Source organism: Telopea speciosissima, chromosome 6 (genome assembly GCF_018873765.1).
Source record: "Telopea speciosissima isolate NSW1024214 ecotype Mountain lineage chromosome 6, Tspe_v1, whole genome shotgun sequence".
NCBI classification, from domain to species: Eukaryota; Viridiplantae; Streptophyta; class Magnoliopsida; order Proteales; family Proteaceae; genus Telopea; species Telopea speciosissima.
This window is the reverse complement of record NC_057921.1, coordinates 37,764,806-37,836,065: the sequence shown is the minus strand read 5'-3', so window position 1 is coordinate 37,836,065 and position 71,260 is coordinate 37,764,806. Positions and strand designations below refer to the sequence as shown.

Here is a 71,260-nt window from a genome sequence, read left to right as displayed (position 1 = left end):
TGGCTTATTGTGTAGCTGCCTTCACAGTTAACAACCCAAAATTAATAATTAAAAATTAAGCAAGTTTATCTCTTAACTAATTTTATAATTAACGATATAGGAAAGGTGGTGTCACTTTTGAGCGTCTGATTAGAATCCACTTAATAGTAAATATTAAGTGTTTAACAATTAATTCAAGGTCATTAGACATTAATTACTACCACTTTTTAATTAATTAAAGTTTTTAAAGAGTTAAGTAAAGCAATCACGTGAGGGTAATCATGTCATGGCTGATATTATTAACCAAGAGTCAATTATAAAATATATTAGAATAAGAATATTACAACCGTTGTGGTTATCGAATGCAATTTTTTTATTAATTAATATCTATTATGATAAAATAAAATAAATCCCACTTTTCCCAAACCCCCCCTTAAAGGCTTTTCAGTTGCCTGAGGATGGCTACACCACGTCATCCGCATCATCAGCTATGCAAATGCTGCCCATGTCATGCAATTTTTTAATAGAAGGAAAAAGAATTGGTACTTTCATGCTTATGCTTAAGAATATAATAATGATTATCCCAAAAAAAAAAAAAAATTTATTAATAAAATAATGAATTATTCTTTGGGAAAAAATAGAATGGTATCAACAAAAGAAAATTTAATATTTAAAAATAATTTAAGATAATCATGGTACTAATTTTAATTCCTAATGTTGTATCTACCTGTCTTGATGGAAAGTATCTTTAGGCTTGTGGTTGTGTTTAGTGTAAGTTACAGGTAAAATTTGGTGTATTAAATTTGCAACCAACATTGTAAAAATCTTATGGATTCGAGATTTGAATTAATATGAAATAATTAGATCACGAATTTATTAAGAGAGTTTGAGTGATAATTTTTAATATCACGATTTTAAGTATCGGGATTAGATCAAGCAAATTTGACAACTCGAATCTACAATAGGAAGAGCCAATTGTTTGCTCAATAGTTGATGTCTTACAAATAGAATGCAAGCTCCCAAAAGGACACGGGTTCAATTCTCTTGTTTTCATCTTGTGTCATAAGACATCTCCTCCCTTATGCACACACAATATATCCCTCTCACATGATAAACAAGCACTCTCCTACTCTAATAATGTGGGTCCCATGTAGACCCCATATGAATGGTACAATTCTCCAAACTCTCATTAGTGTAGTACGTAGATTCCTTTTACACTCGCATTATGGGAAAACCCTCTTCTTTATATACAAATTCCTTTCTACACTCATAACTCATATGTAGATTCCTTTTTACTCTCAAGGGATGTGGGAAACCCTCTTCCTTATTTTATAGTATTAAATATTGAGAGTCATTTAGACCATGGTTGATTGGCAAGAAAAAATAAATAAATAAAATAAAATTGATGATAATATTAAGATTGATTTATGTGTCTATTTCTCCTCTCAAAAAAATAAAAAGAAATTAAATTATTTTTCACTTTTCTTAGCCGCAAAAACAGAAGTTATATGGGAATATTCACTTTTAATACTTAATACGGGAAAAAAGTCTTTTTCCCACTGTTTTTATAAGAAGTAATCAAGTAGTTTTCTTTATCTGGTGTTGTTTTCTGTTTGGTTGTTTTCCTCTTTGCGAATCTTCTGCCACGTCAACGACACGCATTTTTTTTAATTTTTAATTTTTTCTGTTGCCGATGTCGGCAATCTTGAAAAAACAGTTGGAGAAAGAGTTTAGTAGTAGATTTCACATCGGACGGCCCACATTATCTCTCCTCACCAGTGGGTCCCATAACCAGATAATGGTTGCGGATCTGGTTTTGTAGTTTTGTTTCCTTTTCTCCCAACCAATTGCTGTGTTTTCTTTCTCTCCGTTCATACTTCACAAGTCACACCACCACAGAGGAGAGTGGAAGAAACGATAAGAAATCCTTTTTGTTTTAATCTTTGATTAAATAACCTTAATAAGATAATTAAAACTTAAGATTAGGATTCACTGAACTAATAGCACGGAGAACACACCCATATGGTGTGGATTAGGGTTAGTCAATACTCAATAGGGAAGGTAGAGAAAGTGTGAGGAGAGAGAGAGAGAGAGAGAGAGAGAGAGAGAGAAATCGGTGGATCTGGCCGAGATATCATATCAATTCCTCAAACCATGCCTACGCCTAGGGTGTCAAATTGGGACTGAAAAAGGTAAACTGGCCTAAACCGAAGATTTATTGGGAAGGTTTTGGATTAAGGTATTATGATCTTGGAATCGAACCAAATCAAACCACACCAAAAACCGAAAGAATCTGACACTAAAACTAAAACTGGTTCAAAACTTGGATCAAGATCGAAACCGAAACCAAAACAAAACTGATTTACTCCAATAAGAAATCTAACGAAACCCATTAAAAAAACAATCAGTTTTTCCATAGTTTTGTATAAATACATATGTTAAACCAAATCCTAACCTAGTCAAAACCAAAACTGACCCGATAACAAATCAATACAAAAAAACGATACAAACCAAAAACCAAACTGAACTTTCCTTATTGGTTTGGTTTCGAATTCATCATTCCCACACAGAAATTTAAACAAGTGGAGGTAATGGGTTTTTGACAGTTGCTCTAATATTTGATCAGCAAAGACAAAGGGACCCAATTAACGGGTCAAACCACATGCTCCCCTGGTATTCTTATTATTAATTTTGATAAACAAGCCATTATTCTTCTTATTATTCACTCTCAAGACTAACCCACAGTCTTTAGTAATTGATTTCTTTGGTTAATGTTTACTCAAGGTCTTGGGGGGAAGGTTGTGAAGAGTTTCAAATTTGCTTCTTTATTAACCCAAACATGACCTACTAGGTTAGATAGGTCCTACTAATCTATTATAAATTTGAAATTAAAATATTAATTAAGAAAAAGACTTAGCAACATAGTCAAACTAATCCAGATGAATAAATTAAGGAGGTACTTACTTAGCAAGTAAAATTAAGCATAAACTCTGTTAAGATTTAAGGATAATTAATAATCACGAATTGATGATTATAAAAATTTTGTTTCTTAACTTATTCCAACCACTTGATGATTGGAAGGACCACCCCCAATGGACCCATGAATAAAAAGTTAAAAACTGTACCCAACCTTATTTGGTTTTAGTTATTATAATTATTTTTTTTGTTTCCTTTTGTTGACTGGAAGGCACCCCTTCAGCCGCCATGTCTCAAGCCCTCCCTGGATGTCATTACTCATTAGTGAGAGAAGATTTTCTATTGGTCAGCAATGGGGCCCACAAAACCGTGTTTGTGCAACATAACTACTCAATCCCACTTGCCACACTTGGTGGTCTTGGTGGGCTAAGTGGAAGAAACTTTGGCAATCAATTTATATATGTTGTAATGTTGGGTGTGACACTGTGACCTGTAAGGCCCTTGATGAGGGGGTTCTCCCTATTGGAGTTATTTTTTATCCAATTGAATGGCATGGCATTGCATTTTATTAGTTAGGGGTGTCATTTTCAGGTTTGCACCGACAGACTTGACTGAGACTTCTCTAATAAAATCTAAAATTTTCAAAAATTTTATTAAATGATATGGTTTTGATTTTTTTTTTTTTTTTAATTTTAAGATTTGTAGTTTTTGTTAATCCATGGTTTATCTTGGTCATGGTTTTGAGGTATTGGTTTCGTATACATATCAGTTTTGCAAATGACAGATCCCGATACCATGTCAATATTAATATTGGTGACACGGAACGAATAAAGGGTAAAATGGTAAAAAAAAAAAAAAAAACTCATATTTAAGATGAACCAGGGGTAAATTTGTTCTGTACGGTTTATCTATGTTGATACTGATTTAATACTATATCAATTTTTTGAGTGGATTGATACCTGTTTCGATATCGTGCCCTAAGACCATGATCTTGGTTCAAACCGATTAACCTGATTAATTAATTGATTTAGGACCAAATTACAAACCCTCACTTGAATTCCAACCACATTGACAATCCTACATTGTATGATAAGGGTTGAGTTAGGTTATTTTTATGGCCCATTTCAAGATATGTTTCCAAAAGGCAAAATCTCATGTTGGGGGATATTTAGATTACTTTTCCAATGGCTAGTTTTTCGGGGTCCTCATAGCTTGACACGTGTTGAATTGTTAGTAGATCAAGATCCATTATTAGGTGAAATGAGATGTTAGTAGATCAGGATCCATTATTAGGTGATATGACTGTTATGTAAGGAATTGTATGAAAAAAAATAAATAAATAAAAGGGATTGTATGAAATAATGATTCAAAACAATTGTTTTTTTTTTTTTTTTTTTTCTTTTCGGATCATTATCTTGGATGGTTAAGAAGGTATATATATATATATTTGGGCATGTGGTCTCTGCACCAGCGGGGGGTTAATGAGAACGTGCATTCAGACATTAACATGGATGAGAATTTTGATTTCCATGGAGGTGGACCAGTAACTAAACGCGTTTTTGAGTTTGGGTGCAAGAGCTACTAGACTGTTTGGCGTTCTTTTCCCATACATAAATTGTATTAAAAAAAAAAAATTTTGAACAAAAAAGTTGGTTGTTCACACTCATCGAATCGTATGAATTTTTCATATATATATATATATATATATACTAGCAAGTCCCTTGAAAATGTCTCCATATGGTATATAAATTTTTATTATTAATGGTGCCCCAGACATGGGATTTTTCCGATTAATTAATTATAACTAATATAAATTGACTTTAGAATAGTCTTTGGTAGAAACAGAATAGTCCTTACACTATTGATATTGGAGCATCGGTATGAAGAAAGACAAAATAGTTATTTATATATACAAAGAAATACCGAGAAGGGTCATCAAAACAAATCTTTTTTTTTTTTTTTACTTCTTTGTAGTAGTCATTGATTTCTTCATTCGAGGCACGGGCCAGACAGCCATCAAGACAAATGGAAAACTAATCTCTTGTGGCTGTCCTCTAAAAAAAAATTTCATTGTAATATGTTTTCTATAAATGATATTTTACATAAAAAGTTATTCAATATAAATTTTTGTTTTAATTTTGTGATAATTTTATGGGAAGAGAATGCTATTTAGTCGTATGCAATGCATAACTCATGTGTCCAAACACAAAGTTGTACGAAATAACCGCCATGCCTTCAGGGATTTCTGCCTTTCTATGGAGGCATGGTGGTTATTTTGCGCGGCACTATATTTGGGCATAGGAGCCGCATGCAACACGCAACCAAATACCATTTTTTTTCTCCCTAATTTTATTCACAATAAGAAAACAATGAAATTTTTTATTTTACAAATAAAAAATTCCATTTCCACCCATTTTCATTTTATAGAAATTAAAAAAAAAAGAACCTAGAAATAAAATCCTCAGAACCTTCTCAACCTTAGTCCCACTATGTATTAGTATTTCTAAAGAAGAAAGTTGTAATTATTTTCCTTTGTTTCCCCAATCATTAATGATTCCATTAAATCTTAACTGCATATAAAAGGATTTATTTATTAAAATAAAATTAATAGGAAAAATAAAATTACTTGAAAATTGACCTTTTCTCCAATCAAAACTCTAAAAAAAAAAAAAAAAAACTTTGTTTTTTAACAAATGAACTTGAGTGTCACTTTCCCTCTTATCAGTCTATCTACAAATCACATAAACTATGGTCTAGGCTTAAGATAAACTATGGTCCATACTTAAGAGATATTTAATGCCAACTTGGTACGCATAAGACTTTTTTGCAGATAAATAAATAAATGGTGGACATTTTTTGTGGGGGAACGTGGTCCTTGTAGAAACACAGATCAATGAGAACACACACATTGACATCATAAGAGGTAGAATTTCCATCTTTCATGGGGTGGGATGGTCATTTTGCCCCTACCCTCCATGTAACTTTTCCCCATAAATAAATACAGAAATAAAAAAAAAAGGGAAAAAAAGGTTGCAGCTGTCATCTGTTACTTCTCCACTTCTCCACTTGGGTAAAATGGATGATGGTGGGAGGTAAGGATGGGAGGTAGAGGAGGGCTTCCATTCATGATATCAACCATCATCATCACTCACACTCACCCCCCTTTGGGATTCCTATTTCTTCTGTTGTGGATAAGCACTTCCTTCCTTAATTTATCTTCAACCATCATCTTTTGTATCTGTTTCTTATATATATATATATATATATATGAAGAATGTTTTCTCTGTCGGTTGCACAGGTTGCGTTCAGACACATGGGGTGGGCAAAATGATCATCCTATCCCCTAAATGGCAGGCCCATGTGTCTGGGCGCAGACTGCACTGCGGCACAGAGAACATCACCCCATATATATTTTACTATTACTATTTTGATTTCTTCTCCTCATAAAACTACTTGTGTGCGTGAGAGAGAGAGAGAGAGAGAGAGAGAGATTAGCAAGTCAATGAAGTCAATGGCACTTCTAATATAATTCCTTAATTAACAATTCGATTCTCATAATATTTTAGTTCCGAGCTGTTACGCGTTTAGAGAGGTCCCCACCCCCCTCTTCCCCTGTTGGGCTTCTATAGTAGTGTTTTTTAGACATTTTGAAGAGTAATTCACACTATGTATTTACCATTAAAAAAAAAAAAAAATCACACTATGTGATGGCGATTTTTAAAATTTGTTTTTTTTGAGGAGTAATATTACTAATTAATGTATATTAGTTTATATGTAAAGTGAGTAATTAAATAACTATTTATGAGCAACATGGCTGATTAATATAAACCCAACTTACTTCTTTAGGAAACAACTGGTCCACATAAATGATAGCTCCCTCTCCCTCTCCCTCTCCCTCATGGATTCTTGGGGCGATGTGGTCGAGGGATTGAACACATTTTCTTGTATTATTATTATAATCACAAATACAGCACACCTAGCTGATAGATTAATGTTTTTTTTGAATGGGAAGCTAATAAATTAATGTTAATTTGATGGGTTTGTGTATATCACACGTTGGGTTTTAAGTTCATGAGTTGCAGGGAAAGTACTTGGAACTAAATTGGCAGAGGGAGAGGGAGAGGGAAAAGATAAAAAAGAAAACAAAAAAAAGAAGAAGAAGAGATTAGTTTCTTCTTCAATCACGTAATGGGTCATTATTGTGTGTGTGTGTGATCAGATTGAGATCGATGACCTTAGGAAAAGCATTGTTTATTAGTAGTAGAATTATTTAAAGTTTTTGTGGGATTCATTAAGTGTGTGTGTGTGTGTGAGAGAGAGAGAGAGAGGAATCCACACCTATCTTAATATTCTGACCCAAATAAAAGAAACTGAAGTTTATCAAAAACAAAATAATAATAATAATAAAAGAATTTGCACACTACAACCAATGAGGGTTTGGAAAATGGTATCATCCTTATAGGGCCCACATGGTTAGAGTAGGAGAAAAAAACTGTTATTGTGGGTCCATTTGTTAATTATGTGTGGAGTGTATAAAAGAATCTGTACAAGGACAATGTAACAATCTTTTTCCAATTATAAATAGGATTGAGTTTTTCTCCACCCATGGTGGGGCAGGAGAGGGCGGGAAAAGGTATCGAGAGGGGATTTTGGAACATACTAAAACCCCAGGATGGTGGGTGAACCGTCCTCTATGGGTGGACGAAAACTTATTCCTTATAAATAAGTCGAACTCATGTTCTTTGAGATGACGGTGTGTGGGGGGGGGGGGAGTGCATCAATCAGGGGTGCCAATTGGAATCATCAATAGTGGGCGGGGAGGAATAAGTGTGTCAAGAGGGGAGAGAAAGAGAGAGTGATAATATAGACTAACCAACCATCTAAAATTCCCCCCCCCCTCCCAACCCCAAAAAAAAAAAAAAAAAAAAAAAAACTCTAAATTATCCAATTACTATGAACAATATTCTCGTATTTTTATGATGTGAAAGGGTTTCCCAAGATGTCAGAGTGAGGAGGCCAGACCAATAGGGGGCACACGATTGGTTTCATCGGAAGGGGGCAGAGGAGAGAGATTGATAGGTTCCTTGTCAAGGTAGAGAGAGACTCAGAGAATTTTCCACTTTGGCCTAGTGGGAAAATTTTTCCGTTATAATGATGATACCTTAAATTCACTTTCAATTACCCTCATACTTGTTCCTGTAGGGAGAAACCTGACCAGTCAGATAGGTATGATGAGCTTCTCAATCTTAATTTGTAGACACAGCAATAATATCTTTCTGTCCATGTCTACCTCAATGACAAGGGAACCTGAAATATCTTGGTAACCGATAAATAAGACTTTCTAAACCCTAATTGTGAACTGTGATGTTAACTCTTTCCCTAAAGATTAAAATGAAATGATCTTCTACATCCAAAAAATATATCTGTCCTCATCAAACACTGTTTTCCATTCTAATTGCTCTTGAAACTTAGTTGAATTGAAAGAAAGTGTGTTTTTTCCAAATTGGCACAATCACATTTTCTGACTAAATTCAAATCTGCAATAACCAAAACCAGGTGGTTTTGCAGCTTTTGATAAGGACTTCAACACTAATTCCATCTTTAGCTTAATTAATTAGTCTTCCTTAATAATATATATATATATATCATATAAATGCACTAATATTCAAAGTCTCCCAAGTCATCTGAAATAATACAAAAAGTATATAAAATTATTAAATTCTTGTTTTGTTGTTGAAATAAATTAAATGTAGCTTCTATAAAGCTTGTAGTTTTAGCTAGAGAGAAAGACTAGTTCAAAGTTTTAGAGGTTCAGTCAAAAGAATATTAGAAACAAACATTTTAAGATTCAAAAATTGAGAAAGAAACAAAAAAAATAAAGAAAGAGAGAAATTAAGTAAAGGAAGGCATGCATGACTTCCTCTCAAAGTTAGAAAAGACTTGTACTGATATTTAAAAAAGAATAGTCTAAGCTTGGTGGGGTTCAACATAATTGGAATCATCTTCTTCAACTCTACTGATTTATCAAATAAGGTTTGAAGAAGGGTTTTTTTTTTTTAATTATTTTATTTTATAAATCTGTGGTCAGTTGTTGAGCACGTTTCCCTAACTTCAACTATGCTACGTAAACCATTGTGAACCATTCCTTTTTTTATTTATTAACAAATACTCTCTCTCTCTCTCTCTCTCTCTCTTATATAGAGGAACAAGACAGGAGGGTTGGCATTTGCATGGAAAGAGATTAATTTGTTGGGGTTCACTCATCTTCAAAGATCACAATCTAATCAAATTATCTCTCAAAACCATTCAATTCAATGGTTGGCAAGTTTGTTTGGTTTATTAGGGGGCCAAAATGGTAACATAATAGAGACCCAATAATGACTTGATTGGCTAGCTAGTACTGTTGGGTTAATTCTTCTTATATTATATTTTTATATCTTGTCTTGTTAGGTAATCTTCAACTTTTATAAGGTGGTGACTCATTATTTGATACTGATGAACACTGACTTGATATTTAAGTTGGTGAATAAACATAAACTCTGATATATATGGGTCCATGTCAATTCCACAAGTCCACTCTTTAGGGATCCCATGAGAGACAAAATTTAGACACTATAAGGTCCTGTGTCTATCAAGTAAAGATGATCAAAATTAAGGAAACAAAAAGATAGAATTCAATTTTCAACAATCTGACTTAAACCAACCATTCCTCCCTAAGCTCCCTTGCACTCCATCTTAGACCATTACACTCTCATATTCTTCCAACTCTTATTTCAAGTCTTTGCATGTTGTCCCACTTACAGCTCTCCATCTGGAAGCTCTCAACCATTTTCAAACCTCTGGGTGCAATGGCTATCTATCATTGAGCTTCTAGATATGTATAGTAATGGGTCCCACTCTACTAGTAGGCTTTTCACCAGCCAACAAAATATATTGATGGTTTTATTTCCTATTCTGGTTGGCAATTTTCAACCTCACTGATAAACCAGTTAATTGGGTATCTTGTCTATTGATCTCAGTCTAATCTACGAAGTACTGTTTGCTTTTTCTTTTAATATCGGCAGTTTTATACTTTCGGGGGATTAGGATTTCTCTAGAAGTTTTTACGAATCATTTATACTAGGGTCAGTTTTTAATTTTTGGGGATTAGGGTTTCTCTATATTGTAACACGTCAAAATGCTATATGGGAGTGATCTTGTAAGGAGACGGGTGCGTTAAAGTTTTGTAATTTCTTTATCACAATGGTTTAAGCTCTAGTTTATTGATTGACCATGGACATAACCCATCTTGGGTGAACCACGTAAATCATTGTGTTTTGTATGTGTGCGATTCTCTTTTTCATTTCTTTTGATATCGTTGTTTTGATGCTTTGTTAATTCTTAACATAAAAGTATTGAATTGATCTTTACCCATTAGGTTCTTAGTAAATAATAATGGCTAACAACTTTGGAATATGAATGCATCTCTATTTGGTCTAATTCTATCAAACATGATTAACGATCAAGTTGAGTACGAGCATACATTTACTCCCTTCAAGATCAGGTCAGATCATTTTTAAAAGGATTATCTTCCCCACCACTATGCCTAGCTAGTGAAGTATAACGGTTCACTATTTGCCACATGATCGACAGTGTAAGGGTTAGTGATGTTAGCCCATATGATAGAGGACCAAACGAGCATCTCATTGATTCAATATCAGCTTAAAATGAGTAGAGGAAGTGGATAAAATTATAAAAATGTCATTTTATATTTTATATTCGGATCTCCATTTATTGGCATTTTGGTAATTTTACTCCATCCATTGAAGTCTTTGCATGTTGTCCCACATACAGCTCTGCATCTGGAAGCGCTCTAGCATTTTCAATACTCTGGTTGCAATGGCTATCTATCGATGAGCTTCTAGATATGTATCGGGTCCCAGTCTTGGATCTATAATAAATCAGTTGGGCATCTTCTTACCGACAGTTGATTGCTAATTTCATGACATTGAGGGGGAAGAAGTGTCGGGAAACATTGTACTACTTCCCAGGAGTTGAATACTTGACCTCTCTTCTCTGATACCATATTCACTACCGTTTCACCTAAAAGCTCAAACTGTTAAGGAAACGCAATGTAAATGTATACATCAACAGATTTATTTGGTTACACTCCATTATACATACTCTTCATCCGTCATTGAATTCAAAACTCTAAAGTTCCCCTTAAGAAAGATGTTTGGGAAGAATTATGTGGGGATCTACCATTTTAATGTGATGAGAGATTTTCCAAGGGCTCATAACCTCTAATAATAAAGGCACCACATACACCAAACCAAACTACCATATTCCGGAAAAAGATCCTGTGCAGCCGTGGTGGGAGCTGCACAGGTGCAGCACTGCTAAATGACAGCAAAAACAGGGTAAGGTATTCATTTCACAGGTGGGTCCCACCTGGGGCCCACATGTGCAATGACCATCTCCCCCTATATTTTGGGTGGTTTTCGTGCTGCACCTGTGCAGCTTCCGCCACAGCTGCACAAGAGCCAAGTCCATATATTCATGGGATCCTAAATATACCAAATGGGCCTGAATACGCAATTGCAACCCCCGTGGGCCTGGATTGCCAATTTAGTTGCCTAAAATGTTTAGTTTTAGCCAACTTTGGAAAGGGGGGGGGGGGGGGGCGCGGAGGGTGAGAGGACTGGTTGGGAACTAATAGAGGTAATACAGAGCTCTTATTCTTGTTTCTCATATAATGTGCAACTCCCTACAAGGATTGCCTCCAAAAGAATCAACCCTTAGAATGAAGTTCTGTACTACATGTTGAGGTACGATGTCTTGCATTGCATTGCTTGGGTTTGTGGCCGAGCTGATTCTGAAAGGTTGTAGGACCCAAGGCCTCAAGACTCGAAGGAATCGACCCACTTTGCGTGCTATGCTCATAACTAGGGCCTCGACAAACTTGGAGTCGAGGTGGATGTGGGCAATCTTGTCGAACCACATAAATCCTTACATGGTGATTGTTTGTTTGTGATTTCCATTCTTTTATGCATCGTTATAGATTTCAGTTTCAATACTATAACCTTAGAGAATCTAAACTATAATCATGAGAATCTTCAGATGTTGCGAGGAGTTTTCAAAATCACTCACTGAGACCTTGAAAAATGGAGTCAGACATCACTTGCAATGTAAAAATGGAACAAAAGCTGGTTGGAAATTCCCTTTCAATCTACAAATCACGTATGACAAACATGAAAGGAAATTGACCATTATCTTCTTATTGAAGTTTATTACTAGCATCTTTTCTTTCATGAATTGCCTTCCACGCATAATAATGCCTTTGAGTCTGTTGTGAAGTGTTATGTTTGGCATGGGTGATCTCATCCATATTTTCCAAGACCTAACTGCTTTCCTACAATCTACAGCCTAGAATGGAAGCTTATTCTCTTAAATCAGTTAATCTAGCTGTTGCATGGAATCACAAATCTGCTGAAATTACAAGATGAGTTGGACCACCTTCTCTTGTTTCTCTCCCTCCGAATTTAAATAGATCACTGCACTAAAAGCCAACCTGCCAACAACATCACAAACTGAGACCTTGAAAGTTTCAATTGGTCCATTCCCACTACCCATCAAAAGAAAGAATCAGCCAAGAGGAAGGCCAACATTTGGTTGAAACGCCCTCCCAAACCTTTCTATATTAAGAAAGGATACCAAAGAACAAATGGTTTGAATCTCTCAACACTCTAGCAAAATCAATAGTTTGGAATTCTAATGGACCCACCCCCCGGGTCTAGGGATATATGTCCCTTTGACCAGATCACTCTGAATCAAGGGACCTTGGGCATCTTTGTCCTAACCAAATTCCAAGGTGAGGATTAGGAAAATATACCTGAAGAGTTTTCAATCCACTCCTACTGGGCCGTCTAGGGATGTTCTACAAACCATCCCAAACCTCCACAATCTCAGAGAAGAAACATGACCCAAGGGACCACAAGCCATCTCTCAAAATGGACAAAACTTTTGCCATTTTATGAAACCCCTCCCTCTACGAAAAAGAATATAGATTACTCACAAGTCCAACTGGATATTTCTCAAACCCAAACCTCACTTAACCAGCTGAAACAATGCAATATGCAATAGGTTCAGTTTGACAATTTCAAACCATTCAATAAGTGGACACATTTTGGGGGTGGGGAAGACAGAAAAAAAGTATGTCACATTCTGCCGAGGAAAAACAAAAAAAGTGAGGTTTCAGGTTTCCACTGAACTTTTAAACATTTTGTAATGCTCAATTGCCAAAATTTTGGTATGATACACTGGGGCATCTGATGTACTTTGGTGGAGTCTCAATATCATGAGATATAATGCACTTTACAGACAATGCAACTTTTCCAACATCCAGGCTATGGTACAGATTGGTAAAAATAGAAAAAGCAAAAAAACCACCTTCAAGGGTATAGATTAAATCTTGATTTTGCCAACCAAATCTCTGCAGCAGTGACAGACACCACTTGATTTGCAGGTAAATCACATTCAAGGTCCATTGTGTATGACTCAGTGTAGACGAAAGTGTATCTGCTCATGTTCAGCATCAATACTATAAAAATGCTTTTAATGGGGATTCACAGGAAATTTATTTGCACTCTGCGTCTCCATTTCCATAAGCATCAATGACTTCTGTCTGTGATACCTATTCCTCTTTGCCGCAAGTGCTGAAAAAGAATCATAAAATGCTCAGTAGAGGAACAATGCCACTCAACCAGCCAAAGAAATTCTCTAAGAACAAGAGAAAATAATGAAATACCACCACGATATTGATCAAAAGAAAAATCCAAATCCTCAAATAAATAAATAAATACAAGACATAAAGCAAGGAACATCTAATACGCACGCCGGTCTCATATTTCAGTCAGTAGTTATTAATATGTAAGCCTGACAATTTGGTATCCATACGCTCAATGCCACTTAAATGTCTCACGAAGGATTAAAGTAGGATGGTTGAAGTGGAGAAGTGCATACGGAGTGTTATGTGATTGATAGATTCCTTTAAAGCTTAAAGGAAAATTTTATTGGACAGTCATAAGACCAACTATGATGTATGGCGCAGAATGTTGGGCAGGCAAGAAGCGTCATATAGATAAGCTAAGTGTAGCAGAGATGAGGATGTTGAGATGGATTAGTGGCAAAACCAGGAAGGTGTCGCCTGAGGTGGTATGTACATGTTCAACAGAGGCTGCCTGATGCCCCAGTTTGGAGGAGTGATTTGAGCTAGGGGCAGGTCTAAAATGACCCTAGGAGAAGTGGTGACGAAAGACATGCATAGCTTAGGTATTGTCTAATATGAAGTCGAATAGAGCTGATTGGAGGGCTAGGATCCGCGTAACTGACCCCAGCTAGTTTGTTTTAAACTGATTTGTAGTTGTGGTTGTTATATTCCCTTTACTTTATTCTTATTGTAATCAGTTTTTTTTTTTAAATTATTGTGTCCTAGTAAAGATCCGTGTAGCTGACCCCATTTAGTTGGGATATGGCTAAGTTGTTGTTGTTGTGCGCTCAATGCTACACAAATACATTCCACACTAGGTCTAAAAGGGGGCAACAACAAAGAGAAGACTAATTACTACTCTCTCTGTCTCAAAATTCTATAGTCCTATTTGAGGTTTTTCACTGTCCCTTAGTGTTTGTCCACTTTAAAAACCAAGATATAAAGTTTTATTTGATTCCCATAATGTTCTCATTTAATAATTCACACATTTAATGTATTCACTGGTCACAACTGTGTCCCTCTAAAATGTGGTTTTCTTTTTCCCTGAACAGGACAGTTTTTGGCAGAGTATAAAAAAAATATCTAACCAAGGAGGGGCTACAATATAAAGAATAAAAAATTGTTTATACAAATTATTTCTTGTTCTTGAGGGGTAAGGAAAACTATATAAAAAGATTAAACTAGAGAAAAAGTTAATTTGTAGATTTTTCCATTGGCTCTGTTTGTTTCAGTCTAAAATAATACATGGAAAATTTTTTCCAATGTTTGTTTGCCATTAATTTGACATGGTAACTAAAATTATTTAATAATTACGTAAGATGGCATTATAACAAAGTTGGATTAGATAGCCCATATTATATGGTTGTAAAAACCATTTATTGACATGGGACTTACAAACGCACAAGTCATATGTGATCCTAAGCAATAATCATCTGATATAGAATCGATACGGATCGGATGGTATCGACCAGTATCAGTTGCAAATTAAAAAACAAACTATTTTTTGGCCAATACTCCCAAAATCTGTATCGATATCGGCTACCGGTGATACCGATATGTATCCGCCGATACCGATAATTGGAACCATATTAAGAGATATAAGGTTTCAGGTGATGAATTCCATGAGAACACATGTAGCACCCCATCATCCGTTGCTGTGCAGACAAGATACCCAGCACTCCTGAGACCTTCCCCTCTGCAACCACACAAGCCACAATCCGAATGACATTGAACCTACAACACTATTGCACTCACGGTTCAAGTACACAGTATCAGATTGGGGATCGGCCACCCTGAAAACTGATATGATACCAAAACGGATCGACCTGTATCGGATGGTTCTGCCCCCGATATTTCTTAAAAACCAGTTTTTTTTTAAGGTTTAACCTTAGTCCGTACTGTTCCACCAATACGAGATCAGCTAAGTATCGGGACCAGCCCGTGCCAATACCGATACGGATCGGGCGATACGGCTGATCCCAAAACGATACCTCAAACATGATTGCACTGAATCTGAACCTGCAACACACAACCCATTTGGAACCTGCAACCCACAGCACCTCCAGTTTCCCCCCACTTGCTGCTGCTACTGCTCGCTACACTCAACCTGTTGCAAGATCCTCAAGCTCTCGATCCCTCGCTCTGCCCTACTCGAATTCCCGCAAACATCCTCACACCTCTGCTGCAAGCCACCGGTGCACCATTTGAGTCCAGCCGTTGCAACCATCGTTGCCCATCGCTCAGTGCTCAGACGCTGTGTTACATGCACATACATGGAGTGCATGCATGAGACGCTTTGGTCATATGGATAAGAAATTAGGTCTTATGTGGACAAAGTAGTTATTAAAGTAGTTATTATATTTAAATTTGAATATGTATTTAGAAGTTGCATGTAAGCGAGGGCATCGTTGTAGGATTGTGGTAGTAGTTGTAGTACGTGGGATTATGGTGTGTGTAGTAGTTACCTAAAGATGTAAATCTCTTTAAATATTACTTTCGTAATGGAAGGACAGACTTTTGAATACCTAAATTATCTCTAAATAGATGAGGTAGGCTTCCTCATCCAAGCCAAGACGTCCGGCTTCGTCTGTAAAGCCAAAACACTCTAATTTTCTCTCTCCAACCGTGCATCATTGCCCCACTCTGCTGCAAGCCTCTGTTCAACCAGAACCGATATTCCTATTGAGTGCAGCCATTCGTTGCCCATCACTCTGCGCTCAGCTACTTCAATACCAAGCCACCTGTGCACCACCCAACACATCACCGTACATCAACGATAGTCACCGCGCATCATCACCTCACCCCACAGCAAGCCTCTGTGCAATCAGAACCGACATTGCTTCTGCAACAAGAAGCCCTCGCCCTCTCTGCTGCAACCAGAACCCTTGAGCCCAGCCCCAAACTGGCATTCTTCCTGCAACCCTCGAGCGCCACTGTAACCTGCCATCGCACCCACTGCAACCTGCCAATCGCACCCCTGCAACCTGCCATCGCACCACACCCACTCAACCATCGAACCCCCAAGCCCTGCAATCGAACCCCTGAAACCCACTCTGCACGCCACTACTGCAATCAGCACCTCAACCCTACTGTGGCACAAGATCCCTTCCCACCCCAACCATGCAGCCCCACCCTGCACCGCCATTCCCTGATAGCACCTCTTGCAACCACCGGCCCCATTCCACACCCTGTGCCATCTCTGCAGACCCTCTGCCCCCAATCTGCTGATATTCTGCAGTCACCTCAACCTCCTGCTCCTCGCATCCCACTGTCTGCAAGTGCCCCCGCCCCTGTTCCTCCTTCACCTTCAACCCAACTTCTGTTATCTTTTTCTTCTCTGAGATCCAGATCTGCGAGCCACCTATCAACTCAGACCACCCATTAACCCAGCCCACCATTATTAGATCGAGAAAGACAGAAATCGGAAGAAGAAGAAGAAGATCGGGAAAAGAGAAACAAAATTCTGGAGCAGTGGCTTGGAGCTCGTCGTGTTTGACAAATACAGAGAGCTCTTCGGCATGGTAAGGTCACGCTTCTCTGCCTCTTCACAACACCACCAAGACTTTGATAGAAGAGAGAAGTTGAGACAGTGAACACACAGATGACCTATGGAATTGAAAGGTTTGAGAAGAAACCTTCACGGACTCCTCAATGTCTCTACCAAGGGTTAACAGAGAAGACAAGAGTAAGTTGAAGACTCGTATCGAGCTTCCCAGTCTCTATTCTCGTTATTTCGAAACTCGAATTGAGAAGACTCATATCTAGCAAAGCCCCAAATTTTCCTGTGAACATTTTACGGACAATTCTGGAGGAAAATTCATTCTAACTTTTACCTGAAAATTGATGATATTCTGTAAAATTTTCATGGATGAAAAATTTCCAAGTTACAAAACAAACAATGGAAATTTTAATTTTATGGTAATATCTGTTTTACCAACTATTTTACGCCGAAACAAACGGAGCCTTAAAACTAAAACTATTACCATTGAAGTTTGTAAGAATTGATAAGAACCATTAAAGAGTCTAAGGACGCAATATTAAAGAAAGTGCAAAAGCTATTTTTAGAAAATATGTAATTAGGATATAGAACGAATCATACCGTAGTATATAAGTACTGATCAAAGAGTCTTACTTGCAATAATTGTAGGGAATGTATGCTTGACATAAAAGAGCAGATCAAAGAGTCTTAGTTGTGATACTTTTGGGGGAACTAATTTGCATAAAAGTGCTGATCAAAGGGTCCTATTAATGCTTCTATTTATTTGTTCCTAACTTTAGCATCAAAGAGCAAGCAAAAGTGTCTGCTTACAGTTTAAGTATACAGTGCATCAAACCAAGAGTAAGCATATCTTTCCAATTAAAACGAAGCAGAGCTACTGAGCTGGTGGATGATTTGACAAAACAAGAGGTTCTGAGACCAAGTTCATATTCTTGGGATGATTTTCCTTTTGTCAAAAGGCTGTTATAATATAAGCTAAAGTGCTGCAAGATCCTTGTGGTCTTAGGCCTCTCTCGCTTTCCATGTCATTGTTGTTGTATTTTGTATCTCCAATCATTATTTATCATTTTTTCAGGAAAAGAGTAATCATATCAAGGGATTCAAAATAGGAGATCTCAAGTTGTGGGAGAAGCCAGATAAAAGATAAAGAGAGTAGAATCTATTAAAATAAGGAGTGCAGAAAAGGACCATCAGAAACATTTACAGAAAAGGTAACTAGAATACTAGATAAGACCAAAGACGAAAAGGATTTCAGAAACTTTACAGGTAACATAGAATCACATAGCAACACTAATGGTGAGGCAGGTATACCAAGCAGTAGAATATTTTTAAAGCAGATAAAGAGCAGGCAATTCCATGTAAAAAATAAAAAAAGCAACGATATCTTTGAATTCAGACTTACAGATTAGATCTTGAGGGAGAGCAAAGTCATAATCGTTCTCCCCCTTCCGGACGAAGCATATATAAATCACCAATAATATTATGCTGAGAATAATCACAGTTGACAGACCAATTGCTATTTTGCCTGCAGTGGACAGGCCATCGTTTCCCCAAAATAGAGGACATGCCGGAAGTGAAGGCACACCACATAATCCTTTGTTACCAGAAAGACTGGAAAAGAAATACAGAAATCAACAATGAGATAATGATTAATTCAAAAAATTAGATAGTGAAGAATGAAAATATGAAAAGAAAGAAGAAAAAGAGAAAAAAAAAAATTTGGTTGGTGTTGGGTGGGGAGGAAAAGCTCCAAATTCACTAGACAAGAACCATGCAACCAACTAGAAGTCTGGAACAGACAAAAAGAGTATTTGATGTATCTCAATTTCATACCATATGCTCCAGTTCAGTGAATTTCATCTGATTGTATGCACAGTTGTAGATTTAATCTACAACAACAACAACAAACTCAGCCTTATCCCAACTTAATGGGGTCAGCTACATGGATCCAAACAACAAAGTACGGAAAAGAGGGGTGGGAAATGAGATGAGAAATGAAAAAATGGAAAATGAGAAATGAAAGTAAGAGGAAAGAGGTACAGCCAGTAAGTCAGGAGAATCTCAACTAAATGGGGTCTGCTACATGGATCCTAGCTCTTTTAGCTCCTTCAATCGGGATCATATCACTCCTCACTGGGGAGTCCCTAGGCCTCTGTTGAACATGACCATACCACCTCAAACGACTCTCTCGGAGCTTGTCATTGATCGGGGCAACTACCAAGTCAGCTCTAATACGCTCATTCTTTACTTTATCCTTCCTAGTTTTTCCGCACATCCACCTTAACATCCTCATCTCTGCTACACATGACTTCTCAGTATGACGCTTCTTAACTGCCCAACATTCTGCCCCATACATCATAGCCAGTGATACAACAGTCCTATAGAACTTTCCTTTAAGCTTTAAAGGAATACGTCGGTTACACAACACTCCGAACGCACCCCACTTCATCCATCCCACTTTAATTTTGTGAAACATCATCCTCTATGTCACCTTCTTTATTTACGATCGACTCCAGATGTCTAAAATAGTCACTTTGCGGTATCTCTCTTTCCCCAATTCGCAACATGTTAGTATCCATCATAGTATGACTAAAATTACACATCATATACTCTGTCTTTGTTCTACTAATCTTAAAACCTCTTGTTTCTGAGGTTTGATCTTAGCACTAATCCCTACTTTTGTCTCATCCACCAAAACGATATCATTGACAAAGAGCATACACCACGGGACCTCGTCTTGGATGCTCTTGGTTAGGTCGTCCATGACAAGCACAAATAGATAAGGGCTTAAGGCTGATCCATGATGTAACCCAATCGTAATTGGGAATTCCTTGCCTTGACCTCCCATAGATCTAACACTAGTCACCACACCCTCATACATATCTTTAATTACATCCACATATTTACTCGACACCCCTCTCTTCACTAGAAACTATCAGATTAAATCTCTAGGGACTCTGTCATAGGCTTTTTCCAGGTCAATAAAGACCATATGGAGGTCATTTTTTGCTATCTCTAAATCTTTCCATGAGCCTCCTCAATAAGTAGATAGATTCTATCGTGGATCTACTTGGCATAAAGCCAAATTGGTTCACCGAGATATGAGTCTCTCTTCTCAATCGGGCTTCAATAACCTTCTCCCAAAGTTTCTTAGTGTGACTCATTAGCTTTATGCTTCTATAGTTATTACAGCTCTGGATATCACCTTTATTTTTGTAGATTAGGACTACAATGCTTCTTTGCCATTCATCTGGTATCTTCCCTGTGTTCAAAATCCTGTTAAACAAATTGGTTAACCAATATACCCCTCAACCTCCTAGGGTTTTCCACACCTCTATTGGGATCTCATTTGGGCCTGATGTCTTGCATGCTTTCAACTTTCTTAAGGCTTCTTTAACTTTTATCACACTAACCTTTAGTATAAATCTAGGGCGTGTGGTATCTTGTTGAATAATGCAATCGCTCGGGTCATTTCTACTCGACCTATTTCCATTTAGATTTAGTAGGTCACAAATATACTCATCCCATCTCTTCACAATGTCCTTATCCCTCACCAACACACTTCCATCATCACCCTTGATCATAGTTATCCCATCTCTTCACAATGTCCTTATCCCTCACTAACACACTTCCATCTGTTAGAGTTTATATGTTGTAAGGGTATTTTAGGGACTAGTTAGTTTATTAGTTGCCTTATGTTGTAATTCTCCTTTTTCCCTTTTACCTCCCTAGGGAGGAGTATATAATTTGTTCTATTCTCATTAGTGAAGTAATATAGGTGTGTGAGAGACATTCTCTCTAACACACAACTTTCCCACCGAATTCTCTTTCTCTCCATTTCTTCATCTTCTTCTCTTCTTCTTTTCTTCTTCTATTTTCTTCTTCTTTCTTACCTTACATCCATTACCTAAATCTCAACTTGGTATCAGAGCACATTCCGTTTCTGGTTTGAGAGTCGTCCTACAAGCTCTCTACCTCCTTTCCCTCTCTTTGGAACCCTAGGTTACAAAGGGGTTCCAAGGAAGAGGCTGATATGTGAAAACTTTGAAGAAATTATGCCATATCTCTTGATGAAGCCTATGGAAGCACTAAGGTAGGTCTTCATGTGAAGACTTGGCTGTTTGAAGCCCAAATCAATGAAAGATAACCCAGAATACTGTTCCGTGAACAGTAACCCGAGAAATTACTGTTCCTTTTTCTGAAACAGCCCTTGTTCTCCCTCATCTTGGTTTTGTTGAAGCTTGGACCTGGCCCATTGGAGTCGCCCTAGGGTCCCCTTTCAAGCCCCCAAAACATTGGTTGCAAAGGAGGCAAGCCCAAGGTCTGCAACTCACTTTTTATGCTGCTGCTACAGTAACTCTGCCTGTTCTGGGAAGTTTTTCTTGTTTCTCCTTCATCCAAGGTCAGTTGGAGATGAAATCAGGTCCTGTGGAGTCGCCTTGGAGTCTACTTTCAAGCCTATATAGGCTCAGCTAGCGATATCTAGCCCTCTTTCTCTGCTACTGCAAACTGTGATGCTCTATAATGCTGCCAGTTGTTGAAATAATGACTGTTTTGTGATATACTACTGTATTGAACCTATTTGATGGGTTTTACTTGTTGAGTTATATTGTTTCAAGATTATGATTTGTTTTATAATGGATAAAAGGTGCTATTGGTGAAGAAGGGAGCTATGGTATGTGATACTTTCAACTGCTTGGTGTTGGTGAGGTATGTTGTTTGAGTCTCTCGTGTTGTTGTATGATGTCATTACACTTTGAAGCATATGGTGGAATTGGATATTGTTGAAGTATTAGCTTGGTTTGCTACCTGGACTGCAATTACCAGTATTTGAAAATTTCTTTTTGGGTTGAGAATATACTCCCCATTGGATTTGAGTATCATTTCCTTTTCTTTGGTCATTCCTACATTATGTCAGCTCTTGGTGGAAAAGGCTAGGGCCTAACCCAGAAAATGACAGAGATAGGTTCCGCTGTGACCACTGTGGGAAGTTTGGACATATGCGAGAGAGATGTTGGACACTTCATGGTTATCTCCCTGGTATACCAGGCAGCAGAAGAAGGGGAGCCAGAGCATGCACCTTGTTGACTGAGGATACACCTATGTGACCTCCATATGGACTACAGACAGGCACTGGTGTACTGCCAGCTTCCACTTTACAGGCCTCTACATTTGGCTCTTCTTCTACCTCTATGTGGGCCATTGACTCTGGAGCCACTGATCATATGACCGGCATATCTCAGTGTTATGACTCTTACTCTACCTATTATGGTCAGGAAAAGGTTAGAGTTGCTGATGGTTCCTATTCTTCCATTTCTGGTACAGGTAGTGTTCGTGTTACGTCATCTCTCTCTCTTGACTCTGTTCTACATGTTCCTCAGTTTCAAACTAATCTCCTATCTGTAAGCCATCTAACCAAATCCTTGAATTGCTCTGTTACTTTCTTTCCATCTCATTGTGTTTTTCAGGATTTGGTAACAAAGAGGGTAATTGGCAGAGGCCGTGAGGAAAAAGGGCTCTACCTTCTTGATACAGGTCCATCTTCTCTTACGACTGCTCAGTCATATGTATGTGAGCGTAATGACAATAGTAATGTTGACTCTGTTATGTTGTGGCATCAGCGTTTGAGTCACCCTTCTTTTGAGGGCAAAATTACCCCACCTATTTTCTTCTATTCCTTCTTCCCATGTGTTTAAGTGTGAACCTTGTTTATTTGCCAAACATTATCGTTCTCCTTATCCTTATCATGGTCATAGATCTGATGTTCTTTTCCATATTGTGCACTCTGATGTTTGGGGACCATCTCCCACTACTTCTCTATCTGGTTACCGGTATTTTGTTTTCTTTGTTGACGACTATTCCAGGTCCACTTGGACCTACTTGATGAAACAAAAAAGTGATGTTCATGATGCTTTTAAAAATTTTTATCAGCGCATTTGTACCCAGTTTCATACTCGCATTCAAATTGTTCGTTTTGATAAAGGGGGGGAGTATATGTATGGGGGGCTTCAACAGTTTTTTACTGATCATGGCATTATCCATCAAGTTGCTTGTGTTGACACCCCTCAACAGAATGGGGTGGCAGAAAGGAAAAATCGCCATCTGTTGGAAATCACTAGGAGTCTCCTGTTTGGCATGCATGTTCCTAAGACTTTTTGGTCTGCAGCTCTTCTTACTATTGCCTTTTTAATCAATCGCATGCCCTCTAAACTTCTTGGCTCCAAATCCCCTATAGACTTGTCTCCTCAGACTTCTGCTTTCTCTCTTCCTCCTAAGGTGTTTAGGTGTGTCTGCTATGTCCATGTCAATAAATGTGCTCGAACCAAGCTTGACCTCAAAGCACTCAAATGTATTTTTCTTGGATACTCCTCCTCTACCAAGGGGTATAAGTGCTACCATCCTTCTTCCAGAAGGACATTTCTCTCCAAAGATGTTACCTTCTTTGAATCTATTCCTTTCTTTACTTCTTCTCATCATCCTCTTCAGGGGGAGAATAGTGGAAATGAAGAGGCTGCTTCTATCCCTTTCTATCCACCTTTGCCTACTTCTCCGTTTCTATTTGATATTGGGAAACACAAAGAAGGGGCTGTTGTTGTTGATACTAATACTCATTCAGGTGATGATGCTAGCAATGAAACAGAAGGGGCTGTTGTTGTTGAAAATGGTTTTGGTAATCAGAAAGATTACCACATTACATACAAAAGAGGTGAAGGCTTGCATAATATAGGATAGAAGACCTGCCAAGAGCCCTCTTTGGATCCTCATCCTGAGCTCCACCAACCTCATTCAGGTGATATCCCTTCTCCTCCCTCTGATTTAGACCTTCCGATTGCTATTAGAAAAGGAAAGAGAGCTTGTACTAACCCTATTTCCCAGTTTGTTTCCTATGACGCTCTCTCTCCCATAAGTCTTGCTTTCACTGTTGCTCTTTCTTCTGATTCCATTCCTAGGAATCTCACTGAAGCTATGTCTGACCCAAAGTGGAAGCAAGCCATGTCTGAGGAAATGATGGCTTTTGAGAAGAATGGTACTTGGAAATTAGTAGATCTTCCCAGGGGAAGAGTCCCAGTCGGATGCAGGTGGGTCTATACAATCAAGTATAGGTCTGATGGTGCAGTTGAGAGGTACAAAGCAAGATTGGTAGCCAAAGGTTATAGTCAAGTGTATGGGATTGATTATCAGGAGACATTTGCTCCTGTAGCTAAACACAATTCTATTCGGGTTCTTTTATCATTAGCAGTCAATAGGGATTGGCCCCTATTCCAGTTGGATGTGAAGAATGCGTTCCTCCATGGTGACTTAGAGGAAGAAGTATACATGCAGCCTCCTCCTGGCTTCAAGTTCCCTTTAGCTGAAGGCAAGGTGTATCTCCTCAAGAAGGCTTTATATGATCTCAAACAATCTCCAAAAGCATGGTTTGAGAGGTTCAGGCAGGCTATTCTGAAGAATGGATACTCTCAAAGTCAAGCTGACTATACCTTATTTACTCGGAGTGGTAATGGTACCATTACAGCCCTTATAGTCTATGTTGATGACATTATTGTGACTAGTAATGACAGTGTTGAGCTAGCTAGACTAAAGTCCTACTTGGCTCAACAGTTTCAGATTAAAGATTTGGGTCCCTTGAGGTATTTTTTGGGAATTGAAGTGTCACAGTCCAAGAAAGGCATCAACATATGTCAAAGGAAGTTTGTTCTTGACTTGTTAAAAGAGACAGAGATGTTGGGCTGCAAACCAGCAAGCTCTCCTATTGAGCAAAATCACAAACTAGGAGAAGATTGTGATCCCCGTCTTGTTGATGCAGGGAAGTACCAGAGATTAGTGGGGAAACTCATCTACCTATCTATGACTTGCCCAGATATTTCTTATGCAGTGGGAGTTGTGAGTCAGTTTATGCATGCCCCCAAGAGTAGGCACTTAGATGTTGTATACCGTATACTTAGATACTTGAAGTCCTCCCCAGGTAATGGACTATTGTATGCCAGGAATGATCACCTGAGGATAGAGGGCTTTACAGATGCTGATTGGGCTGGATCCATCTCAGACAGAAGATCTACTTCTGGTTATTGCACATTTGTTGGTGGTAATTTGGTTACATGGAGAAGCAAGAAACAATATGTTGTAGCTAGATCCAGTGCAGAGGCAGAATTTAAGGCAATGGCACATGGAGTTTGTGAACTTATATGGCTGAAGCGATTAGTTCAAGGGTTTGCTGCAAATGATCCTATGCGACTCTATTGTGACAACAAGACAGCTATAAGCATTGCTCACAATCCAGTACAACACGATAGAACTAAGAACATCGAAGTGGACCGGCATTTCATCAAGGAGAAAATAGACTCCGGCTGTATTTGCACTCCCTTTGTGAAGACAGGTGATCAATTGGCGAACTTCTTTACCAAAGGACTTTCTTCTCTCCAGTTTGGTACCCTATTATGCAAGCTGGGAATGCATGATATTTATTCTCCAGCTTGAGGGGGAGTGTTAGAGTTTATATGTTGTAAGGGCATTTTAGGGACTAGTTAGTTTACTAGTTGCCTTATGTTGTAATTCTCCTTTTTCCCTTTTACCTCCCTAGGGAGGAGTATGTAATTTGTTCTATTCTCATTAGTGAAGTAACATAGGTGTGTGAGAGACATTCTCTCTAACACACAACTTTCCCACCGAATTCTCTTTCTCTCCATTTCTTCATCTTCTTCTTCTCTTCTTCTTCTATTTTCTTCTTCTTTCTTACCTTACATCCATTACCTAAATCTCAACTCCATCATCACCCTTGATCATAGTTATCAAGGCGACGCCTTGGTTGCCTAGGACGCCTAGGCGGGCACCTTGCCGCCATGGCGGTGCCGCCTTGCTTTTTGATAGTCTAAAACGCCATGGTCGCCTTCCCGCCTTGATAACTATGTCCTTGATACACCTCACCTGATAGAAATCTCCTATTCTCCCTTCTCTCATCTTTAGCTATCTTATAGATTTAATCTACTGCAAGCTCTAACTTAGTTAGGCTTCACAATAACTCCCCCTCCCCCCTTCTCCAATTAGCTATTTCACACAAAAATGATTGTTATGAAGGTCGACCAGTCCTTTTTTCCTTCTTATTTCAGATAAGAAAGCTCATGAACAATCAGCTATTAGACGTGAAGATGAAGTCTGAGTGCAGTCAGTGGAGCTACTTTACTAGCCTTCTAACAATTTTTATTTGAGGTCTGTGAACAAGCAAGCAGTGGTGCTCATCGAGAGGTTAATACAGTGGGCTCTCTGACTATTCTATTTGCATATTTAATATCTGGTAGCATGTTGAAAGTAGAAGGAACCACCGAGTCACATAGTGTATATAGTATCATCTCTAATATCTAAAAGCTTACTAGTGCAATTGTGCAAATACAATGACACATTAGAGTCTTTCATAATTGAACACTTGAATAAGAATATTTTAGGGAGCTTAGAAAAAAAATGAAAAACCTAAACGAATAGTTTACTGCAGAATGTTAACAAATTTCTTCATGTCATAGGATTCACATTTGAGAAGCTATGTATGTTTGTATTAGGATGTACACCAAGGGATCAAAATTAACACCCAATCCACTACTTAACAGTCACCTAAGCACAAAATATATAATTATGGTATCCCTAGGTTAGAAATCTCCAGATATCTGATGTAATTAGTTGTTATACATCTAAGACTGTTACTGGAAAAAGATTTGCATCTAATAAGATACGAAATTGAAATCATATGTTATGTGTAATAAGCAACTTAAATAAGTTGACATTGCAAAAACAAAAATTTAATAATTTATGCTCTGATCTAAAAAAATGAGGAAATAATTGAATTTTTACTCATACGTTTTAATTAAAAACCATGCCATTTTGAGCATGATAAGTTAATTCACACACAAAACAAGCAGCCCAGGCCATAAGTTCCTAATGGTATAATGATTGTATCAAGTTCCTCAATTTTGGCATCTTGGGAGAAAAAGTAATAAGATTATTTTTAGTCCAATACACCAATAGTGGTGAAGTTTAGTTTGGCCAAAGCATAGTTGTCAAAGCGCTGGGCGACCCAAGGCGTTTGAGGGGGTCAAAACTAGGGCGACACCAACAAGGCACCTAAGCGATGCCTTTACAAAACTATGGTCCAATGACTCATAACCTGCTGACATAGTGACCCAAAATTTTAATAATGCCATTTTGTATTCATCCACTTAACTTAGTGGCAATTTTGTAACTTTTTTGAAAATTTGGGTTAAACATAGAGCCACCTTTTTACTCATTTTGGGCTGGAAGAAGGAGATCTACTCACTTCATAAAGCCTTATCCTTACCCATGTGGTCCCCCTACATGAATTCTGTTGCCAACTCCCAAGTAGTTGGTCACTTCATCGAGTGAGTTGAATTTCATTGTAAATCTCAAGGTCCATAACTAAGATCTAATTCTAGGGAGAACATCTTCCTGATCTCTCCCTACAAGTAATAGGATCATCAACAATATTACCTAGTGAGCCATGTCTCAACTTATGTCCTTCAACATTATACTACTTTCACTGATATGGCCTAGCATCTCAACTCTCAGCATGTTCATTACAAAAGTAAAAAAGATGGGTAAAAAGCTAGCCCTGTTATATACTCTAAGCCTAAAACTCTTATCTAGGAAGAAGAAAAAGCCTAGACAGATTCAATTAAAAACAAATGCTCCAAGAAGGGGCAGGGGGATTGACTCTGACTCTTCAAAATCAAGTACTCTAAAGAAATAGAGCCCTAAGAATTTGTATAGTAATTAGAATGTATAAGATGACGGACATATACAAAAGAAAACCACATCTCAAGTCCTTATCCCTATAGACAATAGGTTAAGAAACATAATCTTACAATGAATAAAGTTTCTGGAATTCTTAGGCTTCCATTAAGCAAATGAGAACACACTCAATGAATATAAACAAAAACTAGTAGTCCGAACATACTCAATGGCTCCCCCATGAACTCCAATTGAATAAAGTTTCTCCGGTACTTGCCCTTCCAATTGATTATTATTCAATAACCTGAAATATGAAGGAAGATGTACAAAAACAAGAGATCAAACAATGTCAATTACAAGGGAAGAGATTAAACAATGTCAATTAGCTAAGTGTGCTTGAGGCCCTGGTCCATTGTGGACAATTAATGAAAAAAAGCATATCATATCTATTTCAAAATTTATCATATTGGAAATTTACAGCTTCCAGTGTCTTGACCCATCTCTGTTTATTTGGCTAGATTTCTGATCAACACTTCTTTCTATTGTCCTATTCTCTAACATTTAGCACAAACAGGAATGTAGGCATTTGTGTCATTAAAGGATTTATTTTTCCTGGCTTTAGATATTATACAAGACCCAAAAAGGAGCTACAAAAGAAACAAACAATCACTACATTAAAGATAGAATTGCACTTCAACAGAGCGGATATGACATCCAACCCCTTAAACTCTTTACATGAATATAGAATTATAATGCAATCCAGAGTACTGATCATGGAAGCAAACTGAACTTATGATGGAACTCCTGCATTTCTACTCCATCAGCAAATGGCATACACCATGGGGTTCCATCTTAAGATAACCAGACACCATATAGCCATTCCCATGGTTCGAGAACTCGTGAGTTTCTCGGTTTCGTGAGATCCCGAGACAAGATGCCATACGCATTCTAAAATTACACTTTCGTACACATTTTTTCCAGTTTTTTTTTTAGTTTTAAAAGTTCAATATCTCGCCGAAATCTCGCTGAGATCTTGAGATCTCGAGATCTCAGTATCAGGTTAGAACATGGTTTTTACCCATTTTAATTGCCCATTTGACCCATGTGCCCATTTTTATTAAAAGAGGGCAATGGACAGAACCCGGAAATGTCAATAGTTCTGTCCATAGCTCTCTAAACAAAGGGGAAAACACTCAAACAACTCTCTCCCTCAAATTTCTTCCTCTTTCTTTCAAATCTTGGGTGGATTGCATTGTTTGAAGTGAGATTCAAGTGCTAAACTGAAGATTCAACTCCAACAGTCCAAGAATCATCACCTATTTGTAGGATTCCAAAGTAAAACTCATATTTGGACTTGTTTTTTGGCAAATCTGGGCATGTCATTATGTTTAAATGGCCTGAAATAGACTGGATACCAAGTTTCAGACCCAAAATATGTGTAAAACCCACCGAGTTGGGGGTCTGAGTCAAAAAAAAAAAAAATGCAGCAACTCGCCGAGATCTCGACTCGACTCGGTTTCTGGCTTGGCCGAGATGCCACCGAGACCCGAGTCTTAGAACCTTGGCCATTCCTTGCACATGAAGACAACATAAAACTGTGGGACTTATACTATTGAGGTCCATAACCATTTAATTTACATAACTTAACAGCTTCAGTATGCTATCACATTGCATTTCGTAGTGTCATGTTGCAAGTTTACAATTGCATACTTTGGTTGCTAAACGTTCCGATTTTAGGTATGAATAATTAATACATCAGGTAATTTACACAAGTAATGCCTGTATCTACTATCTAGACAAATACCTCGCTCACTTAGAAATTTCAAACAATTGTTACATAAGATCTGTCTGTGTGCTGGTAGCCTATTGGCGGATCCATATTAGCCAAGTCCCTTAAAATTTAACTGTACGATGAATCTGAATCCTCGAAACATGCCCACAGCAGACCCTCTCAACCAAACTCATATAATATAGGTTTGATGTTGTGTATATCTAGTCAACTCATTCATAAAAAAAGCAACGAGGTATGGATTTAATGGTGGCCCTGGGGCAAACCCACAGCGCTTGGAAATGCACTTAGCGCTAACTCTCTCTCTCTCTCTCTAGTTGCTCTAGCAGTTATTAAAGCTCCATTATATAGATCCTTATTTACTTCATATACCTACTTGGAACCCTTCCTTTCCAAAACCCGCCAGATGAGCTCTGAAAAGCCAATTAAGCTGAAAGCAGCCCCAATAACTTTGAAAGGTTAAATAACAAAGAGTGAACAAGGGAAACAATCAAATAGTAATGAAGAAAAAAAATGAAAAACGATGCAATATCATCTCAAGTAATTACGAAGAAACGGAGGACATGCAAGAAATATATTCAATTGAAAGCTTTAAGAATGAACGTTATCATCATTGTTCTTAATTGGAAAATTCATGACCAAAAAATACAATAAGTATTCCATAATTTATAAAAACAAAAATATATGATAACCTTAATTATGAGATAATAAAATTTAGCAGAAACACAATTTTAATAGGTATAAAGCTAATTACTTACACAAGTTGCAGACTTGCAGAAGATAGACTATCTGGTATGAACCCAGATAACAGATTAGATGCCAAATCCCTACAAAATAAGCAAAGAGCATTAACATCTAGAGATAAAGGATAAAGAATTAGGAACATGGCATCATGGTTAATTCATTATTTAATGTGTAATAAGTAAAGAGCTTGTCCAGATTCTAGAAGGTAAGTGGAGAATTGGATAGACTCATGGGTTGCCAGTCAATCATATGTTAATCTTTTGACAGGATGTAACCCTCAAGATTCAGAGAACTAATGTGCCAAATCATATAATACTTAGAAAGATGAAATGATTTAATGGTTCACATTTTTGTCTTTTGTCTTGTGGGTGGGAAGGTGCAGTCGGACCATAGGGTGTCTAATCAGATAAGAAGAAATTGCATTATAGAACCTTTAGATAATTGCATTTTAGAAATTACAAAATAATAATTATTTGAAAAATACTAACCCAGAAAATATTTTGCATGAAAAATTAAACAATAGAGGAACCACAATCTTAAGAAACTTTTAGCAGTTTTTTTTTTAATAAAAATTTAAGCAGGATTTAATGGGAAAGAGACCTTTTTTGATAGGAAAGATTATTTTGGACTAATAAGGAAATTCCATTTCTTTCCAAAGAAAACCGAAATGGCTACACAAAATATAATGACTAAGGTTTTTGGTGAATTAATAATTTAATATGACAAGTGACATTGTATCAAAGGAATATGTTATGCTTACAATTGTGTAAGAGATTTTTGACCAAGCCCTGCAGGTATAGTGCCTTCTAGAGAGTTAGAACTTAAGTTCCTGCAGAATCAAAAGAGTAGTACCCACCTTACCAAGAACAATTATCATATGAAAAAAATATTGTCTAACTATAAATTAAAGAAACAGAGAGAGAGAGAGAGAGAGAGAGAGGGGGGGGGGGGGAAGGAGGGAGGGAGAGATTGCAAACGCATAAACACAAAATTGATGTTTAATGTAATAAATAGGAGTACATAAGAAAAATAAAGCATGATTAAAGAAGAGACAACCATGATGTTCGTCTGTTAATAATATGTTCAGTATAGATCATAAGAAGACCCAAACACTGTTAGGCTATCAATTGCATGCATTTGTACATGTAAACCACTGAGAGATTTAGATAAGAATGTGGACTTCTTTAACCATTGTACATTGCATAAAATTGAAATACCAACCCTTCGCATTGTGTTACCTGCTTCAACACTTCCTGGACCCAATATTTCTCCTTTGTGAGATCTCCCAGCCTTCAGAAGTTACTAAAACTATCTCACTTAAATCCCATTTTTCGCTTAACTATTTCTCAAACTACAGAAAACCTTGACCATGAGAATTTTAAGATCTTTTATGGATTTATTTTTGTAGAAAACCTAGGACCTGTAACCAGTAACCTTAGAGTGGAGAAAAGAGAGAAGAAAGAAGAAGAGAAGAGTAGCTACAAGGGGAGGAGCCGAATGTGTTAGTTTGCTTCCTCCCTCAAGTATCTTATTTATAATAAAACCATTACAATCATAAAAGGAAAAGGAAACTAAACCTAATCTAAAATAGGTAACTAACTTAGACTAGGAAACTGACTCCTAACTCCAAACAATTAAAGACAAAAAACTATAAAGGAAACCATAATGGAATCAACCACAATAGGGACACTCCCCCTATCGTGGTACACTTCTCAACACTCCCCCTAAAGCTGGATTATACAAATAAGTAAAGAAAGAAGATCCAGCTTGAACTAAAGAAAAAAGAACTCCATAATAATGCTAACACTCCCCCTCAAGTTGGCGCATACAAGATACTAATGCCCAACTTGAATAAAATGGGAAAAAACTAAGCTGTAGCAGAATCCAGCTTCAAGACGAATACAGCTCCCAAATAAACCTTCAAGAACTTGAAAAAAATAGATCTTCAAAACTTGGGCAGACTTGATCAGCAAAAAAAGCAGCTTTCACCAATCTTTGTCCAGTAATGAATCTCTGAATGATAATCTTGAAGATAAGTAACTAGGGTAGCGAGTAGATGAATCAAGCAACGAAAAAAAGCTGTATCAACCCAACTGAAAGTCCTCAAATAGGCAACAACCAAATATCTTCAATACTCTTCAATACTTCAATCTCCCCCTTACGGCAAACTCAACCCAATAACGAAGGATACCCAATGGTAATGGTGGAGAAACCTGATCTTCTATGTTTTGCACCAATGTTCCTGCAAGTTCTGCGTTCTACAATGTCTGCAGGTATACTGTACATAATCCCCCTCTCACGTGTAGTACACGAGGACATAACAGAGATGATGTAAGAGATAGGGCAAAAACATAATATTCCATATTTTTCCAAGATGTGCTAAGGGTAATGGAAAAAAAGAAAGAAATGGCGAATTAGATAATACCATTAACTTCCAAAGCGGTTATGGGTATATGCCAAAGGTATGGGATATGAAAGGAATTAGAATTATTGAAAGGGAACGGTGTTGGAAAAAAAGGATGGCATGGCTGTAATTTGGTAAAAATCCACTTTTAAATACAATCCAAGCCAAAGGGCAAACTGGTAATAAACCAGAATTTTTAAGGGTCAATTGGGTAGTCAAATAGGGGAATGTATTAAAAGATAATGGCTGTTCCGTAAATAACCAAAATTTTGTAAGGGGCCCTTGGTAAATAAAAAAGTAATGGATCAAAGAAACATTGCTAATAACATAAAATTGAATAAGGGATGGCATTCTGGTAAATATGGTGAACAGGATAGGATTCCTTTGAAAGAAACAAAGAAGGCCGTAGGGTGTAGGACTAAATAAGTTCAAAAATAAGGGCAAAGCTGGAAAATCAAATAAGGTAATGATGGCACATGATGACATGAAAATTTGGAGAATGGCTTAAGTGAAATAAAGAGAGAAAGGAGGGGTAATGATAAAAGGTAGTGTATTAGGCTGTTTACATTAAATACCTAATAAGTTAAAACTTAAAAGGAAAAAAGAAAAGTAAGCGTGAGGAAGGGGGAATCAATCGTCTTCAACCTCAAGGCTCCAAACAGCAGCGGAAACCAAGGAAGAAGAGGAACCAGCGGCAGCGGCAGCCCATCGACATCAATCTTACGAAACCCAGCCACAACTCTAAAACTCTCTTCCTTACAACCGAGAAAAAGATCAGCAGCAACATATGATCAGCAACAAATACAGCAGCAGTGGGCATCAAACCAGAGAAAATCTTCCAAAACACCAGCCGAGAGACTTTCTTATAGAGGGCAATGATGCCTCAATAGTTGGAACAGATCTGCTAGCCAAACATGGTGGAAACCAGAAATCAATGGGAAGCAAAATCTCCCAAAAAAGGGAGTATAGTCCTCTGGTATTGATTAGCAGCAGATGATAGTGGTTCTGTGGCCTCCGCTAGAAAACGAGACTCAAATAAAGTAAACCAGCAAGGAGAACCAGACATTCACGTAACGAGAAAAAGAAATCAGCTACACCGCCAAAGGTATCAATACCGAGAACCAGGGACCGATTCAAATAGGCAGCAAGCAACAGAAGAACTGCAGGAAACCAGAATTTGATTCCACAAGTAAACCTTCGATAGCAATCGAAGTAAACAGCAGCAGCGACAGTCGAGGAATCGATCCAAATAAAGTTTCCCACAGCAAGAATCACCCTGGAAACCAGAAATCAAAGAACTCTAGCGGTAGAGCTTCTTCAACCATTGACGGTGGCAGGGGTATTGTAGTAGCGGCAACATATCACGTACCCAACAAGGAATAAATTCCTCAAATAAAAGCAGTGGCAAACAAGAACCAGATTTGAAATTGGCCAGAAAAAAGAGTTGTTCCCAATAATAACCTTGATCGATCTCCAAGGAATCTTCAAACAGAACAGCAATCGATTCCAAAAAAAACACACTGTAGAAAACAGATCTCCGAAAAATCGGATCTGAACCTGAGCAAATCAAATTAGCAACTCAATGTATGAAACCCTAGTTCTTCTTCTTCAATGAACTAGGGTTTCTTTCTAAAAAGAAGGAACCCTAAACGACCCTCAAAACGGCAGTCTCGAAGAAAATCAGTCACTGGTTGCCTAGCTCTGATACCATGTAGAAAACCTAGGACCCGTAACCAGTAACCTTAGAGTGGAGAAAAGAGAGAAGAAAGAAGAAGAGAAGAGTAGCTGTAAGGGGAGGAGCCGTATGTGTTAGTTTGCTTCCTCCCTCAAGTATCTTATTTATAATAAAACCATTACAATCATAAAAGGAACCTAATCTAAAATAGGTAACTAACTTAGACTAGGAAACTGACTCCTAACTCCTAACAATTAAAGACAAAAAACAATAAAGGAAACCATAATGGAATCAACCACAATAGGGACACTCCCCCTATTGTGGTACACTTCTCAATAATTTTATTAAATATGATTACCAAGCCTCCTGAAGTCTTGAAAACAATCATGTCTCAGCTGACACTCATGGTACATTTCACAGCAACTTCATCTCAGTTGTCTTCACTCGGACAACAGAATGTCAAAGAACTATATCTGACAAAGTATTCAAAATGCTATTCCAAACAAACTGTTTGAATCTAATGAAGTTCATTTTATATCATTTTGCTACTCTCCAGCAGAACTAACAAAATCCCACATGAGCTAATAATCATTCACCTAATATATATATTACCTGAAGAGTAGTTTTATTTAGGGGTGTAAATGAATAGCCGAAATCCGTTTCCGTATCCGTGTTTGTATCCGTTTAGCACTACCCGAATCTGTCCGAAAGATAAACGGATGCGGATACGGATAGGCTATAGCTATCCGAAAAGCTATATTTACATGTAAACAAATGAAATATCCGATCCGTATCCGTGTCCGTATCCGTTTAGCAGTATCCGAATCCGTCCAAAAGCAATCGGATGCGGATGCGGATATAGCACTATCCGAGCCGAATCCGATCCGTTTACATCCTTCTTTTATTCAAAAAAAAATAACAATTTTGATCTTACAGGTATCTCATGTGAAACAATAGGAGAAAAACCATTAGTTGATACTTACAGGCTTACCAAGTTTGTAAGAAGGCTGATCTGCTCACTAATATATCCTTTCAGGCCTTGACTCCCAAGATCTCTGTTGTGATAAGAAACCTTTCAGAAGGGATGTAACTAAAAATAATTGAACCCAATGCTTAACTAGTGAATTAGGATGCAGTTAATGAATGTTGGTGAATGTTGAAAGCATAGCTTCGTAGTAAATTATAATTTGAGACAATAATCCCTGACCAATTCAAAAATGACGAAAATAAACTGTTGATAGTTGCCAAAGAGGCAAAGAGAATAACATCAATAACAATATTGATTTTGCACATGCTGTTAATTTTAGCTATGTTATCCGGACATGGCAAAGCATCCAGCTTAGGTGCAGCAAAGACTGCGTCTTCCGTTCTCATTCGCTTACATGAAGTGGCAGACACACATACAGCTCATAATTTGAAGCATCCATAGGGAGAGAGTTATTTCCATGGCTTGTGGAGATAGCCTCTCTCAACAGATCTTGGTTTCCTGCCCAATGGCAATTTAGCTGGCACGGAAAATTTGTGAACTACTGGATGTGACCAACCTATCCAATGGTCAGAACAGCCAAATCAACAATACATGTGACAAAAAATACTGGCCAGCAGACATAAGCTCTCGGACAAGTCATGTAGAAAACTTGTTTACCAAATTTGTAAATTCCATTAATGAAATTTTTGAACCAACATTATTGAAAAAATACTGTTAATATATAACGACATCAACCACATATAAAAGAAATATAATATCATGCCAAAGAGATTATGATGAACATAGTTTAATGAGAAACCATCTACTCATGTTCATTTTTGGAGCATATAAACCAAGTCAATGTATAGCTTTGACATTCCAAGTCACACACTAGTTGGATTTCATCATTCAATAACGAGAATGCTCATGCTATGTCAATAGAAGAACTTCTCCTAGTGTTGTCCGTGTACCATAAAATGTTTATCATCTTTGCATGGAGACTCTTCACATTGCCCGTATTATTTTCCTTGACAAAAATTGCTAATCATACAATTTACACATGCCTTCATCGTTAAGAACAAAAGAAATCTTGCATAAACATGAGACAGTTCTTACATTTGGAATACCACGAGGCCAGACTTGGCAGCGTTAGGAAGGCAAGTAACTCCCTCCCAAGCATCCCAACTATGAGGAGCGCAGGGATCTCCATTCCAACCCATTCTATCAGGAATACGCAGTGACTGTTTCAACGCTCGCATCGCAGCCACTTCCCATTAGAAGGAAAAAGAAACCATTAATCAACATCAAATTATACGACTATTACCCATAAAAAAGGGAGGGGGGGGGGGGAGAAGCAGGGAAAGTATTCTCAAGCTCCTGACTTTCTGCAACTCCCTCCAACTCTAACCCGGACTGTCAAAGAAACAGAATCCAATGGATAAAAAAAATTTACAAACTTAAAACATTACCCATATACCTTGTTCGGTAACTGTAGACAGATCCTTGGGAACCAGAGCATAATTCTCAAGTCCACAAATCAACGGAGCACCAACCACAGGAACGAACTTCACACTCAAAACCGTACTGTTCAAATTGTTGATGGTATAATGCCAATTGAGAGCCACAAAACTCCCAACCTGCTTAAAAATATCAATCCTACTAACATTCCTCCCATTGATCAACACATCAAAAACCCGCTGCCCGGCCTGTGTGACGCTGCTATCTATCTCCGCAAAATGAAACCACACCAAGTAATCTGATTTCGCATCCACAGACAACTGATACTCCAAAGCTCCACCTCCTGTAACCGTAACCGCAGTCTGATACAACTGCATCGGGAAGTAATTCGGGGGTTGCTCAGTGCCAAGAATACTTCTTGTAGTTGAAACAGTTTGAATGCCGGCCATGTCACCGAGTCGGAACTTGGCATCGGATTGCCAAGCTCGGCCGAATAAATCGGTGTCATTACTGAAACCCGAACCCAATAGATTAGAACCGCAAGTCAAACGCCCGTAATTGACCAAAATAAGGTCATTACCAGTCGACGAAGAGTCGTAGCTCAATGGATCGACCTGAATAATCTCGAGAGATCCAATGACAGGAGGATCAGTAGCAATGCTGTAAAAACAAATGTCGGCTTCCCCGCCGGCGACGAAGGCGAAGAGGTCGGAAAAACCACCGGATTTGCTTACGGTCTCCGGCCATGGTGAGCGCCAGCTGAAGACGAGGGTGCCCTCGACAGAGGTGTCGAAGCTTGGGGAATGCATCTCTCCGTCGTAATTGTCGTAGACGGTAAATGTACGAATGTAGTACCGGCCGTTAGGGACGTTGACGATGTAGCAATTCTTCTTGCCGAAGGAGATGGGGAAGAACCGAAGGGTTTGTTCCTGCGTTTGAGTGAATAGGTGGGGTTCGGAGACGTAGCCAGGAAAGCCTCCGGTATAGAATCGGTCGGAGAGCCATGAATCGTTGAAGCTGCCGGTGAAGTTGGTTTTGCCGCCGCAGTCAATTCTGTACGATGTGTCTGCATTTGAAATGGTTAGTGAAAGTTGGAATTGAAGAGAATGAAGCAGGGGAAAGATGAGATGAGAAGCTTACCGTAGGGGTAGTGGTTGAGTTGAGCAGAAGAAGAGGAAGAGAGGAGGAGAAGAGAGAGTAGGAAGAAGAAAGACATTGCAGAAGTTCGGAGTTCGGACATGAGAGAGAGGGAGAATAAATGGAGAGTGGACTTCAAAAGAAAAACTAAAAAGGGAAAGGATAGTAGAAGGAAAGGAAAGTCTTCCCAAATCCCAACTCGGATTTGAGGAAGAAGAAGAAGAAGAAGCAAAAAAAGGCGAGATTGGCGGAGGAGAGAGAAAGAGATTAACAGAGACTCGAAGCTGCCAACTACTGTAGTACTTTACCACCACCTGTTAAGGGAAAATGCGGTTTCTTTTTCATGGAGCTTGATAGACATCACGATCACAGAGAGTTCTCTTATTGTCACGAAAACGTTAATTACAAGCGTGGGTGGGAAAGCAGCCTCAAAATACCATCCCAGGCACATCTGAAGCCCAAACTCGATTCTATGAAATTTGACAAATCAGGGGCAATGTTTTCATGGCATGGCGGGGTGGGGCGGTTATTTCGGTCATTTAGGGGTACGGGTTGGTCATTTTGCCCAATCCCATGTGTCTGGGTGTATCCTACCTAATCGTGTAAAGAACATTTTGTGGACAAAATATGTCATTAATGTATGAAAAAAAAGATTGTTATGCTAACCTTACGGAGATTTTTTTATATCATTCACATATATAAGAAGGTAAAATTGTAAAAGGTACTTCAGTAGTTCGGTTAAGAAAACGGGGTATATTTTACCAAAATGAAAAAAAGAAAATGGACTATATGCTTATGGGCTAAAAATGGGTTGAGCTCAAAATTAGAAAAGAAAATCAGGAAAAAGTCAAGGCCCAAGAAGAGGGAAAATTAGTATTGGGGGCAGTGCTGTGTGCATCGTGCGGTGTAGCACCGCCCATGTGTGCACAGTGGGCCCCACCATGCACACATGGGTGGTGCTGTGCCACACGATGCGCATAGCACCCCCCCCAGTACTGGGGGCGATAAGGACCCCAAGAAGAGACCATCACTGCCCAACGGTCGAAGAAAGAATCGAGAGAAGAGGAAACAGAGAAATAAGAAAATCAGAAATCTAGAGAACATAAAAAAGAAATGCTCAAAACCATACTACTGAGTTGAAACTTGGCACACACACTAAAGGAAGGTAAGAAGTATTATAAAACAGGTTGGTTTATAAGGCTGCCCTGGACTTGTTTTCTGACCTGTGAAGCCAACAGATCAACCTCTCCAAGAGTTGTTGTCATTTCAGTTGAGCTATGCCCCGAGATATTAGACATTCACTCTGCTGTCTTATTGGTATTAAGGAGATGACTCTTGACTCCATCTACCTGGGTACTAACTTGTTTCATGGCAGGTCTAAAGTCAAGGCTTTGGAAGGGGTGATTACTAGGATGCAGAGGAACTTGCGTCATGGAAATTAGACCATTTGTCTTATGCTGGACGAGGTGTCCATATCAAATCTGTGTTGGCTTCTACCCCAGCCTATCTTATGAATTGCTTCCAATTTCCACGCACCATTTGTCAGCGTATTGACTCTATTTGTTTGAATTTCTGGTTGGATAATTATGGCAGAAACAAAAAGAAAGCTACGCTTGTGTCTTGGAATAAGATGTGCTTACCAAAAAACCATGGAGGGCTGGGTTTTCGTAAGGCTGAAACCCATAACCAAGCTCTCTTACTGAAACTTGGTTGGAGGCTCATCACTGAACCTTCATCTCTATGGGCCCGCCTACTTAAAGCCAAATACTTCCCGAATGTTTCTCTTTTTGACCCTGCAACAAGGGCCAAGAAGGGATCTTGGACTTGGAACAACATCTCCCGCATAATCCCAAACCTGGAGAAACTGGTGCAGAAAAAAGTAGGTAATGGCGATTCTTCCTTTTTTTGGTATGCCAAATGGGTTCCGGGTTTTCAAGGTAACCTCTCTAATCTAAAGACTTCTCTGCTTCTGGATTCTGATAGATCTAAGACAGTTAGTTCTTTCTTAATTGCTAATAGATGGAACTCTGGTCTGCTTAACAATTGCTTACCTCCACTAATAGCTTCTCATATTCAATCTTTAACTCTCTCTAATTCTGAGGATAAATGGTGTTGCTCTCTAGCCAAAAATGGAATCCTCACTACTAAATTGGTTGCTCGATATCTTACCTCTCACTCTGACAATTTATCTGGTCTAAATTTTCATTGGTGGAGTTTTTTTTGGAAATTACATCTTCATCCACGATTTGAAGTTTTCTTCTGACGTTTGATAAATGCAGGACTTCCTACCTGGGCTATCCTTTCGAAATGGATCCAGATTGACTCATCTTGTGCTTTGTGTGGAAATGGTGCTGAATCATCATGGCACCTTTTCATTTCTTGTGATTGGGTTAGACATATCTGGGCAATATGACTTTTGGGCTTCAGAACTGATTCTATGGCGTTTGATAATATTCAGTCTTTGTGTTTGTTTTTTTACTCCCTCCTCAGGGCGGACAAACTACTCATTGTGTGGTTTTTGAGCGTGTTTATGATAATTTGTTATTTTATGTGGTTGTCTAGGAATAGAACTATTGCTGGTTTTGGTGTGGCTGATCCCAAATGGGTGCTTCTTTGCACTCAAAAATGGATCACGTTTCATGATTTACTCCCCCTCTTGTTTGCATCCTCTCATGTAATGGAGATATCAGATTCTACAGCTCTTGTTGGAACGTTTCTTTTTCAACTGCCTATACTCAAGTTTGTTGTTTTGGTCTGTGCAGGATACTATAAATCAGGACTAAACCACGCTGGCTAGTCATATTTCTTTTTGACAAATGGCAGGATTAGCTTTTTTGACACAGGAACTATAGCTCAATGGGACGATCTAACGGCTCTCCTTTTTGCAATATGTAAAGGTATTGATCATGCTACCAGCATTGGGTTGAAGATTAAAGAAGTTTGGACTGACAACGGGTTCATCTCTGAAACTCTTCCTTCTCCTACCAAATGTAGTTGGCCATGGGTTTTGTTTAAAGATTTCCTATACATATTTGATCACACTCCCGAAGTAACCTTTGTTCATACTAGTAATCATGTGTGTATTGTGTACGCTAGGACCTTGGCTACAAATGCCTGTAACCCTGAATATGACAACATGTAAAAAAATAGGTTGGTTTACAAGAAAAGTAACTGTAAACCAAGTCAACTCTAGTTGTTTTGCAATATTTTTTCTTATCTAATGGATCTAGGTAATTTTTCATAATATTATTAACCTATTGGGGGATTTGTTGGGATTGTGAAAACAACCTTCTCTTTGTAATGTGAGCAATGCTTAAAATCAGTATGTGCAAGATCAACAAGAACAAACAAAAGAAAAAAAAAAAAAAAACAATCACACAAGAGACAAGAGATTTACGTGGTTCGGCAATACCGCGTACATCCACGGAGTGATCAATCTTCCACTAAGAACAAGAGAAGAAAAACAATAGTACAACCTGTTTGCAGCCAGAACCCGTTGGTCTAGATCAAGCCGGGCTAAGGGGGCCAGGGATGGACGGCCAGGCTTTGGGCTGTAGACGGAGGGGTTGTAAGGAACGTGGTTGCACCTTATCTGCCAAGGGTTGGGCCATGTGTCAGAAGCCCAAAAGGCGCTCATTAGGAAGTTGCGTCACTCAAGGAACGTGAGGGTGTGGCGCAGAGGTGGACCCCACCACGGCCTTGGCAGTTGGGGGCAGGGCAGGCCTGGTGGGACGCGTGGCAGTTCTTGGTTGGTGCTAGGAGGCATGGATGAGAAAAGTGGCTCTACCGGGAAGCAACCGTACGAACTGATAGCAGGGAGTGTGTATCCTATATAATGAGGGCGACTGATCTGGAATGGACACACAGACACACCTGACAAGATCAGCACTTTGTTTTTATCTTCTTTGCATTATTATTTTTGTCTTTTACTTTGTTCTTTGCTGGTTTTTGTCGTTACTTGGGCTGAAGGAATGTACGGTCATATGCTTAGAGTGACGAGGGTGTACACACAAGGTTCACGTCCATATCTGGTATGATCGAATAGTACATTTGTTATTTCAATTTCATTTATTATTGTTTGTGTCACAAGTTTCTTCCTTTGGCAGTTCGATAGTGTTTCGGACTGTGACCTACATTTGTTGGCTTAAACCAAAAGACCTTAGAGCTACTCAGGCAAGAGGGAGACCGACTTGCCTGGTTAGGAGTCAGATCAGGCTGTTTTCAGCCTTGCTTAAACCTACGTAAAGGTTCTGGCAAGCTCGCGTTAGTTGCACTACGTGCATTCTCCCTGTGCGTGAGTGTTTATGATTTTTGTCACCAACACAACCCTTGTAATTTGATACCCAAACCTAAGTCTATTGTACACCCTTTCTCTCTTCCCTCTTCTCACTTGGGCACTCGCTCACCTCCTCTTTCTCACTTCACACTTTTTTTTTTGGTGTCTCTAGACCTCTAGCTCTTCACTCTATCCTTCTTGGCATTTTCTCTCTCCTTAGAGAAAACCCATTAATTCTCTCTCATCTAACTTGTTGGAGAAGATTTGACTTTCTCCCTCCTTAGAGAAAGCCCACTCACACTTCTTCCAAAGAGACTTTTGGAAGACTCCACCAAGCATAATATCTTCAACCACCAAAACCACTTCCACTTTCTTGGAAGTTCCAACATTGTTGAAGACTCAACTCCTCCATTTAGTAGAAGACTTCACCTCTTGAAGACTTCACCTTCTTGAAAACTCCAACACTTAAAGAATCTTTACCTCACATTAAATGGATGACCAAAACTAGGCCATTAAACCAATCCATCAATCGATCTAGATAAAAGCCAACCAAAAATCCCAACAATCTCCACCTTGGCTTCTATCATAGCTACCTAGAGACTTGTTGAACATGAACTCACTTCTCAATATTATCAACAAAAGAAACTTTGCACATGTTCCTTTCAACTGGTGCACTCCGTTTCCAATCACTCATTGGGGTCATAGGAGTACTGTCAACCATTATACTTTCCAACAATCGATACAACCATTTATATGTTAGGGTTTAGGGTTTAAGCACTGCTTAAAGCATTACACCTTGAGTATCGAGTTTTGGAATACCCAGGCTGTTGCCTCTAGCTAGTATTTATAGGAAAACTAGGGTTTAGGTCAGATGAGCTAATTATTAGATTGCCCCTCATAGCCTGAGTTTTAATACAAGTAGAATTATATTAGAACATATGAAGGGATATTACATAAATACCCTTATAATCTCCTCCTATGTTCTACATATATCCACCACACATGTAAAGAAACCATTGTTCAATCAGTAATTGAATCAAAATAAACTGAATAAGTTAAATATCAACAATCCAATAAATCAAGTAAGTAAACCTAAAAAATAATACTGGGTTAGGTTAAGACCTGACTATATGGTCTTTAACCCCATCTCCCCCGTAGTTTTGAATGTTTAATCTTTGTTCAATCCCTTTGTAAAGGCATCTGCCATATTATCCTTTGATCTCACATCAATCAAAATGATAATCCCTTGTTCTGTTCGATAAATTCAGCATGGCATGTTTCAGCCTGATGTGTCTCCTCTTACCATTAAAGAGTAAGTTATTCACTATCGTCTTTGTTGTTTGATTATCACAGAAAAAGATATAGAGTTTAACTTTAAACTCCTCAATAGAATATCCATGATCAGATCCTTTATCCATTCTGCTTCATCTCCCGCAGAAGCTAGAGCATAAAGTTTTGATTCCATAGATAATAGAGCAATACCAGTCTGTCTCTTGGACTTCCATGCTATAGCTGCTCCTCCTAGTGTAAATACATAACTACTGGTGTATCTGCTGTCTCCCAAATCTGAGCACCAAGATGCATCTGAATATCCTTCCAATGTTGGAGGAGGATGTCCAATATAACATAAAGCATAACCTAGAGTACCCTTAAGTATCTTATCAGCCTCGATAGAACATCCCAATGCTCTTTTTCAGGATTACTAGTGAAACGACTCAGCATGCCTACCATAAAAGCTATGTCTGGCCTAGTGCAACTCATTGCACATGAGACTACCAATTCGTTTAGAATATTCTAATTGATTCACGGTGTCACCTGTGTTAGGTTTTAACTGTTTATTATAGTCATAGGGTGTCTCAATCGGTTTACAATCACTGTATCCCCAACTAGAAAGTAGCTTCTCAATATAATGAGACTAATTAAGGGTGATCCCTTGCTCACTGAAGCTTACTTTCATCCCAAGAATGGTGTCTACCACACCAAGATCTTTCATGTTGAATTATTTGGACAAGGTTTCTTTAATGTCACTCACTACAGAGAGATCAGAACCTAGAAGCAACATGTCGTCTACATACAAGTAAATAATTGCGACCTTGTTTGACTCAGACAAAAAATAAAGGCACTTATCCAAATTGCTGGTCCCAAAATCAAGGCTCTTTACTGTCGTGTCAAACTTCTCATGCCACAATTTAGGTGCTTGTTTAAGACCATTGAGAGATTTGTTTAATTTACAAACTCTTTTTTTAGAATTTTCCATGACAAACCTTTCAGGTTGGTTCATGTAGATTTTTTCGGTTAGGTCTCCATTAAGGAAAGTCGTTTTTACATCTATTTGATGCACAACATAGTGCTCCATAGATGCTATGGCAAGAAGAATCCTTATCGTTGCCAAATGGCAGACCAGGGAGTAAATGTCAAAATAATCTATCCCTCTCACCTGGGTATAGCCCTTAGCTACTAACCGTGCTTTATACATGGCTATAGACCCATTCAGATTAAGTTTCTTCTTCAGTACCCACTTACACCCTATTGTCTTGGCCCCTCTAGGTAGATCAACAAGGTGCGAGGTCTCATTCTGCATTAAAGAGCTCATTTCCTCATTAATGGCTTTTTTTCATTGTAGTGAGTCCCTAGATTTTATCGCTTCCTTATAGGTTGATGGATCGGCCTCTAGATGGTAAGTCACAAAATCCTCACCAAAATTCTTGGGTACTCGATCTCTATTAGATACCCTTCTAGATTCTGATTCAGTAACCATTGTGGGTTGAGTGTCAGAAACAATTGGTTCAGTATACATAAGTGATTCTGTAACCATTTCTGTCAGACCAGGCAAGGTTAGACATTTATCTCTGAGGAATTTATCTTCAAAGAATATAGCATCTCTAGATTCTATCACCATATTGGTTGATAGATCCAACTGGTTTACAGCACTGTCTTCTGTACAACCTAGATATACACAAGTGTTTGTTCTAGTTCCCACCTTAGGTCTCTTAGGGTCGTGTATCCTAACATAAGTTATACAGCCCCAAACTTTAAGAGTATCATATCTGCAGGGATGGTTATGCCATAGTTCATAAGGTGTAGAAGTCAGTTTTAAATGTGATAATCTATTTAGAATGTGATTTGCAGTCAACACTAATTCTCCCCAATAACAAGAGGGCATGCCAGCTGTCAATAACATAGAGTTTAACATCTCTGTTAACGTCCTACTATTTTTTTTAGCTATGCCATTTGATTGAGGTGAGTAAAGAGCAGTAGTTTCAAGGATTATGCCCGCAGAGGCACAGAATTCCTTGAACTCTGTCAATTTGTATTCTCCTCCCCTATCACTTCTAAATCTTTTAATTTTCAAGTTCAACTGATTTTCTACCCTATTCTTGAAAATTTTAAAATTTTCAGATGCTTTATCTTTAAATATAATAGGTATAAATGACAATATCTAAAAAAATCGTCTATAAATATTATCAAATACTTTTGACCTCCTCTAGTTGTGTAGCTTTTAAAGTCACAAATGTCAGAATGTATAAGTTCAAGAAGTTGAGTGCTCCTAGAAATTGGTCTGAAAGGTTTTCTAGTTATTTTGGTTTGAGCATACACTTCACATCTATTAAATCTAATTGAAGTATCTAATGATAAATTATGAGTTTTAGCTAGTTTGAGCATTTTTCTATAATTCACACGTCCTAACCTACAGTGTAGTATTTTGGGATCAAGTGAAATATGGTTAACCTGATTTATTGTCTCATTAGCTAAACTCAACCTAAACATATCATTCAAATTGTAAGCACATCCAAAATAAAAAGAGTTAACAGCTACCACTGTTAAAAATAATAGACATGTCAGTATCAAGCAAAATTTCAATTGAAATTAGATTCTTTTGAAAATTAGGAAAGACTTCAACATTTTTCAAAGTAAGTATTTTACATGATGATAGAACCAAGTTCGTTGTCCCTTGTTGAATCACTTCCACGACGTCTCCATTTGCAACAGTGACAGTCTCTACTATTTGAACAACATCAGTTAGTAGGTTCTTACTATTGCAAACATGACAAGTCGCTCCAAAGTCTAACCACCAATCTGAAGATGTACTAGCCAACCCCTTACCCTTGCCAACTATGGCAATAAAGTTAGTAGGCTTAGTCTTGTCCACCATCATGTAAACTTCCTTCTATGGTGTGTTAGTGTTCCCTTTCTTAGGACTCCTACACTCAGATGCATAATGACCCCACTTTCCATAGTTGCGGCACCTGCCCTTCTTTTTAAAGTTAGTTTTTTTTTCCTCCAATTGTTGGGGTTCTTTCTTAGGTGGCTTGGACTGCCTAGGGTTTTTCTTGGATTGTGAAACTAAATTGACAAATGCCTATTGTTGTTTCGTCATCTCCAAGTTGTTCCTGGCTCTGTTCTCATCTTTGATTCTAATGACCGTTTGAGATCATCCAGCCCCACTTGTGTTTTCTTTCTATGCATCTCAATTTTAAAAGAATGCCAAGTAGAGGGCAACTTAAAAATAATTGCACCCACTAAGAATGCATCAACAACAGGGATATTTTCTTAGTTCAGTTTTGTTCTCAAGTTCTTAAAGTCTGTTACTTGAGGAAGTATTTTCTTGTCTTCTTGAAACTTGAAATCCATGAACTTATCAACCAAGTGGGTCTATGATAGTTCCTCCTCTTTTTTGAATTGGGCTTCTAGGTTTTCCCAAATCTCTTTTGCAGTATTATATTTACTATAGGTCTCTGCCAGCCTATCTGACAGGTAGTTCAAAAGGTAGTCTTTGCAAAAGTCCCCATCACTTATCCATTGGGCTTCAGTTAGGTCCGTGCAATCAAAAAATTCATTTATCACAGTGTAGAAAATATTGAGGTACTTCTGTCCAAACTGAGTCCTCCTTTTTCAAGATCTGAACTCAGAGCCACTAAAGCTTTCAAGTTTGATCATCTCAATTGGAACAACGTGTTTCTCCATTGTTATGTGATTTGTTTATATACCCAAGAAAAAATTCAAATAAAAATAAATGCTCCAAGAAACAATCACACCTGAGATGGAGAACCCTGAATTTAGGCGATGGAGGAAAGGATGATGGTTGTGCAATGGCGTCAATACTCTTGACGTACACGCTAGTGCTGGCTGCTCGCGGGTAGTGTCCGAACCCAAAAGCTAAAGCTTTTTTTTTTTCTTTCTTTTTTTTCAAACAGTCAAAACTTTGTTTTCTGCCAACGTACTCTGATTTGTCCTTTTTTTTTTTTTTAATAGCAATCAAATCAGAATAGCATTAATTGCTTTTCAAATCAAAGCATTGATTGCTTTGACTTCCTCTTTTTTTTTTTTCTTTAAATAATCAATCAAATCAAAGTACTCAAAAGAAGCTTTGGTTAAAGCTTACGGACAAAAAAGGTTTCGGCCAACAGCAATTCCTGCAAACTCCTGTCGCACAATCAGAACTGTGATGAAGCAGAACATGAATCCGAATTCCACAAAAAGTAAAGCTTATGATCAAAATCGATCAATACGCATGATCAAAACTGTGATGAAGCCGAACATGAATCCGAAAAACGATCAGACAAGAACTCCACAATCGTGATTCTGATCAACAAAATCGATCACATAAACTCCAAAGCGGATCAAGGAGGGAAACAAAATTAATCTAATGCTTTAAGATTGTTAGGGTTTAGGGTTTAAGCACAAGGTTGCTTAAAGCATGACACCCTGAGTATCGAGTTTTGGAATACCCAGGCTGCTGCCTCCAGCTAGTATTTATAGGAAAACAAGGGTTTAGGTTGGATGGACTATTTATTAGATTGCCCCTCACAACTTGAGCTTTAATACAAGTAGGATTATATTAGAACATATGAAGAAATATTACATAAATACCCTTACATTACATTCTTCACGTGAGACCTTCATTACTCTACCTGCAAATGAAGTTTTAAAACCCTTGGAGTCCAATCGACTAATTGAAATTAAATTCCTACGCATTTTTGTAACATACTTAACATCACCAAAAGTGTGAACTATTCCATCAAATATTTTTATTTTCATCATTCTCACACCCTTGATATCACAAGTAGAACCATCACCAAGTGACACACTTCCTTTGGTCTCTTGGAATTTATCAAATAATTCCCTCTTGGAACAAACATGAAAAGAACTTCCAGAATCTAAAATCCACTCATCACAAGAAACAATATTCATACCTTTGGAAGAATGTGCATTCTTCTTTCCTAGGCACTACCTCTTCATGTGCCCAAATTTCCTGCACTTGTAGCAACGCATATGCATCTTGTTCACCTTCGTTCTTGAACCGTGCTTGCCATCAATTGTGATAAGGATCTCATCACTATTAAAATAGGAACAAGTTTCAGTCACGCTTGTTCGATTCGATCATCATGGGTCCTCTCCTCCTTTCCTTTCTCTTCCAAATATTTTTTCCTCTCTGGACAATCCCTTTTTATATGCCCTACCTTGTGACACAAAAAATATATAATCTCATCAATATTTTTACCTCTGACTTGGACCGTAAGTATCCTTTCCTTGCAAATCTTTTGTCATTATTCCTTCCCCTCTGTTGGTTCCCATCACCATTCATCGCCAATGCTTGTGATTCTGAACCATTATTGGACCTCTTGAACGTCTCTGTATCCAGAAGAGTTGTAGTAACTTCATCAATCTTTAGTGTATCATTTCCAATAAGAAGTGTAGTGACAAGAGTATCATAAACAATTGAAAAAGAAGACAATAGAAGTAAGGCCTTGTCATCCTCTTTTATTTTTATATCTAAACTCATCAACTGAGTGGCAATCTTGTTAAACTCATTGATATGATCAACAATATTTGATCCATCCTCCATTCTCAGTTGATACAATTTCTTCTTAAGAAATAACTTATTTGTGAGGGACTTCGACATATACCTTTGCTCTAAATTTTTTCACAACGTAGTAGCAGAGGTTTCATTCAAAACACTACATTTATCTCATTTACAAGACACAAACGAATGGCACTTACCATTTTCATCTCCATCTCTTCCTAGATCTCAACTAAGATCTTTTCTGGCTTTTCTCCAATCAATGGTCTGATTAAGCCTTGTTGCATCAAGATGTCTTTGATTGTGCTCTGCCACAAGTTAAAATTGTTCTTGCCATCAAATTTTTCCATCTTGAACTTTGTTGATCCCGCCATCTTGTTGATCTCAAATCAACCTTCTTGAAATACAGTATATGCTCAATGTCTACCAAGATCGACGACCTCAAACTTGGTCACCAACTGTTGGCTCTGATACTACTTTATTGGGGTTGTGAAAATAACCTTCTCTTTGCAATGTGAACAACGCATAAAATCGATATGCACAAGATCAACAAGAACAAATAAAAGAAAAGAAAAAAAGAAAACAATCACACAAGAGACAAGAGATTTATGTGGTTCGGCAATATTGTCTACATCCACGAAGTGATCGATCTTCCTCTAAGAACAAGAGAAGAAAAATAATAGTACAACCGTTGCAATTTGGTACCCAAACTCAAGTCCCTTGTACACTCTTTCTCTCTTTCCTTTTCTCACTTAGACACTCACTCACCTCCTCTTTCTCACTTCACACTTTTTTCTTTTTGGTGTCTCTACACCTCTATCTCTTCACTTTATCTTTCTTGGCATTTTCTCTCTCCTTAGAGAAAACCCACTAATTTTCTCTCATCTAACTTGTTGGAGAAGATTTGACTTTCTCTCTCCTTAGAGAAGCCCACTCATATTTCTTCCAAAGAGACTCTTGAAAGACTCCACCAAGCATAATATCTTTAACCACCAAAACCACTTCTACTTTTTTGGAAGTTCCAACATTATTGAAGACTCAACTCCTCTATTTACTAGAAGACTCCACCTTTTGAAGACTTCACCTTCTTGAAAATTCCAACACTTACGGAATCTTCACGTCACATTCAAATGAATGACCAAAACTAGACCATTGAACCAATCCATCAACCGGTCTAGATAAAAACCAACCAAAAATCCCAACAGGATTTTCCATAGGCAAAGGTTATTTGGTTGTCCCTTTTAGAAACCTATATGGTATGTTTAATATTTACCATGTGGCATATGAGATGGGGTCCTAATTTTTCAGACAAGCAATACCAAAAAGTGTCTTGCTTGCATATAAAGTTTCAGCTCTGAATAAAAAATTATCAATTAGCAAAATAAAGCTTTCAAAATTCAAAATCAGCAAAAGGATTCATAAGAAGACATACATTACAAGGCGGATGCATACTAATACATTAAGGTATTATATGATTGAATTTGGCTCTAATTTTGGCATGTTCCCAATTCATATCATCCTATATTTATCCGATGGTAAGAATTGTCACACAACACAAATAGGTATACCATTAATACAACCCTAATAAGATCATGCCCCACATTTGCAAATGACTGCCTATTATTCTCTAAATTGAAACTCCAAGAGGTTTCTTCCCTGAAGAATTGTCTCGACCTTTATTGTTACGCAAGTGGACAAGCAATCAATCTTAAGAAGTCTTCACTCTCTTTCACTCCAAACAATTCCCCACGTTTTAAGAGGTGATTTTCAAGACTGCTTAAAATCCTTTCTAGTGATGATCCTCATAAGTACCTCGGTCTCCCAGTTGATTTTGGAGTCTCCAAAGTTGAATTATTTCAATATACAAATGATAAAACTGTCAAAAGACTCCAAGGGTGGAGGACCAAATTCTAACACATGAAGGGTGTGAAACTCTCCTTAATTCTAAGGCCCTCTATGTCAACTTTTGCATTTTCTCAGTTTAAATTGTTTGCATCCCTTCATGATAGAGTAACCAAGGAGGCAACCCGTTTTTATTGGAGAAAAATCCATTGGGTCTCTTGGAAAAGAATGCACCAGTTGAAATTTAATTGTGGATTGGGTTTTATAGATCCAAAACAGCATAACCTTGCTCTCCTTTCCAAAGTAGCATGGTGTTTATGGAGATTTTTGGATTCCACATGGGCTTGGTTTATGAAAGCAATTAAGTATCCCATACATGACTTCTTGTAAGCCACACTGGCACGACAACCATCATGGGCATAGCAAATTATCTTGGTTGAGCGTAATGTGCTCTTTATAGGCCTTCTCTGACTGGTAGGGAAAGGGGACCAAATCAAATATTTGGAACAATCAATGGGTTCCAAGTCTACTCAACTTTAAGTTATAATATCCTCACCTTGATGTATGTTTGTTGCATTTTATATTTGGTCTTGTTGATGAGGAGAATAGGTGTTAGAAGGTCCATCATATGGAATCCTACCTTCACCCTAATGACATTAAGACAATCCTTGAAATTAACCGATCCTTATTTCCTAGGGATGATACCTTAATCTGGGGAGAAGCCCCAAATGGATGCTATAATGTGAAATTCGCTTATCTTGTTCTATAAGATAAAAATATGATTGATGCTTCATCTTTATCATCATCCTCATCATTAAGAAGTGTGGTATCATCGGTGGTGTGGAAGTAAATATGGTGTTCTCATACTCTTCCAAAAATTAGATCATTATTATGACACGCATGTGTGGATGTTCTAGCAATGGTGGAAGCTTTATCCTATTGGAAACGAAATATGTACGATGTGGAGATACTATGGAAACAATTGATCATGTTCTCTTTGCATGCCCTTTCATGAGGGTTGTGTGAGTTGGTAGTATTATTGCGTCATTTTCATCTACATCAAACATACACATTTGGATCAAGAATTTGGTGGCTTTGAGAGTTCACAAAAAGAGAATATATAGGGAGACCACTTCTCTCTGCAGCTTCATCACATGGTATATTTAGTGGGCTCGTATTGATTATGTTTTCAAAAGACATTCATGGTCTCCCGAAGACGTCAATAATCAAGCCTAGCAGGCCTTCATTGAGTACCAAGAATCATGCTCTTCCTATCCAATTACCACCACGTTTGATCACTCTCCATTACTAGTCTCATCATGGAAGCCTCTAGCAAGAGGCTATTTAAAACTTAATTGTGATGCATCTCGGTAGCTCTTTAGAGGGCCTTGGATTAATTTTAGGGACAATTATGGCAGACCATTCATTCCATGCAATGTCTGAACCGGCTATGTTCACAACTATTCTCATCAATGAAGCATTGGCAATTCGTACATGCATCCTTCAAGCTATTGAAGGTAGTTTGGATTATTTGATTGTTGAATCTACCAGTAAAGTATTGATTTCACTACTCAACAGCAGCCGAACCTGTTATACCCGCACCCCGGGAGTATAATTAATTATTAATTCTTTCCCGTGACGTGTAGTTATCACTACCACGTATGCCGGTGAGTTGTTCTCACTGGTGGTCAAACCCAGCTATATTGACCATAGTACGAGGTTGCCTGTGGAAACTAGTCGGGACCATGGAGGTTGCCTCTTGACGTGTCAGGGGTAAGTAGTTGACCAAATTTTATTGTGTGCTTACTGCCCTCTCAAAGCCCTCGAAGTGTGGTCCAAAGGCCCTGACCTCTTATGGTGGGAACCACCTTCCTACTCGCATCGGATGCAAGGTTACTGGCTGCCTCCGACCCTGTATCCCATGCTGCTGACAAGGACTCTTGTGGGTGAGACCCTATGGCTAAGGTGCTATGGGTGTCCTGCCATGTTTGACCCTACCCAAATAGACCCTAGGTTACACTTATGAAGCCTTATCCAAACAGGCCATTAAAAGTGATTTTCTATGTGAGAGAGAGGGGTAAGACTATTCCTTAGTCTTTCTTTTTCTTTTCTTTCCTAACCTAATCGTGAAAAGGAGGAGAGCTTTGAAGAGAAGAGGCGGCAAGGAGGAGAAGAAGGAGAAGGAAGGGAAGAAGAAGAAGGAAATGGTCTGCTGGGTTTGGAGCTTTAAAGAGGGCACATCTTGTGTATCTCAGACCAGGTAAGCCAAGTGCCCCTTTTCCCCCCTTTTTTCTCTCTTTCCCCCTTGCTCGTTTGAGCTTGGGTGGTTCTTTGGTTGCAGCCCCAAGATGGGGATTTCTTTTTGAAACCCAAAGGGTTAGCTCGAGTCATGTGTAGTTTCCCCTTATAGGATGCTTTCCTATTTTCATTTCAATCCTATAAAGACTTCTATTTTGACCTCTTGCTGAATCTATTTGATTCTAAAGCTTCAACCACCAAAGAAAACCCCAAATCTGGATTTTTGAGCTTTTGATCCTTTAAACCCCCTTAAATCTTTGAATGTTGGGTGTTTCTAAGACCCAAATAGACTCCAAGACACCCCTCCCTTGTCCCTTGAGGCTTAGAGAACCAAATGGGACAACCCTGGGCTTTTAAAGACCTTGAAATCACACTTGGGTTGCATCGGAGGCAAGACTGCGTGAGTCCGATGTTTGCCTCCGATGTGTCCCGAGCTGCAGGGAAGGTCGGAGGCAAGGTCGGAGGCAAAGGTCGGAGGCAAGGCAGCGTGGCAGTCCGATGTTTGCCTCCGATGTGTCTTGAGCCTGCAGGCAAGGTCGGAGGCAAGCCTGCTGAGTCCGACGTTGCCTCCGATGCAGTTTTTAAGGCTTATAACTTATGTAAACTGTGGAGTTTCTCTATGAGGCCTCCCCTACACTCTCTCACACTCTTATTCACTTCCATAGGCGCCAACATATGTGCAGTGGGGTGATTTTGAGCGGGAATCGTTGCGCTTATACAAATTCCATTTGAAGTAATTGGTGAGTGGGTTTGGGTGACTGTTTGAGCTTGTTTACTATTGCTTATTCATGCATTTATGAATTATATTGTGACATTATCATTCAAGCATGATTGCATATTTGCATTTATTCTTATTCGATGATGATGATTTGGATGATTTGGATTTGTGTTGGGTTACGGTCTTGGGAAGTCGGCACCGGAACCCCTGTACGTGGAATTGTATATTGCATCTCATTCTTGCTGTATGCGCCGTGTTGTCTTGTACCCGGTGTTAGATGGAATGGGACGTTGATACACCCGGATGTACCTCTCAACACGATAGGATTCATGTAGTATATCTGTGGTTAGGCTCAGTTCCCTATGCTACGACCCTTACCAACAGGGGTTTAGGTGTTGGGTAGCGAGCACTGCTTGCTGTGGAGAGTTAGAGAGGCCAGGCCAGGGGTAGTAATGGTTATCGGGGTCTGCCTCTGGGTGGTGATGACTACGACCGGCGCGGGCTCCATGGTAATAATTGAGGTTGCATTGTGGTGAGAATGGAAGGATCCACAATGTCTTCCCGAGTTATTGCAGTAGCATATACCCATTGACTTAGCATTGTGTGTTAGGTGGTAAATGAATTAATAATAGCATGCACCATGGACTATTTGTGATTGTGTGATTGTGCATCCCCTTTTCTCTCTCACTAGCTCGGTGGAGCTAACCCCCGTGTACACATTCTTTTTAGATTTTGATGCAGATGATTACTGTGGAGCCAGAGACTGTGACTGAGGATCATGGCGATGGTTGCCCATGATGATTGTGCCTACGGGTTGTATTGATACTTGGGACTTATTCCCTTCTTTTGTTTTTTTTGGGGCCACGTGCCTTATATAAATATTTATTGTTATACTTGTTTTGGGATAGTTATGCTTTGGTCATTCGGGATGTCCATCCAAACTATTTACGTATCACTTAGCCGTATGAACATGAGGTAACTCATCAGTAACGCTTACGCTTATTTTATGATCGTTGGAAATGTAATATACCTTTGCCTTTCGCACTCGATATTATTGTATTGTAATATTGGTTTATGACTGTGAGTTGGCCACTGCATCGAGATCCTGGCGGTGAGGTGGGATGACGCGTGTCACCCCAATCATACCCTGATATTGTATTTTATCCCTTGTCGGGATAGGGGTGTGACAACATGGTATCAGAGACATGATGCTCTGCACTGACCACAGTCTTACGGACTCTTGATTTACTCTCCACAATTAGGTTCTAAACTAAAAATCTTCAAGAACATAAATGATTGTGTGCAGACATAGGAGAAGACTGATTGTGGTGAAACAAGGACTTAGAAGATAATAGGTAACATGGAACTTAGGACTTGAACCATAGGCTGTTAAGCTACAACAATGTAACTGCTTGGTTGAGTCTTAAGTAGGTCATAGATGGGAAATTATATGTTAAAATTCATAAATAATAATGAATCAATTATAATCACCCACAATTATCAACAATGAACTAAACAAGAAAGAATTAAGTAAATACATAGAGATACATATAAGATTAATTACAAATATCAAATTGTTCCAAATTTTCTTGGGAGGCAATCATATCCTTCCTATTTCAACATTCATGATTTCATCTATTCCAATAAAAACATATGACTCCATCCTGCTCAATCAAAAGATACCAATCTAAACACTATAATTGTTTCAGATTCTCTGTTTGGGCATAACTGTGCCTTTCCCAACTCAGAATACAAGACCCCATTTGTTCCAATTCGAAACTTTTGATTCTAGTTATCTCAGATTAAATATACAAGTCTACCATTTCTAAAAGTTCCTAGTTGTTCATCCTAAGACAAGAACTAGAAGAACTGATCCGGGATAACTTCAATTTGTTGAGAGAAAGCTGGGCTAGTCATTTGCACCACCGCCACCACCGCGACCAAGAAAGGTGTTGATGTCATCTACCCCTCTCTCGATACCCTCTAGGCGCCGAGTCTGGTCGAAGAGTTGCTTCATGACCTCATCGAAGCCATCCACCACTCGTAGGTTTAGCCGCCTGATGGCCGACAGAATGTCAATACCTCCCACCTGATGAAGGTATAGGGATTCCTTCTAGGTGAACAATAGGTCTTTGCTCCTCCAATGGACATGTTGATAACGCCGACCAACTATGCTACAGTGAAGGCTATAGGAACCCCCTTGACATATGAAACAACCCGATAGTTTTGTGTGCCCAGGTTCTCGGTGTTCAGATTTGCATAGGAATGGCGAATGAGTTTCAAGTAGTATGGTTCAGGAAGGTTGAGAATGTTGGCCCACCCCAATGCCTCAAATCTCTGCCCCACCTTGTAAGCTTGAGATCATCCAACACTACATCCCGCCCTTCCATTATATTTTTGAAGCTGAAGTAGTCTCGATAAAGCTCTTGGTCCTCTATCTTTTGGAACCATAGTGGATCTAGGACAGTTGGTGCAATTTGTTCTACGCATGCACGTCGTGTTCTTGGAGCCATTGATTGTTTTAACCCGCAGCCAAAAGCCAAGTAGATAGCAAATTAATACCTTGAATGCTAAGGCCTAAGTAGATGATCAATGTAAGGTTATGGGGTTTAAAACCTAGCCTTTGATTCTTTTCCCAAGGCAATTAAGTTACAACAGGATTCTTAGGCTAGAAATTTTTTATTTTTTTTATCAATTTGTGATCTAAGAAGTTGGGGAAAAAGGGAATGCATGGCCACTATGTGAATGCAATCATACATGATAGAGGTTAATGGCCATATTATGCCTAGAAAGTAATATTTTATACAAAACAGTGGGTTCAAGCAAGAAATAGGTTTATTCAATCATGGAGCATGCCTTGAACTTCAAAGAAATTTTTTAGATTTTGTGGTTGGAAGTTTGAATCTTGGGAAACAAGTAAATATGATTTGTGACAACTCAGAGAATGTAAGCTAAGCCCTATCTAGTAAGACCGAATCAAATATGGCAAAAGAGAAGAGGAAAGATTCTAAGGATTTTATCAACAATCATGTATACAAGAAAATATGTTTGAAGACAAGGCAATGTGATAATTTTCTATGAGATTTTATGGCATGTAAAAGAATTAGATTTGAATTTGGAGAGTTTTCCCAAAATATTGTGAATTGAGGACTTTACCACAACCAAAACTTGAACATAATCCTAGTAAAATTCAACTAGACTTGACAAACATAGCAGCAATCTCTAAAATGCTTGCAAAGACTTGAAAATTTATGAAAGATGCAATAATCAAACAAGGATCCAACAACTTAGTGCCATCGATCAAATAGGGCTTGATTTACACCTAAAAACCCTAGTTCCGGCCAATCAATTTTGGCATGGACTTGGTGTACATGGCTATGGGATTACAAGCAAAATCAAGACATGATCACAACTTGAGATGATTCATCCTAATCCAAGAAAGAGAAAGTAAGAATGGGAAGAAAGCCATATCTTGAACAACTGAGAGTTGAACCTTGAGGCTTAAGATTATAAGAAAACCACCTAAGGGGAGCTTGAACGGAAGTCCCTATAGAGCTTTTTCTCCCTGCGGTTATGTCCTTTTCTTTGGAGCCAAAAATGAGTTTTAAAACTCGTGGCTCTGTTTTGTTAAAATTCTACGAACAAACGAATGAACGGATCCACTTGTCGTGAATCTGCTCCGCACAAAACTCGAAATTATCATTTTAAAACTGTACGGATCAACGAACAGATCCACACTCATGCATCCATTCGTAGATCCGTTTGACTTCAACTCTCTCTGCCTTTGAGACTTCTGAGACCGGACGAATGAACGGATTTGCATTCCACATCCGTCCGTTAATCCGCTCTACCTATTTTCACGGAGGAGTCACGAACGCACCCGGAATGCTGACGTCGCTTGTGAGTCCACCCGATTTCTTTTAAGATTTTGAGCCTATTTTGGAGACCTTTTGACCACACCTATATGTGATGATCATGTGCCTATACCCTAGATCGACCACCCCTATTGTGTGACCCATTTGTGGGGACCACTTAAGTCTAGTTAATACCTTTAAATTGAAAGAGGTTACGACTTGTACCCGACTGGGCCCGCTAATAAGAACTAGCAGGCATTGGTAATCGCTGTGACTCCTCTCTTACATGAAAGGAGAAAAGTTACCTTTGAGGATGAAGACCTTTGACCCTATGAATGTAAGAACTCAAACCTTATGGATAGGAAAACCTAAATCTATGCGGGTAGAGACCCTTAATGGGGTGCGAAGAATCTAAACCTGTGGGTAGGTACTAGGAAAGGAAAGTAATAGGCTGGTTTGGGCTATTTATTTGAGTAAGCCATGAAGGTCACGTGTATTTGGAAGTCACTCATAACACCTCAAGCTAGTGATGACTCTATTTGGACTTTACTTGGTCCATCCAAACCTTGTTTAGACTCATAGAGAAAGTCCTACACCGTGATTCGACTTTCCAAAGAAAGGACTTAGCGAACCGTACTGAGAACTTCTTGTTCGGTGGATTGACCTAGATGACGAGATATGTCCATAGGAATTTGAATGTAATTATTGAATCTATGCCTACATATTGGTGTGATATATATATATAGTTATCCCTTAGAACCTTGGACTTGTGTGACTAGAGTGATTCTCTGGTACTATAAGTATGACTTACCTCGACCTTGCTGTGAAACTAGTTGGAGCCCTGACCTTGGTTGACCAAACCTTAGGGTAATGAATAATGAATTTATTGACCGAGTAGGTTAATTTATTGAGACCTGTTTGAAGAGTTGACTTGGACCAAAACTATTAAAGGGTTATTGGTTCTCGAAAGAGGACTGATGTGGACTCTTCCTTGTGGGATAACTGTGTTGTAGGTTTAAAGGTTGTGAAAGCTGAAACTGAAGGATGTAACAAGACCTTCTCCAACGACAGATATGAATGGGGTAATGGATCACCAAATGCGTTCCCTCCGTACTGGGAGTGAACAATAGGAGATTCCATCAATATTCCAAATCATTCTAAAGTTGGGTTAGGTAATGAGACAACCAGATGTGAAAGCCTTCAGAATGTAAACCCTATGTTGGGTCATGGACAGGTTAAATCCTGTAACCCAAGAATGACCAGAGTACTGAAGGCTAGAGTGGTATCACCCGATCTGGAAGATCTAGGGAACCTTTGTTCCTTGAGACTTAACTTAGTAGTTGGAACCCTGTTTTCCTAGGGTTATTGTGAACCACACCCCTGTGGTAATGTGACCCTGTAAGGAAAAGAGAATTGTGGAACCTGACTTGCTGTGACATGTAGGCACTGCCTCATCTTGACCCGACCTTTGACTTAGTTTAAGATGTGGGTGACTTGGGATGTTGTTATCCAACAGCCCTTATCACTTGAGACCCTAGTCGCCTCAAATTTCGGGGACGAAATTTCTTGTAAGGTGGGGAGAATGTTATACCCGCACCGGAGTATAATTAATTATTAATTCTTCCCGTGACGTGTAGTTATCACTACCACGTATGCCGTGAGTTGTTCTCACCGGTGGTCAAACCAGCTATATTGACCATAGTACGAGGTTGCCTGTGGAAACTAGTCGGGACCATGGAGGTTACCCCTTGACGTGTCAGGGGTAAGTAGTTGACCAAATTTTATTGTGTGCTTACTGCCCTCTCAAAGCCCTCGAAGTGTGGTCCAAAGGCCCTGACCTCTTATGGTGGGAACCACCTTCCTACTCGCATCGGATGTAAGGTTACTGGCTGCCTCCGACCCTGCATCCCATGCTGCTGACAAGGACTCTTGTGGGTGAGACCCTATGGCTAAGGTGCTATGGGTGTCCTGCCATGTTTGACCCTACCCAAATAGACCCTAGGTTACACTTATGAGGCCTTATCCAAACAGGCCATTAAAAGTGATTTTCTATGTGAGAGAGAGGGGTAAGACTATTCCTTAGTCTTTCTTTTTCTTTTCTTTCCTAACCTAATCGTGAAAAGGAGGAGAGCTTTGAAGAGAGGAGGCGGCAAGGAGGAGAAGAAGGAGAAGGAAGGGAAGAAGAAGAAGGAAATGGCTGCTGGGTTTGGAGCTTTAAAGAGGGCACATCTTGTGTATCTCAGACCAGGTAAGCCAAGTGCCCCTTTTCCCCCCTTTTTTCTCTCTTTCCCCCTTGCTCGTTTGAGCTTGGGTGGTTCTTTGGTTGCAGCCCCAAGATGGGGATTTCTTTTTGAAACCCAAAGGGTTAGCTCGAGTCATGTGTAGTTTCCCCTTGTAGGATGCTTTCCTATTTTCATTTCAATCCTATAAAGACCTCTATTTTGACCTCTTGCTGAATCTATTTGATTCTAAAGCTTCAACCACCAAAGAAAACCCCAAATCTAGATTTTTGAGCTTTTGATCCTTTAAACCCCCTTAAATCTTTGAATGTTGGGTGTTTCTAAGACCCAAATAGACTCCAAGACACCCCTCCCTTGTCCCTTGAGGCTTAGAGAACCAAATGGGACAACCCTGGGCTTTTAAAGACCTTGAAATCACACTTGGGTTGCATCGGAGGCAAGACTGCGTGAGTCCGATGTTTGCCTCCGATGTGTCCTGAGCCTGCAGGGAAGGTCGGAGGCAAGACTGCGTGAGTCCGATGTTTGCCTCCGATGTGTCCTGAGCCTGCAGGGAAGGTCGGAGGCAAGGTCGGAGGCAAGACTGCGTGAGTCCGATGTTTGCCTCCGATGTGTCCTGAACCTGCAGGCAAGGTCGGAGGCAAGCCTGCTGAGTCCGACGTTGCCTCCGATGCAGTTTTTAAGGCTTATAACTTATGTAAACTGTGGGGTTTCTCTATGAGGCCTCCCCTACACTCTCTCACACTCTTATTCACTTTCATAGGCGCCAACATATGTGCAATGGGGTGATTTTGAGCGGGAATCGTTGCGCTTATACAAATTCCATTTGCAGTAATTGGTGAGTGGGTTTGGGTGACTATTTGAGCTTGTTTACTATTGCTTATTCATGCATTTATGAATTATATTGTGACATTATCATTCAAGCATGATTGCATATTTGCATTTATTCTTATTCGATGATGATGATTTGGATGATATGGATTTGTGTTGGGTTACGGTGCCGGGAAGTACTGGCACCGGAACCCCCGTATTACGTGAAATTATATATTGCATCTCATTCTTACCGTATGCGCCGTGTTGTCTTGGTACCGGTGTTAGATGGAATGGGACGTTGACACACCCGGATGTACCTCTCAACACGATAGGATTCATGTAGTATATCCGTGGTTAGGCTCGGTTCCCTATGCTACGACCCTTACTAACAGGGGTTTAGGTGTTGGGTAGCCGAGCACTGCTTGTGGAGAGTTAGAGAGGCCAGGCCAGGGGTAGTAATGGTTATCGGGTCCGCCTCGGGTGGTGATGACTACGACCGGCGGGCTCCATGGTAATAATTGAGGTTGCATTGTGGTGAGAATGGAAGGATCCACAATGTCTTCCCGAGTTATTGCGAGAGCATATACCCATTGACTTAGCATTGTGTGTTAGGTGGTAAATGAATTAATAATAGCATGCACCATGGACTATTTGTGATTGTGTGATTGTGCATCCCCTTTTCTCTCTCACTAGCTCGGTGGAGCTAACCCCGTGTACACATTCTTTTTAGATTTTGATGCGATGATTCTTGTGGAGCCGAGATCGTGGATCGAGGATCATGGTGATGGTTGCCCATGATGATTGTGCCTACGGGCTGTATTGATACTTGGGACTTATTCCCTTCTTTTGTTTTTTTTGGGGCCACGTGCCTTATATAAATATTTATTGTTATATTTGTTTTGGGATAGTTATGCTATGGTCATTCGGGATGTCCATCCAAACTATTTACGTATCACTTAGCCGTATGAACATGAGGTAACTACTGTAAACGCTTCCGCTTATTTTATGATCGTTGGAAATGTAATATACCTTTGTCTTTCGCACTCTGATATTATTGTATTGTAATATTGGTTTATGACTGTGAGTTGGCCACTGCATCGAGATCCTGGCGGTGAGGTGGGATGACGCGTGTCACCCCAATCATACCCTGATATTGTATTTTATCCCTTGTCGGGATAGGGGTGTGACAGAACCGATCCACCTATTTCAACCATCCCTATCATTCAGGATATCACGTATTTGGCTTCAAGTTTGTAATCATGTACTTTTATTTTTATTCCAAGGGAGAAATATAGTTTGATTGACTCCCTTGCCTGGAGGACCCGGTCTTTTTCGTGTAAGACTGATTAGCCAAATTCCACTCCATGGATTCTAGATGCTTTTAATTTAAAAAAAACAAAAAACAAAAAATTAAAAGCATCCAGAATCCATGGAGTGGAATTTGGAATCCATGTGTACCACATGTTCTTATGAGTAAAGATATATTTACCAAAAAAAACAAAAATAAATAAATAAGGTCATGCCTAGTATCTTCTACTTATGACATAAGAGGTTATAACATATCTGTAATTTTAAATCATGTTTTGCCCAAATACTTGTCTTGGGTTTAGGGGTGTCAATTGGTTGGTTTAGTTAAGCTTTCGGATGGTTGATATGGTTTTCGATTTGAAGCTGGGCCAAGCCGAAGTCGAATCGATAATACAACTCTTGGTTTCAATTTCTATTGATTTTCTTCAATGGGCTTGTATAGATTCAATATTGGTCTAACCAGGTCAATTTCAGTTTTTCCTATATATATTTAAAAAATAACGAAACAAACTAGTATTTTAGGTTTTTGTAGCTGTATATTGGTTTTTTCTGAATTCGATTTGATTAGGTTTCGAATGTTGATCAGTTTGATTTTAATCAGTTTTTGTAAAAAAACAAAATCGATAAACATTCAATTCGATTCAAGTTTTCCCGATGAATTGGACCGGTTCAGGATGGAATTTGATACTCCTACTTGAATGGAAACCTTCATTGGAGAGATGGATTTGTTGTTCTCTACTAGGTTAGCGCACCCACATCTATTAGGCTATGTTTGGATGTCAAGAAAATAAAATAAAAATTCTAAAAAATTTTAGATTTGAAGAAAGAGATAGACATAAATCAATTATTGTGTCATCATAATTTTTGTTTTATTTTTTTTTCTTTTCTCGGCATCCAAACATAGCCTTAGTGAAAACTAATTTTCTCGTGACATTAATGATACCCACCCATCGTGAAGCATATATTTTCCCATGTATCTTTGCGAGAGGCGAGAGCAGATAATTTCAGCGGGAAGCGGATAGTGTAATAGAGTGGGTCCCAACTCCCAACCCCCAACCCCCCCAACCCCCAACTGGTGAACTAACTGAGTTTTGAAAGATAAAAGCTGCAAGGCAAAAACTTTTCTTTTTCTTCTTTTACCTTTTCCTCACTTTCCAAAAAGTGCCACATCATTGAACTACTACACATTATTGCATGGCAATCACGGTTGCACCCATAAAAGGGTGACCAATCAATATGACTTTGCTCGCGAAAATGATGGAATAGATGATCCTAGGCCCACGGCCAAGCCGTATGTTCCGTTCAAGAAACGGAAGATGTGGAATCTCTTTGCCGGAGATTCTAGATAGACGGGTAGAATCTACTGGTACAGTTTAAGATTTTGTAAGGATAACACATGGTGTGCAATGGAAATAAAATGATTCCTTCTCTATGTAATTATTTACATAAAGTATGCGATATTGGACTTTGAACTGGATCACATTCCATAAATAGTGGATTTCTAGAACCTAGATTTTTATGTGGACCCTACGTTTATTTATTGTTCTATTAAAGGCAACCATAATTTATTAGATAAAAGCCATGTGCATTTAATTTAAGGAGAATTAATTACTGGAAGTTCTAAAAGTTAAGCGAAGTTTACTATTAGCTTGCATTTTGAACTTTAAAATGGTCAAAGGTTTCCTGCACGGCCGTGCATCGTGCACGTCATATTTTGTGCACAATGGAAAGGTAGAATTTTCCAAGGGCATGGTGGTCATTTTTACCACCCTGTGTTTGGGTGCAGGGGCAGCATACTGTACATGCCCAAATAGCATTTTCTTTTCCTTTCACTATTAAGCATTGTTCTATAACCTAACATCTATTTTACTCATGATCCCAAACAATTCAAATAGATCTATGATCTAAGTTCGTTCTTAAATGAGTTGATTTAAAAATAAGGAAGAAAGTTTCATATTCAGGAGTGTGGGTCTTGCACTTGCACTCTTGTGCTTGTATCTCTCTCTCTCTCTCTCTCATCTTCCTTGTAAAATGACCTCTCTGCACCCCATAGTTTGAGACAAAAGGAAAACATAGATTGAGTCTCGCTCAGGCATAGGAGCCATGCTCCCCGATGGAAAAAAACTTCTCATATAAATTGTTGAGGTAAGGATTCTTAAGAAAATAATTCCATGATTTTAATGGTTTATATGTTTTGGTGTTTACAATCTATTAGCAATTGGAAAAGCTATTTATTTGTACAAGTATTGTAATGATTAACCATGTTTTAATCATTGAGAAGCATGTCCTTGAGTCCAAACATCAAAATGGAGCTATCAAGGTGCTTAAGAGACTTTTGTCATGAAATGATGGAGCATCACTTGAGGATCAAACCAAGCAATCCATGTCATTCAAACAATTGGAACCAAGATTTAAAGACCTTTCAAGTTTACTTGAATGTATAGGATAAGTTTTTATTTTGTGTTTATATAGATGATACTAGGATGTAAAGATCTCATATGTTCAAGTGCATCTAATCGCCTAAAGACGTAAACTGGAATACCTAAGATAAGTGGTTAATAGTATAGTCTAACTAAGTCAAAATTGACCTAATGGTTGATATTTATCATGACCCTTGACTTAGCCCATTGGTAATCCTTATGAATCTTATGATGCTTCACTTTGCATGCTATATGAATCAACTTGAAGATATGTCCAAGAGATATGGGTTGATATTGGTAAAAGGCCTAAAGTAACATTGGCAGTTGATTGAGTGGTCTACCAATGAGCATACAACGGCTGACCAATATACACACTGCCGGTTACCAAGAACACACATTATGCAGATGGTCGATACATCGACAAATCGGACGATCAACCAATAGAATCCAAGAGGTGTTCAAATCCAGTCTACATGGTAGTAGCCGACCCACTATATCTAGCAGTCGATTGGTAAATTAAAAAATAGAGCCATTCAAGGGCAAAATGGCTAGAAATTAGATTGTTGGAAAGCTCTTTTATAAATAAAGGGAATGTTGAGATTTTAAAAGACTTTTCGGCTGATTAGGGGAAACTCTTCTTGATCTAAAACTTGAATATTCCACAGTTGTAGACATTGGATTTTGTCATTCCAAAACATCCCCTTGTAAACACCCCATTTGTCGCTCTTGAGTGGCCCTAGACGGTAATGAACTCGAAATATTTCTAAAGTATGGATGTGATCCCCTCATTATATCCCATAGTGTCCCCCTTACCTTAGGCAGTGTTCTTGGCTCCATGATGATATAGGTGGCTAAAAATGAACAAAATAATTTTTTAAAATAATGATAAATGGTTTTGACACACTTAGACAAATCTAGACAAGCCCTAGAGACTAAGGCTATAGATGGAATAGTAAATGGTATTCTAAAAAATGGCACTATTTTGCCCTCATCGCATGCCAATTTTCTTTATCCCATGCTGTTTTGGCGAGAATTCAGGGATTTGGTGAATCTCAGCTTGGGATTCAATTTTTGTTTCCTATTCCATAACCTTAACCCCCTCCTAAACACTTTTTAGGACCCAATAGACACCCAAGAAGACCCTAGAAACCTTCCTTTGGCGGGTGGAAGTGATCTCCTTCCATCCAAGTCCAAGATTGACCCCTCTTCCTAAAGCAAGAAGATCCCACGCAAAGGGAAGCTGAAAACCCATACCTTGCATGATTTTGGGACCCTAAGGCTATAAATAGGTGACTCCTTACACATTTTAGTAGGGATGTAAATGAATAGCCAAAATCCGTTTTCGTATCCGTGTCCGTATCCGTTTAGCACTATCCGAATCCGTTCGAAAGCTAAACGGATACCGATACGGATATGCTATAGCTATCCGAAAAGCTATATTTACATGTAAACGAATAAAATATCCGATTCGTATCCGTTTAGCACTATCCAAATCCATCCGAAAGCTAATCACATGCGGATGCGGATATAGCACTATCCGAGCTGAATCCGAACCGTTTACATCCCTACATTTTAGGGAGATTCTGACAATTATACATTCTTGAATTGTTGTGTTGCTACGTCAGTTCTGGCTTGAAGCTTTCCAAACCTGAGTTTGGACCACTCAAACCACTCTCCTCCCTTCACAAAAGTTGTAGGCAGATGAGTCTTTTTTTTTTTTTTTTTTTTTCCATCTTTATTTCATTTTATTTTGATTTTTTGTTGACTTTATATTTATTTTCTATTGACCACACATCATTGCAGCCCTCCAGGGGGCAGCAATGTTGTGCATAATTACATAAGCCACCATATTTTTATTTTTTGTTGATTTTATATTTATTTTCACCACTTTTGCTTCACCTCTTTATCCTTCTTTTCTGATTTTATTGTGATTTTTGCCGTTGTTCTAGTATTTCTTTTCTTCAAAGCTTGGGTGGTGCTGCCCAACTTTCCCCAGAGGCTCAAAGCCTCTAATGGAGGATCTAATTAAGATCCTCTAAGTTTTTATATAAATAGGGCCCTGCCCCTTATTAATTCAAAACACCTCTACACCGTTAGACCTAATTTCTTCTCTTCTCTCTCTGAGCTTTCAAGATCAGGCTCTGTTCTCTCTCCTGGCTTATCCCTTCATAGTCCCTCAGTGCCCGGAACCCTTGGAGAAAGTTTGAAATCCAGGAGAATTCCACAAAAATCCAATTAGAGTGGAAAACCCACAAAATTTCCCAAAGTGTCCCCAAAATACTAAATTACTCCCAAATTGTTGTAAATGTGCCATGAATCTCTAGAAATCTCTACATCGGCCCCAAAATGTCAATTTTCTCTCTCCTCCCAAATTTCACCGGAAAGCTCTAAATTGTTGCTAAAGTACCGAAAATCTCCCAAAATCCCTGATAAGCCAATTTTGGCCTTGGAAATTTGATTTACCCTCTCCTCATTTATTAGCCCAAGAAGTGCCAAACCGATCCCAGAGTAACACGAAAGTGCTTGAATTCTTCAGAAATCACCTAGTAACCCTGTTTCCCCCCGCGCGAAAAGGTATTTTTCTCTCCTCTTTTATTACTCATATTTACTTAGTTTTACATGTAGATTGAGGATATGTAGTTACTTTTTCCTAATTACATACCCAGGTAGGGTTTTTAGACCCTAACTCAGGCTTTTCCACTGCTGATATAATATGTCATGTATCTTACTGAATATACAGTTGCTAGGATATATTAGCATTACATGAATATGTATTTTTGAACCCTCAGGACACTGTTGTAAAGTTGATCTTTTTTTTTTTTTTTTTTTTTTTTTCAAAATACATATGCGGTACACGATCAAGCCCAACTTTTTCAAAACTAGTGGTCAAACTCTTGAGAATCTTTTCAGTCATGTACTGGGAACTACAATTGACATGATCCCTATCCAAGGTACGTAGGAAGCCTGATTCAATCAGGTTCAATCATAATCATGCATTCATGTAGGTAACCATGCATTCATATAGTGCATGGCGAAGTACGTTTGACTTAATTCTCGAACCATTTGAGATACGTAGACGGTCAGACGACCTGACGCTTTGGTTCATCATTCCCCTTTATACAACGAAGGGTTATTATTTATAGACAGTTAAACCTTTTTAAGGAAATCAAAATTTCACGACCAGGACCTGAAATTACACATTTGTTATTTGTTGATGATGCTTTTGTCTTTTGGTTGTCCAAATCTAGGAGGATATTGGCACTATTCAAGCAATCCTACAATTGTTTGAGGATCTAACTGGGTTATATTAATTTCTCTAAAAGTGAGGTGTTTTAGTAAAATCACCCCTGGACCTTAAAGAATCAGACATGTGCCAAACTAGGAATGAAAGAGATGTCGTTTTCTTCCCTATTTCTAGGTTAGCCTTTGCTCTCCACTAGAGTTCAAAGGCTTTCTTTCCAATATATTGTTCATAAATTTCAAGGCAAGCAATCCACTTGGAAATCTTCCTTATTGACGCAGGCTAGTAGAACTATTTTAATTAAATCGGCCCTTGGATCCATGCCAACTTTCCCCATGTTCTGTTTTCTGTTTCTTAAAGCAGTGTACTTCAAGATGGACTCAAATAGTGCTCGTTTCTGGCAAGGTATTCCTGATTATGTTGGATGGTCTTTGAAATCTATTGTGGAAATGGAAAATCCATCCAAAGTCTAAGATTATTAGGACTACGAACAGAGTATCCCCAAGCCTCGTCCTTAATTATTTGATCTTCTATATAATTTATGGGCAAGAGATTGCTGCTTGGTTGTGTAGCCTCTGCACCAGCACGAGGGTCAATGAGAACACAAGCAGAGACATCAACACAAATGGGAATTTTGATTTAAAAAAGAGCTGGATGGTGATTTCGTGCATTCTTGTGTTTGGGTGGAGGAGCCACGAAACCAAACAGCGTTCTTTTTTCCATAATTTATTGATCCCTAACTCATCCCCTATCATTGAAAAGTCCTTTTTTTAATGTTGGTTTTTTCCACAACTTGTTACTTCTTGTGGGATGCCAGGTATCGTTTATTTTCTCATTGCAGGTCTTACTCCACTAGAATTTTGATTTTAGAACAAACATCTACTACCTTACTCTAGTGTTAGCTAGTGATGTAACTTATTGGTCTGGCATGATCTGATTTTCTTACTATGAATTGTGATGGTAGTTTTTCATTCAAAAAACTGATGAAGCACGATAAACTTCTATGTTTATGTATAATCAAAAGTTTATCATTGCTTCTGTGGATTTTGGTTATGCAAGGACAGCTTAAGAAACCGAAGCAAAGGGATTCTGTAGACTTGTGGTTAAGGGTGTTTTGAGGAATCCACGTGAAAGGATGTCTTCAACAAAATAAATAAATAAATAAAACTAAAGCCGTTTTCTAATGCATAATTTGTTGATTATTTCTATATAAAAATAGGAAAAAATTCAGAAAGTATCTATTAGGTTTGAAACTTGGAACGCTGAGACAATAGATAAAAATTAAAGGCACAAACGTGCCGGCGGTGCGGATGAGTCAATGCTATTTGCTAGCTACCCCTTGTTGTATTGCTTCGAAAATAAAAATGAAAAAGCCGAAAATTTCGATGTGTGATCTAAGTAAATCTTAACTGCTTTATTAATTAATAAATTGGATTTTTTTTAATAATAATAATAATATTAATTACTGGTCAATTGGGAGTTGGAACTTGGGAATTGAATGTAGACCCTCTTTCCTCCCCTTATATATTATAATTATTGAAAACAGTACCACCCGTGGTCACCGCATTCAAATTTTTTCATCTCTTTTTAAGGCTCTTACGGACCCACAAATGGTCATAAAAGACCACCTAGAGGGGCTAGCAGGACTTGATCCATCGAAGAAATCCCCGAGCACTCTCCTAAGGGAGTAATTGAATAATGCTAAACCACCAGAGGAAGCCCTACTGGTTGGTAGGTTTTTATGAGGCTGGGGAAGATTGCCTAGCGTAGTTGGTAGTAGTGTTGAGCGTAAAAAACTCACTCTTCCAAGAAGTCTTAGATTCAACCTTCTCCTTCTCATCTTCCCTCCATCCCCAATAGAATAGATACCTATATTAAAAATAGGTATCCCTAAGAATATACTAGAAACTACATTCCAAAAAGTATGAGGAGATTTGAGATATATCCTCAATCAATGACTGAATAATAAGAGGGACTGATGTGCTTCCCTCGATGATGTAAAAGCACAACTATTTATAGTCAGTTCCACTACAAGGCACTCGAATGATTCAGAGATCATTTCTAGCATCCCACTATGCATCGCCAATACTTCATCCAACATGACCGACTCAAAGCGTATCAGTTCCTAAATTGCCATAAGGACTAGGCCCTGATGATGATCTCTAATAATAATCCCAATACCTCATTGATGACAATCTTTCTTCCATGATACATTCGTATTCAGCTTATAAAACTGCGGAGGAGGGATGTTGATACTTTACAAATCTCAGGATCTGGCCTAGAATTATGAGAATTAGCACTCTTATTGTCATATAGCTCAAATTGCAAGAATTCATCATGAACCTTTAGAGTTACTGTGATCACCTCAAATAGGATTTGCTTCCTTTGGGAGAATAACAATAAGTCATTTCTAGCCCTCCATGTGTACTAGCCAAGAAAACCAAACAAGCCTAAGCATTTTCTACTTGGATTTATGACTAAATAGTTGCATCTCCAACTGCGAGCACTCTGTGAAATAACAAGCTACTGAACCAAACCATCCTTGCGAAAGGGCAATTAATTTAAAAGCATATGGGCTGAAGTCATTTCTGCCTCCCTAGCTACAGTGCTGACAAATAGGATCTATAGGTACACAACGCTTTGACAAACCCACTGCAGTAGCTAGACCATTTGCACAAGCACGCCACAAGAAATTCTTAATTTTGGGCAGGATTGGGCATCTCCAAATCCTCCTCCATTCCACATTTGAGTACTCCTCCATGTGAAATACTAGTATTAGATGATTCAGGATACGCATCCTCCCTAGTGAAAATGTTTCATGATATATGATTTTGACATCCTGATTAATAGTATAGAAAGCATCATTTCTTTAATTTTCGCCCACAAATCAGTTCCAAGTGGTTTCTAATCACTTAGATAAGCTTAAATTAATTAGGTGGGTATCTAGCTATCAGGATGGTTTATGACTTCACTTTCATCAATCAATATAAGGTTATCCAATTGTAATGTTTTCTCCAAGAATTTGTCCTTTTTAACAACACAATTAAATACAAAAAAGTAGTAGTAGGGTCAGGTAGTAATGGCTAACCCTTCCAAAAGGGTATCACGAGTTTACTTGGTTGTCTCGAAATTCTGAATCCAACAATAATATTTCTATTTATATTCCCATGCATGCAGGGCAGGGCAGGGCAGGGCAGCAAGGGAGGGAGGGAGGGACCCTCTTGTTTCTTAAATATCTGATAAGAAACTACAAATGTAAAACGTGAGAATGTGATGGATGGGTTGTCGTTTTAGTCACAAGAGATTGATTTAGACATTCTGGCTGGATTCCTGACTACATAATTCTCTCTCTGTATCTCTCTCGGTTGCTTATCTGCTGGCCTTGTGGAGTTCTGGATTGGTTCT

General features: G+C 38.6%; 1 protein-coding gene across 1 annotated transcript; it reads right to left on the bottom strand.

Annotated features, from left to right (window-relative positions):
- Positions 1–13,349: 13,349 nt before the first annotated feature.
- Positions 13,350–38,145, bottom strand: LOC122665060 (receptor-like protein 4). The gene is made up of 9 exons (XM_043861117.1): positions 38,050–38,145; positions 36,929–37,975; positions 36,568–36,718; positions 35,468–35,539; positions 31,166–31,234; positions 30,420–30,488; positions 28,099–28,176; positions 18,544–18,752; positions 13,350–13,589 (listed from the first exon to the last, which is right to left on the bottom strand). Exons 1-9 carry the CDS (start codon positions 38,123–38,125, stop codon positions 13,489–13,491), a joined length of 1,872 nt encoding a protein of 623 aa, XP_043717052.1. The 5' UTR covers positions 38,126–38,145; the 3' UTR covers positions 13,350–13,488.
- Between the last annotated feature and the right edge of the window lie 33,115 nt (positions 38,146–71,260).

Excerpts from the sequence above, each read along its gene's own strand:
- LOC122665060 (XM_043861117.1), bottom strand. The coding sequence starts at position 38,125 with ATGTCTTTCTTCTTCCTACTCTCTCTTCTCCTCCTCTCTTCCTCTTCT. Across the intron at positions 31,235-35,467 it reads CTTACAAACTTGGTAAGCCT|GAACTTAAGTTCTAACTCTC; the intron begins GTAAGTATCAAC and ends TTGATTCTGCAG. Across the intron at positions 30,489-31,165 it reads CAAAAATCTCTTACACAATT|GGATTTGGCATCTAATCTGT; the intron begins GTAAGCATAACA and ends CTTATTTTGTAG.